This window comes from Scomber scombrus, chromosome 16 (genome assembly GCF_963691925.1).
Source record: "Scomber scombrus chromosome 16, fScoSco1.1, whole genome shotgun sequence".
NCBI lineage: Eukaryota > Metazoa > Chordata > Actinopteri > Scombriformes > Scombridae > Scomber > Scomber scombrus.
The window spans coordinates 13,943,939-14,015,557 of record NC_084985.1 but is presented as its reverse complement, the minus strand read 5'-3'; the positions used below and the strand labels follow the sequence as shown (position 1 = coordinate 14,015,557).

The following is a 71,619-nucleotide window of genomic DNA, read 5'->3' as shown; positions in this document are numbered from 1 at the left end:
ATAATAATAATGAACTATATTTGGCACTTTTTATTCCAAAAATGGAGGTTTAAAAGTACTTGACAAATTAAAAAAAGAAAAGAAAAGAGGAGGCAATAAAAAAAGGCAATAATGTTGTTTGCAGCCATGTGTTAGCTGGACAATCCAACCCCTATAGTTATTGTAAATTATACTGCAGAACATTTTCCATCATGAATGGCTGACTGGTGTGAATCAATTTCTAGTAAATGCACACATATTACCACCAGTATTAAACTGTAAGTATCCATGGTAACTATTTTAACAAAAAGAGATTTACTGTAGCTGGCTATTCAACACAAAACAACTCAAATAAACAAGGAAACAACAGAATAGAGAGTTTAAAATCTCTTTCAACACAATTGGTTAAAAATGCAAGTTTTGAGGAGTGGGATGCTTCTCATGAGCAAGAAACAGAAAAAGACAATCTCAAGGAGGATAAATCTGAAACCAACACCAGAAAACTACAAATTGGGCATGGATAAAAGGGAAAAACATATGTCTGCAATCCTATCGTATGGATGTAATTTTGTGCCTCCGTCCAACCTTTAAAATCTGGGAACAGAGTATAGCCTGACAAGCCTAAGGGTACACATCAACCGACACCTAAGTGGTTGATGCAGAAGCAAAGAACCACCCAACCTTTGTGTCTTCGTCATCCCTTAATCGTAAAAAGTACAGCTTGTCCAGTATTATACCTTAAAAAATGATGCACAATTATTTTACAACCATTGATTGGGGATTATTTAGAGGTGTAGGGGTATTAAACTGCACATACCAGCCTCTCAAAATCTGAATACCATTCACATATATCAACCATGGTGTTTATGCAGATCTTGTGGTGATGTTACTATGCTGCCCATACTAACTATTCCACCCTAATGAAATCAGACACTAACTGAGGTGTGGGGCATCAAATATTCATCCTATGATTTACATGGACTGAACCTTTAGGTGCAGTAATCGTACCTCTGCAGTTTGATGATAATGCAGTTCTTCAGTGGACCTTTGAACAGCATACGCGGGCACAGTTTGCAGCCTTGTATGAAGAGGTTTGGATGAGAGTTAGAGAGTCTAAAGTCTTGTATGCCTTAGCAGACTCGATTTATCTCACAGACTTTTACTGACTGCACCCACAAAGTTTTTTTTTTTATCCACCCTCTTGTTTTCTACTGCAGCCATAAGGTTATTCCTGATATAATGTCTAATATAGTATATATATTACAGATAGAGCTACACCAATCAACTGGGAAAGATAGAATGAGTCAGCAAAATGCAAAAAATATTGCTAACTGAACTGGTTTTTAGGATTTCAGAAAAACTGAAAACCAGAATATTGCAAAGTTCCAGCGATCATGTCTGCTTTGCACATTTGGATAGAACTGCATCGTGAGATGGGCAGGGAGGACTAAAACTGCCTTTTCAAGAGGCTGCCATCTTTTTGCACCTGGTCAATTTGAATGAGAAATTACCTGGGCAGGAGCTAAGTACGCTGGCAGGTCAGCACATAACGCGGGGAAAAATTGGGTTTATGCGAGAGCCAACTTCAGTGTGTGTGTGTGTGTGTGTGTGTTTGTGTGTGTTAATCTGTGCGTGTGTGTCCTGAGGATTAGTCATGCTCTTCTGCCTCTGCAGCACTGCCTACTTCCTGCCTCACACACACACACACCTGCATCCATCTGGCCGGTCCCCTCTGATAGCAGAGGTGTGAAACAGAGAAAATCAGTCGACTGAGGGAAACATAGAGGGAACGAGAGAAGGAAGGAAGTGGGAAGAAAGAAGGGATACAACAGAGAGATGGAGAGGAGGATAAATGGATCGGGGGGGGGGGGGGGGGCTGTGGTGGCAGAGATTGAAAGAGAAGTGGGAAAATGATATTAAACACCAGGGAGCTAACTGAGCAAATTCACCTGCCCACTCTTTCTTTTTCTGTGTCTATCTCTCTCTCTTTACCCCCCGTTTTACCCTTCTCATCTGCCCTTCTTTCTCTCTCCCTCTCTCATCTGTTTCCTCTCTCGCCTCCTACTCCCCTAATTAGCTTCAAATCCTCTTACATCCCTCGCTCTGTTCATCTTCTTCCTCTTTCCTCCTCCTCTACCTCACCATCTCTCGCCAGTCTTGCCAAAAAATCAGGTTGACCTTAATGAACAGATGAATAGAGGAGGGGAGCGATTGCATCGAGGGAGCCCAGGAAGAGCTGGATCAGCGCTTTCTGGATCAGTGTTTGTTTACTCAGGACTCCCCCATGTAAAGCTGTCAGAGTGTTTTTTTTTAACTATTTTTTTTCTTCTGAGGCAAAACTATTAGGCTTTAGGATCATTTGGCTGTTTTTTTAATCTTTCTCTGTTTTAATTAAGAGGAAGAGTGGGAGGCGAGTCATTATTGTTTATGGTAATTCCTCAGTGTTTGACAGCGTACAGTGACGGGAAAGATGAGAGAAGGCAAGGTGGAGATCTTGAATCATAAAATATACAAAGTACAGTAAATTAAATTAAATCCGACTTCGTGTGCCACCAAGACATCTTTTGTAAATATAAAACATATGACTGCAGCAAAACAGCTGAGAGGCAACACATCACACTTCCTTAACATCTACAAGATGGATTGACCATTGACATGGTTTTCAGAGGGTGAATCCTGCTGATGTCCTGACTTTTCCTCTAGCACCACATTGAGGTTAATATTTGTGGTTTTGTGTTAAATGCCTGGAGAACTATGGATTGCCATGAAATTTGATATAGACGTTCATGTTTCCCCTCAGTATAAATTATCAGTTTGGTGATCTCTTAAGGGATAAGGCAGGCGTTTTTCTAATTATCATTCTTATTGTGAATAAATCTCATGTGCAGAACCAATGAACTCATCATACTACTACAAGTATCATATGTATCCGTGTGTGTATATGTGTGTGTGTGTGTGTGTGTGTGTGTGTGTGTGTGTGTGTGTGTGTGTGTGTGTGTGTGTGTGTGTGTGTGTGTGTGTGTGTGTGTGTGTGTGTGTGTGTGTGTGTGTGTGTGTGTGTGTGTGTTGGGTGTGGCCCTCCAGTTCCCTCTCCCGCCTATCCACCGGCGCACCTACATCTGATCATCTCATCTACTCAACAAGCTACTGCAATATTTAAACACCAGCACTTCACTCCACTCTTCGTCCTCTCATCTATGTGGTACAAACTTTGGCAAGCTCTTAGTATCCTTGCTTAAGCAATCATGTGTTGTTTCTTTTGGAGCTCAGTTTAATTATTGTTTGCCAGTGCCTCAGGTTCACCTCTGCTTGCCTTCCTGTTCTCCTGCCTTGCACAGCTCACCATTGTGTCTACAAGCTCCAGCTCTGGAGCCTGCACACAGTCTGCTCAGCCTCTGTCGACAACCCTGGCTCAGTTACTGCTCTGCTGCCTGTCCCGCTCTCCAGCCCATTCCCCAGACTATCTTCACAAAAAGTCTACAATAAACAACCTTTTCAAACAGTGCCTTTCAGTGTCTGAGTTCTGCTTTTGGGTCTGTAAACTGTATTGACACCGAACAATACCTGCTTAACATCAGAGTGTTAGCGCTGTCACTGTGAGCATGTTGGCATTTAGATCAAAGCCCACTGTTCCTCAGCGCTCTTCAAGGAGTGGGGGGTTTATGACCAATCAGTAGAGCCATTTATGGCAGGTTTTCTTTTTTGTGATGACCTAGATTTGATTATTTTTTATCCTGGCTGCCAGTGTGTTATGTATGTTTAATGACCTTAAGTACTTATAAGAAATTCATATTGTGGTTGCTTGGTTAAAAATTGGCGGACTCTCTTGGAGGGAACAAGTAAATAAGCCTTGGCTTCTGAGCAAAAATATACAAAGTATAAAGGTCTTTGACACAAGACATTATTCAAGAATTTGGCAAACAGGTGGAATTTAAATGGCACAATATTTGGTTCTACTGGCTCAAAGGAAAATTCATTTTCACTGACACTTGAATACTGATTAAAAAAAACTGCTACTGCTACTAGTAAACTAAAACATATTTTGGTCCACTGTGTTTGCTTGAGGGTAACATTTCCATTTTCTGTACACAGCAGCTTAGAAGTGATATTTCTAGTGCAGCTACCATAGTTTTGGTTGAAACCTTTTCCTGTTTTATTCATCAACAGTAAACATAAAGTGTATCTGTCACTCAAAATCAAAGAACAAAGACGTTTTTACCAGCATTTCCCAATTACAGGGAGAAATGTGTTGCAGAACCAGCAGAAATGCATCTTCCTCCACCAACGTTTTGCCTAAATAGACAAGAATATAATGCTGCAACAGCTTGTATCTTTGTGGACCTGTCGTCTCTGTAACATGTGAGAGACAACACTCTGTGACGGCATTTTTGTAAAGAAATTTCTTCACTCTCACTTTTCTTAGCTAAAAGCGTTACTCATTAATCACTCCACTGACACATTCACACATTTCAGTGGCTTGATGGAAATATGAAATTAGTGACTGAAGTTGAATAGAATAGAATAGAATAGAATACATTTATTTTTATTGTCCACCATGCTGACAGACATACAATAGACATAAATTACATAAAAACCACAGAATCCATAAACTCCATAAAATCATTCTTAAAATACATAAAATACATAAATACAGGTTGACAGAAATAGTTGTTGAAGTTGTAGAAGTAGTTGTTACTACTAATTACTAAATAACCCAAGGGGGAATCTGCCTTGATTTCAAAGGTATACTTTTTGTAAAAAAAAAAAAAAAAGAAAAGAAAAAGAAAGAAAAAAAAAGTTTTTGAATGTATAGGTTTTCATGAAAATCTCCATCAGTAAAATTCAGTATGGTTAAGACATCTAAACTTTTGGGTGAAGCAGAGTTCAGATAGTACACAAAATAATGTAAACAGATTAATACATCATCATTACCACATTCACTTCTATTAAAGTGGTTTTACTGTCGGCTGAATGCCAGAATTGATCAACCTGTTAAAGGCTAATCTTTATTTTTTCATTCAAGTCTTCTAATTTCTTGATGCACATTTTCGGTTTGGCATACAATTCATGTTCATGATTATTGGGTTGCAAACTTTATTTTTTATTTTTTTTTATTTAATTGTTGTGAGGATGTTGCTTTTTCCTGTTAATGAAATTCTTGATAGATGATTGGACTGGATGGTTGGAATAAAAAAGTGCAGGATGTGTGGCAAAGTTTAGCTCTTTGATTATGTTCAGGGAAAGATTGCAGTTTTGGTTAAAACACATTGTGTTTCTTTAGCTGCCAGTAAACATTTAGCAGTTAAGTTCAGTATCAACAATTTGTCACTACGCAGATATAATCATTAAAAAACCTTTCCTTATTATGTTGATAGAAACACAATTGAGATGTTATTAGTGGTAAAACAATGTTTTACACTCTTTCTCGCTCTTTCTCTTTCTCTCTATCTCTCTCTCTCTCTTCAGCATTTTGGGTTTAATTTTTCACCCTCTCTGTCTTGCTTCTCTCCTCTCTCTCCCTCACTGTCTATTTGTCTTAAATGTTTTACATTTTTTTAGGGTTGCAGGCTCTTTAGACGGTTCTGTATCAGGAACTCATTTGTTGCCTCATCTCAATCTGAAAACTCAACTAAAGCTTTAAAAGCTGCAATTTAACATTCAACGTACATGTCCAACCTTTAAAACAGAGTTTGAACTTTTGTCCTTTTTCATGGAACGCTTACTTAATTTTTATCTATTGTCCATGGATACGAGTATTTGAATTTGGGCCATTTTTTAAAAAACTCTACTGGTTGCTGTGTCCTCTGTGAAGTGACTATACCTCCTTCGTCTGTACATCTTCTGTCCTCAGTCAGTCTGCAGAATGACCTCGCTGAAGTCTGGCCAGTGAGATAAGCTCATACCGTTCTCTCCTGTCCAGCTCTCCTCTTCCATCCCTCCTCCTCGTTACTTCAGCCTACAAGATTTCTCGCTCTTTCTCTCTATCTCTCTCTCTCTCTTCAGCATTTTGGGTTTAATTTTTCACCCGCTTTGTCTTGCTTCTCTCCTCTCTCTCCCTCACAGTCTATTTGTCTTTTTATGCACATCTCTAACAAAGTTAACATATAGTGGATCACCAAAGCGAAATACACCGCCAGGAGCTGTTTGTCTTGCCAGGTGTGTGTGCATGCGTGCGTGTGTGTGTGTGTGTCTGTCAGAGGGGGGATTTGTGCTGACTGTTAAGGGTAAAAGATTCATGACCCAACAAAGCTTGTCAGGGCCACACACATACACAAACACACACATTTACACGCACTCAATTTTAAGACCAGGTGAGTCTGCAGATTTTGCTCTTGGGGAGAGACAAATAGAGAGAGAGGTTTAAAGAAAGTGTAAGAGGAAGAAAACGTAGGAGACTTGTGATAAAAAAAAAAACAGAGGGAAAGAAAGAGAGAGACCTGAGTAAAGAAAAAGGTAAAGAGAGAAAGACACAAAGGAAATAGAGGCAGCTCGTGGAGCAGAAAGGTCTTTCAACCGTTTAAAACATGAGGGATTTCTTGGCTGTGATGACACATCAGAAGAAATAAACAGAGAAGAAGAGGCACGGAGGAAGCACAGCAGCAGAAAAAGAATGACTCACCTCTAAAATCACGAATCTGTGGTTTGCTTTCAGCTGGCCAAAGTTGGGAAAACCCAGCTTAATGCAGCAATTCCTGGTAGACCGATACATCAAATGAGGTCCAAAAGACATTCAAAAGTGTAGAGACGTCTTTTTATTTCTACTAGTGCACAGAAGATAAAAACAAGTCAATGAACCACGCCACTGCACTGGGTGACAGGAGCAAAAAATGACTCTGGAGGAAAAATAAACTTGATTTCTTGGTAAGTTTTTAAATCAGTCAGATCTGCCTGAGATTACACACACAAAGTCGGTACACATTGCAACAGTTAACTGTATCTCATTCATTGGCTGTTTGTGGATCATAAGATTTATAAAAAATCCCAGTTGTCAAATTCATGTGAAAAAAAGCTAAGTAAAAAAAAAACTTTGAAAACTAAGTAAAAACTAAGTCTGAAATAGTTTAATAGTTAGTTTAATCACTAATGAAGCATAAAGCATCAGTGTTGTTGTGGTTACTTACAGCCAATATACAGTAGGCAGAGCACAAATGTCAAAAAAATAAAATGAAAATTAGGGCATTGTAGTGTATGTGTTTGTGTGTGTGTGTGTGTGTGTGTGTGTGTGTGTGTGTGTGTGTGTGTGTGTGTGTGTGTGTGTGTGTGTGTGTGTGTGTGTGTGTGTGTGTGTGTGTGTGTGTGAGTGATTTTTTTGTTTTTTGTTTTTTTACGTAACCAGAACATTTGTTTTCTCTAAATCGCATCTACTGCGTGGTGTTTCATTCATTTTTGCAATAGACTGGGGGTTGACATGCATGGGGGCTCTGTTTGGAATCAAACTGAGGATGTTGTTTGCATACGTACATGCCCAGCACCGCTGCACTTTTTACTCTTTTTACTTTTTGGGCTCACTGTTTGAGTGAAGGCATGTTACTGTGAATAGTCACATTTGATGATTACTTGTCTACAGTAGAAAAAGCAGAAGCAGGTACCAAATCATCCAGGTGTGTTTGAAAAACGTGTTTCCTGTGTGTGTGTGTGTGTGTGTGTGTGTGTGTGTGTGTGTGTGTGTGTGTGTGTGTGTGTGTGTGTGTGTGTGTGTGTGTGTGTGTGTGTGTGTGTGTGTGTGTGTGTCTATTTGAGATGCACATCCAGCCTTCTCCCGGTTCACCCGACAGTGGCTGAGAAGCTCAGCGTAGCGTGAAAGAGCAAAGCATTATTCTATCTAAATACATTCAACTCCCTCTCTGTCTCTCTGCTCCTACAGAATCAATAGTCATTACACTCAGAGTGAATTGATCTCTCAGTGCTGTTTGCTGATTCCTCTGACTAAACTAACACCAAATGAATCCCGGGCCCCCCTGTACAGGCCGATAGTATCATGTGACTGAATGTCAAATGTGAGGTGGCCGACATGGGAATTCGAGGAGGAGCGGAGGTCACATGTAATAGGATCTGCTTCCTTTCATAACACTGCATCACTTTACTAAGATCTTTATGTGTTTACCTGGTAAACCAGCATGTTGGATTCAACTAACAGGCAGGACTAACTGAGTTCTGATTTACTCAGCGTTACGTGGTGCTGATAGAGGGATGAGTAGTGGGTCAGAGAGGAAGAGCTGAGATACAGATGAAAGGGAATGAGATGGAGAGGAGGTGTGAGTGAGTGGGAGAGTGAATATGTATAATTGAGAAAACACATCAAAAGAAATCCTACCATGGCATTTGAAAATGATCATAATATTTTCAAAAGTAAAAAGATTCTTGGTAATGCACAGAGACTTTGCTTTAATGTCTTTAATGTGTTATTACTGTCTGTCTGTCTCTCTCTCTCTCTCTCTCTCTCTATCTGCTTACTGTTTATTCTGAATAAATTAACCTGTAAAATTGCATTAAAAAAATCCACTTTTAGAGCAAATGTATCTCTTTCCTTTATTAATTTTTGGTAATAAAACAAAAGTTGACACACTCTTTGTCTCATGTGTATGGTCAAATAAAGCAAGTTTTTAGCATGTTTTCAGAAATTAAAGGAATAGTTCATCATTTTGGGAAAACACACTTGGTTCTTCGCTGTCTTTCTGAGAGGGAAATAAGCTTGATATGAATCTCATGTCTGTGTGTTACATGCATGGCTGAAGTCAGGGCATGGTTAGCCTAGCTTAGCATAAAGACTGGAGGCAGGAGGATACAGCTTGCCTGGTTTTCTACAAAGTGAATAAATACGCCTACAAGCACCTCTAGAGCTCACTAATTTACATGATGTATGTAATTTGTTTAATCCGCACACAAATGGAAATGTATGTACAGAAACAAACAACAGTTTAACTGCCTTCAATGTACCTCTGGCCACATCTATAGCACAGGTTGCCAAATACATTCAGTGAGTAGTACAGGTTTTGGTTTCTGAACAGACATGGTACCAACCTTACCATGATGGGAAGACTCACATTACCTGCACCCTGCTGTTACAAGAAAGAGTTACAGCAAGTAGCCTAGCCTAGTTGCTAGCTATAGCTAGTCTAGCTATTTTATCTTGTTAACGCACCAGTTTGTAGGATTTAGTGATATCTAGCTGTGACTTTGCTGATTACAACCAACTGATAACACCTCTGCCTCGCCCTCCCCTTCAAGCACATAGAAAAATCTACGGTGACCGCAAAGCTTGAAAAAGGCCCTCTATAGAGCCAGTCAGTGGCGTGCACAGACATGTTGGGGGGCAGGTGCTCAGTGAAAAATAAGGGCACTTTGTGCGGCATGTGGAACTACCGGCTGCCTTATTATAGCAGTGTGAGATTTATCTCCCTCGTCTTCCATGCTAGTAGATGGCCTATTGCAGGACAGCACAGAGCTGCTTCCCTGTAGCTGCCTAGAATAGAATAATAATAGTTTTAATAATAGCCTATTTTTTAAGTTTTAATAATAGCCTATTAAGGTAAATACAAGATTACTGCAAGTCTTGTAACATAGAAATAACATATGGTTATTTCTATGTTACCATCTTATTTTGTGTTAAATATTATGTTCCATTTCTGCCAATCGATCCTCTGAGTTGTTAATCTGAGTCTAAGATATTGTGAATTTCTGCCAATTTTCTGAAAAGAACAACAGGAGTCAACAAACTGTTGGACAAACAGCTATTACTCAAACCAGCCTGTCTCGATTGTATTGTCAGTCTCACCTGAAGCAAGTAAGCAACACATTCCCACCGATGCAGTCCTTTGCACTGTTTAAATGAAGAGCAGCATCAGAAACACATCAGATTGATCGATTTTCTCACCTGTTATATAGAAACAAAGTGAATAAGAATAAGAATTTCCTAGTATTTAACTATTATTTTGATAAATTTTTATGGCAATTAATGGTAGATTTTGTCTATTAGGTGTATAGATTTGGATAGATCTCGTGTATCTGTTTATTTTGTGGATGAAAGAGCAACAACATGTACTGTAGGAGAAGAAGAGAAATCTATATTAATAGTCAGATGCAGTCGATCCATCAATCTCTGTAGTGGGAAGAAGGAGATAGGGAATTAACTTTGTGTGTGTGTGTGCGTTTTCTGTCCTCCAACACAAGGATATTTTGTCAGTTTTCATTTTGAAACGGCCGTAAACACAAACATTTAAATATATGGTGGAAGGCAACTTAAGCTGATAGTCAATTCCAAGTCCGAGTGGATCTGCGGTACAGAATGAGATTGAAATGGGATTTCAAGTAATGTCACGTCCAAAGTTGTGACAGCGTAATCAAACATCGACGTGCACATGCTCAGACACACTTATTTATAACATAATCTGCGGTCATGGATATGGGTTTATGCTGTGGATCACACACACACACACACACACACACACACACACACACACACACACACACACACACACACAACACACACACAATCCTGTTAGTACAATGATAACAGTGACTTCTTTGCATGGCAGGAAGGAATAATTTGCATTTTTCCTGTTGGTGACCATGCTGCCGCAGTAAAAACACCAATCTCTGATAGATCTTATCCCAGCTTGTTCCTGTCCTGAGGTGGTTTAACATCCTTTTATCCTCCACCATCTCTTGTCTGTTTTGTTGACAGAACTGACACCAAAAAGTGCTTTAAATCGGTCCTTGCAGCAGTGTTTCTGTTCTCCCTACCCTGCGTGTTGCAGACAAGAAAAAAGGACAAAGCTCGAAGCGTCCTGGTGTCATCCAGCTACATGGCCAGTGTGGCATAACTACTGAACCAGGAGATTAGATTTGGAGCTGGAAATCTTTACTCTTTCACAAAACACACATTGTTTTGCTGTCTAGCTGAGTGTGGTTTATAAGGGAGTGAAAGTGTTGAAACTGGAAGCACTGAAGAAACCTTCTTCTGTACCACGTATGAAGGGTTGTATAAAGGACTACAGCCCTTTGCTTAGTTAATATGGGAGCTATGAATAACACTGAGTTCTTAGCCTTGACATGTCTCCTGTTTATGTTTTATTTGATAGATGAATGTTTAGCGAGTATGGCTCCCCTGTCCCAAAGTGCTCCACTGTGGTCAGCCATTGGATGTCTAATGGAGTGTGAACCTCATTTTAAAAGTTAGTGGCAAGTAGATCACATCTCTCATCTTTATGCTAGTGGTAAAGGCGCATTTGCTTACCTTTTCTGGGGCTATTTCCACTCAAGTAAGCAGGGCAATCCTTAAAATGAAGCTAAATCACTTGGAGAGTTGCTGAAAGTGGAAGATGCTTCAGTAAACTAGAGCAGAGTCACTGACATTTAAGTTTTAGGTTGTAGGTTCCAGTGTTATTCTATATGTACTGCTTTGTATTTCCTTCATGGTTTCTAGGCATTAATCAGTTACAGCTTAAGTTAAAGGACAATGCATTTTTTCCTCCTGAACCTGAACAAATGAAAGCTAAAATAATCTGACAGGCGTTGAGTGAGAAAATATGTTTTTGTATAATTTAAAATATGACAGGTTTGAAGCAAAGTAATTTTGTTTCATTATGGATCATTCAAGAAACAAATATATGTAAGGCTAGTTTTCTAATGTACAGCTTGTAGAATCATAAAAAATGCAAACCTGGCTGAGCTGATCAAGAAATCTTAAGGTAGGAGAACTGAAATGTCTTTTACTAATAAGCCAACCTTATTTGCAAAGTTGTGCCAATGTGCATTTTCTTACTTTTAGAATGATATACTCTTAAATACTTTACTTGAAAGTGTTATGCATGACACACTAGAAGAAGGAAGTGGTCTTTGCACACCTGTAGACTAACCAGACAAGTGTGTAGGGGATAAATAAATAGTTCAAACCCCCAAAAATGACTCCCGCACACAGTCAGCACTTATGCTACACTTACTGAATGGCTATGCTTCAGCCAAGCGACCTTCATCAGGCATTTCGCATGTATAACTCAATATTTGTGATATCTGTGAAAAAAGAGCCAAAATCCTGACATGTCCTTGTAGTCTGTACAAATTGACAAAAAAAATAAAAAATGCACACTCAATACTGAAATAACATCCACAAAAAAATACCAAAACCACCACAAAGCAACACTCACCAAAAACTTAATTATTTAAGGTAGACACACCATCCAGACACAGCATTTACCCGAAAACTTTGACTCTTGCTACTACTTCTGCCACCACTGCTGCTGCTTTTAATATGGTATTTCCACATTACCCTAGTTCATTTCATCACTCCCCACTCTCTCCTGTACCAAGCCTGGTGTTCCTTTGTGGAGAGTGACAAACACAGAGCCTAGATCCCACACATACATTCTAAATTCACAAATTCATATATTGTTTTTCCAACAGAAAACAGTTCATGGACGCCTTTTTGGAAACAAAGCATGGTTGTAGGAAGGACTATAAAGGCTTTATTTGAAGGGACATACTCTAAAAGCATCTCAGCGAGCCTCACGCTGAACAGACGTTACAGTCAAGAGTTGAAAGAAGAAAGTGACAATTAAACTGCAACTACACTACAGCAACTGCTTCCCCCTATCTCGCACAAACTACTCATACAAACACACACACACACACACACACACACACACACACACACACACACACACACACACACGCTCCGTCACTATGACAGTTGCATTAGAATGAATGAGAATCCCCCAACCAATCACTTTATAGCTTTATGGATCATCTGTCAGCCCAGCCATTACACTGCCAACTTCTTGACATTTACCAACAAATTCATATTTCTCACACACAACCCCACTTGTACACACACACTCGGGAAAAGACGCACACACTCAGTCACCCTGTTGGTCCTCACTGTGGTAGAAGTACACCCACAGACTCCCACACAGACACACACTGAACGCTTGTTGACATTTGCCAGCTCTACACATTTTTCTGCTAGGCATCTTCAAACGAAGGACATGAGATAGATCCCTGTGACTTAAGACAGATTGATCCGTTCCCGCCATAAAACTTGTTTCACAGCCTCCAAAGATGTGCTTCTCTAGCAGCGTGCGCGCACTTGACACAGACAGATCCAATTCAAGCGTAAAATTTACTCGCCGTCTCTTGTTAGCCTCTTCTCTGCAGTGTGTGTGTGTCAGTGTGAGTGTAAATTAGATTATGTGAGACTGAAATAAGGGATTGAAGCTGAACAGACCAGAACTAGTGACAGTTAGTTTGAAAGATTAACAAGACATCACAATTTAGTTATGACGCATCTATAATTAGTCAGTGCAGAAAAGGGAAAAAACTTTGACCCAATTGTCAAACTGTGAAATCAGTCAGTGAACATCAGCTGCCGTGAAACACTGTGAAACCAGTCGGAAAATAACTTTTTTATACAACAAACCCTCAAGTTGGAAAATACCCTGAAGAGTGACAAAGTGTTTCTTCCACACATTAGTGAATATCAGGACTATATTTCAATGGAGAATCTGTTATGAGCCTCTGTAAGGTCATATATTATGTGTGTATGTGCAATGTATCTGTGTTTTCATATGGTGAATATATATATATATATATATATTCACCATATATTAACACACATCTTTTCAATTCCAATGAAGCAACTTGCCGCCAGTACAAGACTATATACAGCTTCTTGCAGTTATTGCATTAAACATACAGTAGAATATTACCAGGCACTATTGTTATATATATCTAGAGTATTGCTCCTGTTTTTCCTGAGTAAATCCTACAGTTAAGTAAATCATATCTTATTTGATCATATACTTTTTGGACTAAAGGTGAAGATTTATTCTCTCACAACAAGGTTGGACAATAAACCATCTGCCATGTCGACAAAGGTGACTTTGAAGGCTGGACGAGAAGCTGTTCGTCATCATCATCATCTTCTCTCTCCCATTTACTATATCTGCCTGCTCTGGCTCCGCTCTATTCAAGGGTCCCAGTAAGCTGTGACAGTATGACGGTGAACCTGCATGCACAATACCAGAACCTGAAACTGAAGCAGCTAATTGGAATTCAGCCATCATTAGTTTGATAACTTACACATGATCTTTCCTACTCTGAAGCTGCAGTCACACCGAAATCCGGCTGTTGAAATTTACCTGCTTGATTTGGCCAAGATCAGGGAGGGCAAGAAATATATAGGTAGGCTATATAGTATAGGTAGGGTTGTAAATATAAAATGTGGGAGCTTGCCTGGCTAACCCACTGTCGACAACAGTCTGCAAAGTGAATTATACAGCGTTTCATCAAACATTTCACCATCATGAACCTCTGTTACTTTTTTTGCACTCAAACAAGCAAAGCACCATCTCTTCTTCTCTGTTGGTGGTATTATTGCCTTATCTCTCTCTCTCTAACTCTGCTGGACGATGGAAAGTATCACAATTTAGAGTTCAGTCTGATGGAACTCTGTGCAAAGCGGAGAAGGCAGGTCAATTCGCAACCAGAAGAAAATCTGTCGTGCCCTGTTCAAAACAGACATGAATGAAAAACAAATTTTGATGTGACCGGACCATAAAATGTCAAAAAGGCTGTTCTGCTGTGTCCAGTAACTTGATCATCACCTGCCTGCATATCTGGCCCTCGTTCCCCTATTTAGCCACTCAGTATATTTACCAGTCGACCAACAGTTCACATTTACACATTTAAAACAGGCCACCAAAAATGATAATGATTGGAATACAAAAATTAGCAAAATGCTGAGTTTTGCATACTTTCACATTTATCCACATGGCCAATCACTGTAAAAAGGTGGGCACAACAGTCAGATCGTCAGTTTTAGAAAGTATATTTGGTGACACAGAGCCCCATTATCAGACTTACTGAAAGGATCTCTTCTCTGCTTCAAGACTGTTCGAACAACCTGTCTAAACCCTGCAAACCCAACTATCTCGGCCTCTTCAGAGAGATGTGACACACTGGGGCACTTTCTTTTTCCTCTGGTGTCCATGGAAACAGAGGTGAGGTCGATAGAGGTTGGGACCAATGGGAGCCAGAGGCCGAGAGGACGAGAGGTCATGTGTGAAAGGCACCAGAGGTCAGTCCCAAGTGTCTATACAGATGAACAGACAGGCACATACAGAGTAATGAGTATTAGGTATTAATAGAGCTGTATGGACCAGGTTTGGTTTAGGTTAATGAGGCCCCAGGGTTATCAGAGATTCACAGTTATATGACATTTCCATTGCTGTGTTAGAGGGTGAAAGCAATATGACATGTTCAAGTTTCAAAGTTTTACACCTGCTGTAAAGTTGTTCTGGATGCTTCCGATACCTTTAACTTTGGTTTATTACAACTTCGGTCATACTTGTTGTGAACTTTATCCATCATGTTTAGCCATTTTCAGCTTTCATGGCTCTATGGACGCCAATGCTGATGCTTCTGTCCACCACTTTCCTCTAAACTGAATGATCTTTTGATCTGGTGCCACCATGAGGTTGACATTTTGGGCTTTTAGTGAAATTGTGCAACAAATATTGGATGAATTAATTAAAATGGAATTTGGTATAGACTGTTACTAAGAGAATGAATCCTAACAACTCATTCATCCAGATAGATTGGTACAAAATGTTGTATATATGTTTGGTTGAGTAAAGTGTTTCATGATTATTGGGTGACATATTTTATAGACATTCAGTAGTAGTTGTTACTTGGTAATCCTCAGACTTTGATTTATGACCAAGTACCTACAGAACAAATAATGTTGCCTCAGCTGTACTTTGTGTTTTCGCAATAATAAGAAAATATTGGCGTGCTAATAATACTAAAGTGAGAAGGTGAACATGTAACACATCACACCCTCTTGACATCAGCATTTTAGCATTGTCATTTTGAGCTTGTTAGCATGCTGGCGTTAGCATTTAGCTCAAAGCCCTTTTGTTCTCGTACAGATGTAGACTGTTAGTCTTGAATCTCATCCCTAGTAAAGGTTAATTGTTGAGGTCATGTGGTGATGACACTAAAAAGAAGCCTGTTGTGGTAAGAAACAGTCAGATAATCATCCAGGTTTTAAATGAACCCCATGACGGAAACTTTTCCTGTAAATGAAAGATTATGTTTGACATTTCAGGTGTGCGTACATTCAGTTTTAGATAATAAAACTAATATGTTCTTTTTTTTTTACAACCTGATTGTCTGTCTTCTTGTTTCTTTCCCTGTTGGTCTTGATTCTAGCTATACTGTATTCCGAGCACTTTGGTGAAGTACGACATTATCGTAACCAATAGAAATGAGGGCCAAATGTACAAAAGTAAGGCAAAAGTTGTAATAAACATTAATAATGATTTAAGCTTCGGGGACAACTAATTTTATAGAATAACATCACAACATACTTTCATCTTCGACTGCTTAGACATTATGTTAAATGATTTATGTATCACTTAACTCTCCACTTCATTTTTTTTTTACCCATCTTTTTTTTTTTTTACTATCTAAATGTAAAGCACGTTGACATACATCTTATTCTCATAGTTGTTCAAGGTAACATGAGAAGCTGCTCCATATGAAACAGTCCCGCATACTGTCAGAGCATTTAGGGCCACACATCTACCTTCACACAGTCACTGCTGGATGTTCACACACATGTTCTGTATAGTGCACAAGGTTGAAGCTGTAAAGCCACATCAGCATGCAGGGACATGCTGCATGTGTGTTGCCTGTAAAGCACTTTGGGACATGTTCTCTGATCCATGACAGAGTGAAGGGCTGAGTGGGAGGGAGGGAAGGATAGAGCAGGAAAAAAAGGGGCTGCAGACAAAGAGTTTATGTGCGTTGTATGCATGTGTGTCTGACTGTGGCTCCACACGGGTAAACTCTGCTTCATAAAACCTTTGTGATTGATGTAGCTTCATTTGAAATTAAATGTGATGTGGGCAAAATGTTCAAGTGTATCAGTATCCTGGCTGTTTTTGATTTGCTGATCTGACAAACAGAGATGCAACAGTCTCTCATGGTAGAAGTGGGACATTCAACATTTGAAATTCATAAGATCTTTGATTTGTTTTAATACTTAAAGCAGCAATATTTTTCATTAACAATGGATCACTTCTTGTGAATGAAAGTCATTGATTGTATCACTTCAACTCTACGGAGCATTTTAGCATCTTTCAGCATTTCTTTTTTTTGCTTTTGCAGCCCATAACTTTACTGTTCTGTTTCACTGCGGACACCATTTGTGGTGTACGTGTAAATTTGTAACTGTTTACAAAAAGCTCACCACATCAACCTTTAAAGGTAACTACGTGCCAGTTGTGTTTACAGTTTGTTTCTGTTGCCTCCAAATGGCCAAAAAACAATTAATATGTGTTTAACAACTCATTAAAAAAATTACAGTTACACCATAACTGCTGCTGCGATATGGCCCTACATAAATAAAATTGACTTGACATTGTTGAACAGTTATCTGCAAGGATTTTTTTTATAAATAGAGTATGCTTGGTGAAAAAAGTCAAACACAAGAATGAATAGAATATTTTTGACTACATATGCTTGCAACAGTCTGGATTTGAGTTCATATGGGGACATTTCATGCATAAAATACTTTTTTATCTGTACTCTGTACTTACTCAGGTTTTACTTTAGTACTTTAGTTTTTTACTGAGCTTTTGACTATATATCAGAGCTTTCTTCTAAGACCAATCATGGAACCATTCTGAGGTGGTTTTTCGTCTCCAGAAAAAACTAGTACAAGAAACTTTGAGGAAAGAAGTTTCTCAAGAATATCTCTCCACACTCAAGCTTCCTTTCTTGTCTGCATCAGTGAAGCAGAAGCAATATTAATGTGATAAATTTCACTTAATCAGGATCTAGCTGGGTGAATACTGTCATCGCCCCAAATGTCACTTTTCTTGAGATAATTACCATTGATTTTTATGCATTTTTGAAACATTACCATGTAGCCTATTAATTAAGGGTTTGGCACACTTCCAGGGTTACCGCAGGGGGAAAAGATCAACTCGATCAATTCAAGAAACATAAACAAAACGGGCAGCATGAAGAGCTTATTTTATTTGTATAAGTAAATCCCATGAATGAATCAAAGTCATACTGTTGCAGCTCAGCAGTGAAAGTCGAGCTGCTGCTGCTGCTCCTGTTATTGGTGGCACTGAGGCTGTGTGAGTTTGTCTGTGTGTGTCACAGGGGGAAAAAGAACACATCAGACAGACCCCTGGAGCAGCTGTTGTCCCCAGCCTGCCCAGTGTTTCTCTCTCTCACTCTCTCACTCTCACTCTCTCTCTCACACACACACACACACACACACACACACACACACACACACACACACACACACACACACACACACACACACACACACACACACACACACACACACACACACACACACACACACACACACACACACACACACACACACACACACACACACACACACACACACACACACACACACACACACACACACAATTTTTTTCTGCTTGCACACACTCACACATAGTACCTACTTTCCTCACCAACCTCCACTCTGTTCCTTTGTGTGCTTCAATTGTGTGCTCCAAGTTAAAGTACACACAGTTCATGAATAGAAACACACACACACACTGTTTTTGGAGCTTATGCAACCTCACAGAAAGCCAGGATCAAAGGTTTTATTTTCCAACAGAGGATCAGATGTAAAAATCTTCAATGCTGTTTAGGGTGAGCGCCTGGAAGCAACCAGAGAAAAGTGTGTGTGTGTGTGAGCGTTTGTGTGTAGTTGAGGTCATCGGTTAGTGTTTAAATTAAGGCCATAACACCTCGAGACGACTCTGTGCATAAATTCAAACCACATCTGCTCTCAACTCCTGATCAGACAAACTCTCACCTTCACTACAGCTCATTTAAAATCCTCAAGTGAATGCGCTTAAATGCACGTTCTTGCGGACCTCAGCCACCTCTCCACTGCCACGAACACATCCAACAGATTTCTCTTTCTACAGAATATATATATATATATATATATATATATATATATATATATCACTGATCTCATCCTTCATTCCTCTTTAACCCCCGCCTTTCTGCCTCACCTCATGTGTCTGATTTGCCCCTGCGCTCTTTAACGTCTCATCTCCCTGGGGTCAGATGGACAGATGCGCAGCCTTGTCCTCTCCACACACACAAAAAAACACATTTCTGACCTAATTTCTCCAAGGAGGCTGGTTTAACAGAGCTTATGAAAAGACAACAGCTGTACAGAAACTGTAGAAACACACGACACACACACAAAGAGAGAGGGGACTATCCTTTTTGTTTTCTTCAGAACTGCACAGATGTAAACACAGCAGTTGGATTCTTCAAATCACAGTCCTCACAAGTATAGTAAGCTATGAAAAATCCTCTGAAGTGAAAACATCGGGTCAGTCCAAGCAGCTGTTTTCTGAGAAGTTATGTTGAAAATTGCCAAAAAAAAAACAGGTGAGAAGAGGTATTTTCTTCATTGTTTATTCATCGCTCTACTTCATAGACAAAAACAGCGTTATCTGTACGTGAAACACATCACAGTACAACAAGTGCAAGGTGCAAAGAACCTGATATGTTTAAGGATACAGTTTGTACCAAATGATGAATAACCATCGTGATAAACATGCATTAAAATGCCCATATTACTCATATACTGTATATGAACATAACTAAAGGCTTGCATATGAAAAAAGCATTTGGTGTGATCAAGTCTTTTGGGAAAGCGTTGGACCTGAGGGAAGAACAGAGGTGTCACGCGAGGCTCAACGTGACCTCACTGGGAGTTCAACTTCCAGCTCTTCATCACACCACACTGAATTCATAATTTGGCATGAAAATTTGATATTTTGGTTTACAGAAAATGATTTCTTTGAATTAGAGTCAATCAACAGCTGTCAAATTAGCTGGTTTGCAGATTTCTGTTTTAATAGCTGTATTACTTGTTTCATATTCATCATAAATACTGATCATATTTAGTCAAATTGATGCAACATTTTGTTGTTTTTTGTTTGGGTCTTTGGCAAATACATTTAACAGAATAATTAGGAGGTGGAGTGCAAAATAGCCTTAAAAACTTTGCAGATGTGAGCTGATATCAAGTGAGATGAAAAAGGCTGATAACATGAAAGTAAAAGGCATTGAAAGCAGTGTTTACAAATGATTCAACTGTGAAATAGTTAAGGTATTTTCAACAAAGCTAATCAATAAAAGTAAATAATTGCACTGCAGTCAAATGATATAAAGCATCTTCTATTTCTTCTAGAACAAGTTTACATGGTGATTTTCATGAATTTCATGCCCCTGAAAACTTTAGACATGGGTTCAACATCTCCAGGATCGCTCTTCTTTCTCATACATTATTTATTTTCGTTCATACCAAGTATGTATTAGACTTCGATCATTTTTCAGCTGAGGCATCTGCCAAACCAAAACCAGTGCAGGTGTTGGTGTAGGTGTTTCACTGTGAATGTGAAAAAAAGAAGACAGGAAATGGTGTCTTAGGCATGCCAAGAGCCAGGGGCAGGAATGAAATCCTCATTATGATCTGGCACCACTAGCACCCTCCCTGTATGGCTGTATGCAGTGTGATTTTTTTGTGTGTGTGTGTGTGTGTGTGTGTGTGTGTGTGTATGTGTGTGTGTGTGTGTGTGTGTGTGTGTGTGTGTGTGTGTGTGTGTGTGTGTGTGTGTGTGTGTGTGTGTGTGTGTGTGTGTGTGTGTGTGTGTATTACATGGCATGGATACAAATACTCAGCATCTTGGCTAATGTTTGAAAATCAGGTCAGGAGTTTCTCCTTGCATATTAATGTCTTAAGCAGCCAATCGAGTGCAAGCAAATAAGATTACATGTTTGTTTTTTTCATTGATAAAACTAAGCATCATGGATGCACAGTTACAGTACATACAGTCACTTCAAATGTACAGCCAGTGGTGACAAAATTAACTTCACTGCAGCATAAACTGTTTTTGTGATAAGAGCAACCATGCACACCATGACAGAACATGTTCCCTTTTTCTCTATCTATTATTTTAATTTTAAATGTAGTGAATTAGCACATGAGCCAAACCTTTAATTGCTGACCTGATCCATAAAAACTGACCAGATACAGTATTTCAACTGACAGAGAACTAGATATGAACACATTCTGACTGCCAAACAGTATTCAGCTATTTTAAATACATAATCATTTTCAATTCAATTCAATGGTTACCCCTTAAATAAATAGCCAATCAGATTGTTGCTCTTAAAATAAATTATAAGACTGTTGACGTTTAATAGCCAAGCACTGAGAGCACCGAAACAAAAAATAAATAAAAAAGATGCCCAGAAAGTTACAAAAACGAAAGAAAAACTGACCTGTGACTAAAGCTAATATGTTCAATCTCACACACACACACATACCTGTATACACACACACACACACACAATTAAAGCATTTTAAAAACAATGACAGACACACATATTGTTTCATGTGATGTATGACTTGCCGAACTGAAAAGCTGAGGTCATTCAAACAACCAGCACAGGTTACTAAGTGACTGGATGTCTGAACCGCTCACATATTGAGCTGCTAACTGGTCTGCAGACCAGTCGACTACCTGAGTTACAATCCACCGATTGATTTACTGATGGCCTAAAATATTGACTGACTGATTAGCGCATTTTCTGAAGAAAGTCTAAATCTAACTAATCAACTGACAGATTAATTGACTGGTTTGTTAACTACTCAGCAATCCTTACTGCCCTGAAACTAGAAATGTGATTTTTCTGGAGCTCTCCGGGTTCATACAACACATTTACAGCCAAATTACCCTTTAAAACATCTTTTGTTTGTCATTTATGTACCGATCGTTTTCCTCTGGTGCTTACTGTTGATGAACTGTACTCTTGAGTACTATGAGCAGACAACAGACTACGTACCAGTTGAATTCATATGCTCCAAAGCAACTGAATTCAAAAGCGCACATGCGCTACTGTACATGCAGCTGTGTGAACATGTGACATATTCTACATAAATCTGATGATAGAGGAAGTGGAGGGAGGAGAGTGTTGTGACTCCGGTGGAGTCGTGTTAACAGACGCAGCTGGGCTACATGTTAGTAAAAGGTGATAAATATTTCAGAATATAAGTCAACACACACAGCATACCGTTGCTGTTTGGAGAAACCCCTACGTTCTTTACATATGTATGTACCTCAGTTAGAAACAGCTTGTATTATTAATATACCTTTTTCAGCTCAAAATTTCTGCTCAAACAAACACTTTGGTCCAACAATATCTATGTCAGGTACTGCCAGAGGAGATGCAGGTCGTTTTCTTCTTCAAATTATAATAGATCATTAAAAAACAAAACACAATTTCATTGTGAAATTTATATTAAAAATACTCAGATTGCTCGGCCCCAAATGTAGCAGTAAAATTATTTTGAAGCAAAGCTGTAAATGCTGAAGAGGAACATGATGTTGAGGAGAATGGAGTACAAGTACTGCAGCTCTGCTGACGGCTGTTCAGGGTGGATGTTGGCGCAAACCTGGTAAATATTTTAAGAATGTAAAAGTACTGGTGTCTTCCCCATACTTATTCAGCAGTGGTGGGCCACAACATCTAGAAAACTGCTACAGAAAATATAAAAATAACGTATTAAAAAAATATGTGTTTCAATACCTCCTGCAAAATGAATCTGCAATAGGCCCGTTGCTTGCATGAGGGCTGCTTTTCTGCAGACTAACTATGTGTAATGTTCACTTTTGGGGCAGCAACAGCTCCTATACTGTAATTGTAACTCACTGACACCTGGAGTAAAACAATTAATACCAGTGGCTCACAGGCAAAATCTCTCCCTCCATACCTCCCTCCCTCTTTCTCACATTTTCTCTCCTGCTCTCCTTCTTCGCTCATAACTGGAAGCTTTCAGCAGAAAACACCGCTCTTTAATAATTTGTATTCATGTGTCGCTGTGCTGGCTAGGGGCACTTTTGGCTCTTAGATATGGCTGCTGATCCAACAGGCGCGCTAAAAACACTATCAACAGAAATGCAGCGTAACGAGCGTGACAGCTTAAAAACGAGTATTAGAAAAATAATCAGCAAACAGGAAACATACAGAAACGCGCGTGTAAAACGGTAAAACAAGTGGTTACATGTTCGCAACAGCCTGAAAAAGCAAGATGTGTTAGTTATATACATGTGGTAGGAGGTCTTGCATTCACATCCAGGAACATACAACACACACTCACACACATCCTGAGGCTCTACTAGTCATGTTCATCGTGGTTGAGTAGCAACAACCTGTTTGGCACCAAGATAACTGACCTCTTGCTTTTCCCCTCTCAACAAGAGGTTTCAAGTCTTCAAAGTCTGTGATGGTGTATTTGTGTTTTTGTATATGTTGTTTATCCATCTGAAGAACAGATAGTCTGTGCTGTCACCATGTGTCAAATGTGTGTATCTAACAGTCTAAATCCCCACCGCCACCATCAGAACAGTTGTAGTAACACTTCAGGTCCCCAGTCCATGGCCGTCTGGGCCACTGCGAACACCGCCGCCCCGAGCGTGGCGGACAGCCCCCACACTGCCATTTTCACCATCCTGTTCCCCTTCCCCCACAGCTGGCCTCTGTCCCGGGGCAAAGCAGCTTCCAGGCCAGAGTGTCTAGAGGCTGTGAGGACAGAACAAGGAGGAGGGGGTCAGACTGGGGCAGAAATATTAAGGGTCAAGAGGCTCCACAGAGCTCGAATTTGGACCATAGGAGGATCAAGCTGCATTTTGCAACACTAGGAGCAAAGACAAGGAAGGGGCAGAAGCATCGAAATACATTAAGAATTATCCTGTTCCATGGTTTTTGCTAACAGCAATACTCTCACTTATATTAACAAGAGGTCAAAATGGTTACTAAATAGTTGGTATTAAGTAAAACCTTTGCAGTCTAATGCAATACCCTGCAATAAATTTGACCTTTACAATGGTTTTACTGTGAACTTTTTTGTTGAAACTGCTTTAGAGAGCTGTCCAACTTTTTGCGGCTTTACTGACTGTATTATTCTGAGAGGTACTTCAAATATTTGGTTCACCCCATTTATATCAATGAGGGTAGACTAAATATTGGACACAACTCCACCCTGAAGTTGGATCAACATCTCTCAATAAAAACATGATGACTTTCATGAATGTTGGATTTCTTGCACTGGTTTAGTTTTAGCTAATAAACCTTACCTAATAAACTGAGTGGCAAATGCACTTTAATAATAATAACAATAATAATAATAATAATGATACTACAGGATTAAAAGTTCCAGTTGAAATTACACATGTATTGCCTATCAGGAGCAGCAAACACAACTTGAGTGGCTACTCTGTTTGAGAAGAACAGAAGAGCAGCAACTGTGAATATGTTTATGATACACCAAACCGTAGGCTGAGAGGATTCATTGGGTCATAATGTTACACTGCCCTCTCTGGTTGAGAGTTTTAAGTCTGCTGCACCTCAGACTACATCAACCGTTATTGACTGGTGTGGTTTGGGTGTTGTCAGAAGAGGAGAGGCTGTGATGTCTCAGTATACTGACACACTCTGATGTATACTTCTACATCATAGCAAGGTAAGAATTTAGCAAATTCCATCCATAAATAGTATCAGACAATTAATACAATAAAAGTCTTAAATATGGTAACTTTAAAGTTCACTAGTCAGCCAATATACATCATAAGTTTAACATTTTGATTCCAGCTTGTTTGTCAGGCTTACTGACTCACTTCTCTGCCACAGTGAAGTCAGGAGGTGCTACGGATCAGCTCTTTGTCCGTTATGCACTTCATCTTGGATGCTGTTAATTTAATTTTGATGGAACTGCAGGGAATAGCGTGCATCAGTTTTAATATTACACTGTTCAGCCTGAGGGGAACGCTACAACATTTTTTTTGATTTGCTGTACATCACAGACAATATATCAGACATGGCTGATCAGATTCCCACAAAACCTGCGGGAATAATGCATCTCTTTGTTTTGTTCTGGCATATTTAAATGTGCACTTGATTGGTCTGATGGGGGTGCTACAACATTTGTTTACTTGTTATTGATTGGCCCAAAGGGGGGCCATGTTTGTGGGGGATGACATATTTATTATTGCCTTGTTTAGAACAACAGTGTTCTTGTGTAAAGCACCAAAAAACATGCAATCAAATGATTTTGATGGGTAGAAATAGCTGTTCATATGGTCTCACAGTCAATATAAAATTTCACCCCCACTTCTAAGAGTTTCTAACAAGAATTCAATTGTTGTTTTTTACCGTGTCTGGAAGTGGTGGAGTCCTGGGCCTTGGTGAGGCGTTGAAGCACCGAGTCTGGCCTCTGGTGGAGGGTGGACAGCTGAAACGCCTTAAAGGTACTGATGGACTGACTGGAGAAGAAACAGAGGAGGAGAATGGAGTGGAGGTGTTAGCCAGTGATGGAGCACAGAGTCAGGTCACGGGTGAAACATGGACAGCTGGAATGACATGAAGAGATGGACTGAACGATAAGCTGATGGATGAAGGCAGGTGAAGGAAAATGTGTGAGAGATAATTTCGAAAAAAAACTGCTAACTCAGTTGCTCCTGTGTATAGGAAGCCAAGGGTGTAATGTATTATTGGACATCAGTATCTTTCAGTATCACTCAGTCAAGACCTTGTGTCAGTGATGTCACTTCCTCTCCTGAACAATGACTGTAACACTGAAGGACACTTGCTGAGAGAGAAAAAGAGATGGATACACAGAGTGAGAGAATAGTTGAGTCTAATGTTTCCCCTCAGTAAAAAAATGTGGAAAAAGGAACACACACACACACACACACACACACACACACACACACACACACACACACACACACACACACACACACACACACACACACACACACACACACACACACACACACACACACACACACACACACACACACACACACACACACTAAATGATCTGTGCATGTCAGCAGCAGCATCACTCAGTCTAGATGTGTTTTACAGCATCCCCTCTTGGATACTAAGGAAATTACATTACATCATCCACAGTCAATACACACCACCTCCAAATGTTTTTAACATCATTAACCATTTTCAGTTGCAACTGCCTCACCTCTTGCGAGACTGCAGCGCTGCCCGTTTGGCCAGTAACGAGGGAGGATACTGGTCGAACAGCTCCTGGGACTGGCCAATGAGAAGTTCATATGGGAGGTCCTGGGGGATGCGGGAGAGGAGGTGGTGGACCATGGCCATGTCACATTCAGTCTGCTTCACCTCCTTCTCTCTGTGTAGAACAATCTGATGAGGAGAGGAGGAGTGAAAACTGTTAACCCCAAAGCTGTTCACTGTGGTCAAACATGTTGTTTATTGGCTGGTTTCATTGCTGCTAGTGAGGCAGAACAAGAACTGAGTGGTGAAATAGGCAGATGAAGAGTTAACCCCCCATGCTGTGCGCTGAACGCAGCCTTGGAGGAAACATGAACTACATTCTGCTTTGTTGTTTCACACACACTTCAAACAGAAGTCTCCCTTACACACACACACACACACACACACACACACACACACACACACACACACACACACACACACACACACACACACACACACACACACACACACACACACACACACACACACACACACACACACACACACACACACACACACACACACACACACACACACACACACACACACACACACACAAGTAAACATCTTAGAAAACAAAAGGATACACACATACATGTTCCAGCAGTAAACATTAAACATACATGCCAAGGTTGTTGGGTAAAAGCAGCCAAAAGATATGAGTGTGTTCCAGAGTGAAGCAACTGAAAAAGAGTCTCAAATGAAAGGATGTTTTTCCTTTGTAAGCTGTCTCTCTTTCCTTTTCCCTAAAACATCAGTCAGGTCTCCTTGTCGTCCTTTCCCCTCGCTTTCCCCTTTTTATCTCTTCCTCTGTCCCTCCTTTCCTGTGTTTCCCTCTTTCACACTCTCTCTCTCATCTGTTCATTAGGAGGTAAAGGTATCTAATTAACTAGTCCAGTGACTTCACAGTTCTCCGCCTTACTGTGTGTATAAGTTGCACAATTAAGTGTGTGCATGTGTGAGCGTCCTGGATTACTGACAAAACAATCTCATTGGCTCTCACTCATTTTCCCTGGCTTTGAATCCCTCTTACCGCAGCAGCGAGGTAGATGGGCATCAGTGGGTGGGAGGCCAGGAAGAAGTCATAGAGTCTCAGGGTGTGTTTGAACTCTGGCAGGACGTGGCCGTACCATGTGATGAGCCAGGACAGCGCAAAGATGGTTCCCACCTCCGATCTGAGAGAAAATGCAAACACACAAAGAAAGGCCAATAATGTTAAAAGAAAGTCCGACATACATATTTTTCCTATATTCTTCAGTATTTTTAAAAAATATATTTATATGTATTTTTTAAATATTGCTTTGTATTTTATATCTTGCCTTTTTATGTCTTATGAAAAGCACATTGAATTGTCTTGTTGCTGAAAGGTGCTATACAAATAATCTTGCCTTGCCTTATTTATCTAACCTTGCCTCAATGTCACTAAAAAGTCCCCTTTTAAGTCTAACAACAGAAAACAGAAAAACAGTCACAAGATCAGTTAACTACATAATCTTAAAAAATCCATCATATGAAGAAAGTCTCTGCAAGTTGAAATTCTCACACTGTATGAAATTAATGAAAACTAATGGCGGATGCAAGGTAGGAAATCACACTGCAGACATATATATAAATATACATAATTTATAATAAGTTGGATAAAATGTGATACACAGCTATGATCAAATCTTAGTTAAATACCAAAAGATGCACATGTATATTTGACCAAAGTTCCACACACAGGTCATTTGTCGACGACCTGAGCCATTCCTGTTTGCTGATAAAGATTGTGATTTGCAGTTCAAAGCTCAGGAAAAGCTCATAAGAGAACCTCGGAGTTGAGATTTATTTGTTATACATAATCTACCAAGATCCAGAAGGAAATTCCCCGCTCATCCCCTTAAACAGGGTCATTAAACCCCAGTTTCTTAAGATTGACCCCCACAGATGTGAAAGCAGAACACATTTCTTTACCTCCATAAACAGTTTATAACCCTCCCACGCTCTCCCTTGGTATCTTTGTCTGTTGTAGTTATTTTTGACAGAGTCTCAAGTAAATTGGAAACTCTGAGAGGTTGTTGATAAATATTGGATAGGAACATTTGGGGAGGGAGAAGGATGAGTACAAGGACAAGGGAGTGACAAGTGAAAGGAAGCCAGCGATGATGGTGATGGAGAGGGGGAGGGGTGCAAAGAAGGAGCAAAGGGCAGGAAGCGTGTGTAATGGGAGGGATGGAGAAACAGAATGAAGTGAAAAAGGGAAAATAAAAGGAGCTAAAAAGAAGTGAGAGCATGAGATAGGGCAGAGATAAGAAGGCAGGAGAGGGGAAGAGGAAGCACAAACTAGAAAGAGCTTTCCAAACTTTGAAGTGGGGTGTTGTTTATCCTGCCGTTTTTCTCCGAGTGCCATGTCTTGTTTTTTTGTGCTTTTTGTTATTGTGTGAGCGTGTATGTGAGTTGACAGTAGTTTGCAAATCTGGAGGTTGCCAGCACAGCATCTATTATGAACAGGCGACGAGACCACACACACACACACACACACACACACACACACACACACACACACACACACACACACACACACACACACACACACACACACACACACACACACACACACACACACACACACACACACACACACACACACACACACACACACACACACACACACACACACACACACACACACACACACACACACACACACACACACACACACACACACACACACACACACACACACACACACCTTAGAGGGCAAATCATTAACTGCAAACACTTTAAATCCCAATCTTCACCATACTCAGTACACCAACATTGATCAAGCTGATTGCAATCTTAAAATGCATTCTTTTGTTGATGCTGTTTCAATAAACTAAAAATGTAATTTATATATCATTGCTTGATTAATTGCACTATAAGATTACTCACAAAAGGTTAACACTGTGTAAATCTGGCTGGAGAGAAAAGCCTCTGAAGCAGCTGGTGGACCATCTGACATCAGGATTCTCCACTGAGATTGAATTTTGAATTCAGGTCCAATTCAACAATACACTGGCCTCTTTGTTTCACTGTGAACCTCACAGGTGAAAGTCAACACTTTAATGCCCTCTAGTGGTTGTTACTTACATTACATCACCTTCATTTGGCAGGTGGTTTTGTTCAAAGAAACTTACAGTAAATGAATTCAAACTGAATACAAACAAAAGCTACATGGTACCAGAAAAGTGGAGCTGCATTCCCTTAAAAAAACTACTAAAACCCTTTATGTGTGAACGTTTACATGCTTTGGGTTTTTTGTTTGTTTGTTTAATACAATGAGACAAATAAATGCAAGCATCAACAGAACATATTTCAAACTGTGTGTTTGTGTGTGTGAATATGTACCTGATCATGAAGTCATGTAGTTCTGTATCTACTTGTTCCAATATTGGCATTAAATAGTTTAAAATGTGTTTAGTGCTGTCCATAGTAGGATCCATGAAATCCCTAGAGAGAGACACAAAATATATAGGTATTAGTGAAGGACTAATCAGAATTTGGCTGGTTAATGGTATCTGTTAAAACGTTTTGAGTTTAAGCAGCTTACAATTAATGTCTTCAGTTGACATAAAATAGTTTGTTCAACAGGAAAACATATAAAATACAGTACCTGAGGTGATATTTGGACAGAGTGTGCAGCATGGCAATGGCCATCCGCTCCCCGACTACCAGCAGCAGAGTGACAGCCACATCGTGGTAGCCCTGATAGTAGTGGAGCTGAGGATTACATTTCAAAACCACCAGGATGATGTCAATGAGCTGCTCCTGAAGTATGGCTCTCTCTGCGGCTGGCATACCTGAGAGAAGCCGAGGAACTGATTCATTATCACATCTAAGAAGCAACCTGGGAGCTTGCCTGTGTCTGTCATTGATATGAAGAGTTCAACACATTATCATAATTCCTGGGTTTTATTACAGGCCAGACATATGAGTTCATAAGCACACAAAAAACTAAGCTGTTTCTAACTTTTTTGTAAGACCTGTCAAATTCTACAACTTTATATTTATGGAGTAGCTTAATATACAAACATAGATTATTGAAACTAAGGACCTAATGTTGTGAGTCCAGCTTTCCCTCATTCACTGATGTTTAAACGTTTAAAATAGATAACACCACAATTAATTGAGACTGAATCATGAACAGCCTCCCAGACAGAAAAGGTAGGATGGTTTTATCTGTTCCATCACCCAGCTTGTGATTTCGGCTGACAAAACAGGCGACTTATGACAAAAAAAAATGTTCGGTGCAGCGTGTACTCAGTTAATTAATTATTAAGCCTGGCCAGATATCTGCATGTTGCAAAAGATACAGGGGTAAAATTTGATAAAGGTTAGTTTCAGCTATACAGCTATCTTTAGAGATATCACACACACACAGACCTTTAGGAAAACGCTTCATAGACCTCCTGACATCCAGGACTACTTGGCTGTAGTCCTTGTGGTTGTCCCTCACATCTCGACCTGCAAAAGTAAAAAATATACAATTATTACTGTTAGTGTTATTAGTATTATGTAGTATTCATCACACCAGTCAATATTAATAACAGTCAACCACTAACCAGGTTTATGTGGTAGATCATACACATTGATGCTCAGCAGTTTGGGCCAGACTTTCCTCCTCAGTTCATCAGTGAGCAGTCCTCCCTTACTGGCTGCTGCGCGCCTCAGGGTCTCAATGTCCACTGGATCACTGTCCATTCAAAAGGCAGAACTGAGCATTATTCAGTGTGATTTACTACTTTTTATGTCTTCTCATACAGGAAAAAACTCCCACTGTAACTATTCTTTGGATGCATTTTTTAAAACACCTTTATCTTTTTTAAGTTTAACAAGGATTCGTGAACATCCTTGCACTAAAGACAGTCAAATTCCATGACTAACATCCTGAAATCTGCCCTGTGCTGATGACAATAGGATGTGTATCCACATGTCTAAGTTCGGTGAACTGAGAAAACTATTGTTTTGTGCAATTAGTCTGGCTGCTGTCAGTGCATTTCTTGGACAATTTAGCAACTAGTCTCACATGCCTTGCAACACTCAAGTCTTCATGACCCATGTGACACTATTCCTCTGTGAAAATGTGAGTAATCTTCATGTGTGAAATCAGCTAAGGAGGGAGTGATGAAGGTCACTGTCTGTGGATAAATGCTTGCCATCTAATTGTGGAACAGTGTGTGTAATTTTTAGCCAATTCAAATAAACGTTTCACCAATCCAGAAGTTGCTTTGACTAAATGTGACACATTCAGGGAAATAATATAAAATTAGCATTTCAGCAGCTCCACTTATACTGCGAATACTGTTCAGCTCAGAAGAAAACCAACTTAACAGGCAAACTGTAATTGATTATATATAAACCTGTTCAAAGCCTGAGGGATCTCAGCCAACTTCTGTTTCCTGCCGCAATCTGGTTCTGTAAAAGAGAAAGAGATGTGAGGATGAGAGATAAGTAATACAGAGTGGGAGAAGGAGGATGAGGGGAGAAGAGGAAGAAAAAAGAGATATTGGAGGAATGAAAGACAGACAGAGCCGTGACAAAGCAGATGTTAAAAAGAGAAAAAGACTGGGAAGAACACACAGAGGGAAAAGAAAGAAAGAGCAAAGCATAAGGGTGGGGGAGAGGGACAGAAAGATGTGGGGAGATGAAAGATGAAGTAATCAAGGAAGGAATGTGAGGTTATAAATAGAGGCTAGCAATCATCTTCAAGAAAACACACACAAACAAAAATATAACGTTCTGGGATAAATAATCATGATATATTAGTTTGTACATTAACTGACACAAGCTTTACTGCTTATATTAAAACTATAAGTATGACTTTTGGTACCATGGTATTTCTTTACTACTTTCTGCTCAACATATTGAAAGGATGTGTCTCTCTAAAGAAGGTTTTGTTTTAACTTTAGAAGTGACAAAATGTGTCAGTTTATCTAATAGTTTATCAACATTATTATTACAATATAGTCACATTACTGGTTATAATGAGCCTCAAACACTAGGTTAAACAGAAATCAAGTGTTGAATGATGAAGTGGATTGCACAGTGAGTATAACATGTTATCTCCTGCTGTCCTCTGCCTGTCTGGGAGTTTCCTAGCTGTCCAAGTTGGCCAACAAGCTGCCACGCAAGCAGCACTTGTAGCTATAAAGCTAAAGTTTATTATGATTAAAGTCTAAAAAGAGATACAGAGGGTGATTTAGGTTGCAGGTCATGAAAACAGCGGACAACTTGTGTTCAGTGTCTTGTATTATAAGTCAAGAGGCTGCTGTAATAGTATTAAAGTTAATTATGTTAAGCCAAGTAGGCTGGGCTGCTGAACTTTGAGTCTGTAGGGTACACGTACTGTTTATCGATATGAGGTGATTTACGGGTGTGTTTTCATTAAATAAATAGCTTTTTGTGACTATTTTGTTGCCAATACCTTAATCGTTACCTAGCTAGCTAACAGTTGGTCGTCTCACCTCTTGTTACAGATCGTTCCCCATTCACCTCAACTCCGGCGTTATGTTTCTTCCTCTTGAGTCTTTTCATCCCCCTTTAAAAACAGAGCACTAAACGACGAGGTTTCTGTTGTGCCATAGGCAGACGCCAAAATAAAAAGTTGGACCTTTAAATAGGTTTAAAATAATATATTGATGTTGTCTGCCATAACGACGTCTCTCTCAACAGCTGGGTGGCTGTCTGAAAAGCTCAACCTACCTTGACAGGACTCGCGCTGTGATTGGTCAGAAATGCAACGTGACAAAATGCTCGAACGTGATTGGCTTTCCCACCGACGCACGCCGCAATCTTACCTAACTGTAGTTTTGTAGTTCTGACGTTTGAGCGATAGTGGGCAATGTTTTTTATTTTAGTGTTATTAGTGGATTAGCTCTTTAGCAACGTGTAAAGTGACGCATCTACCCTTTCCACTAGGTGACAGAAAAGTGCTATATAACAAGTTGAGTGTTTAAAAAAAACCTACTAAAAAATAAAAGTAAAATCACAGTAATAACACGAGAGCGCAGAGAATATCCTATAGACGTGAAACAAAACCAGCATAACACATATCAATAATCTAGTATAGGGTCTTTATTAAAGAACATTCATTTATAAATTGCTTTATTTATACTCTGTAAAGCCCTTTGAGTAGAAATGTGCTACAAATAAATGTCCTTCGCCTTGCTTTTAATGCATGAAGTCTGTGTCTGTATGCACGTCCTTGTTTTAAATGCCATGATATGCTTCGTTTAATGACAGACGGGTTCAGGTTCATTTTAGGACACGCGAGTGTTACGGTTTTCTTGCCCAGAGTTTTGCCTTTCAGGTACCTGACTACAGAAAAAAAAAAACTAGCTCTGTTGTTCACATAGGCTAGTGACACTAGATCAGGGATAGTCAATGCAAGGTATTAACACTAGCCTAGTGTTAATACCTTGCATTGACTATCCCTGACACTAATAAATCTTTTTTTTCTCTCCAGGCATAGTGAGACTATGAGTATTGCTTTTGACATGGTTTGAGGTTTGGCAGGGTTTTCCTGAAATGGCATAAGGTCCACAGTTGTCTCCCCTTTCACATCATGCCCTCTATGGTCAATCCGTGTAGTTTTAAAAAAAACAGCCACAGATTTATTCATTGATTTTTGAAGCTTGTTGGAGGTGAAACATAGCTTAACTAAAAATGTGCTTACCTTACCTTAGGGCAATTTACCATAAAAAAGACGTTATGTTAAAGCTGCTGTTTAAGAAACAGCACAGTACCTCACAGTACACAGTAGGCTTATGTAATAATAAGAAGTGTTCAGTGTTAAACAGATAAGTAAAACACACATAAAACCATATATAAATTGCCAAGGATTTATTTTTCTTGTTAGTCAACATCCACAAAAGCACTGTCAATTAAGTCTCAAGGGACCAGTTAGTGGGCCCAAGGGCAAGGTCCTCCACTGTCCCCAACTTTATTTGATTATATGTTGATTAAAGCAAATTCTTTTAGGAGAATTCTCCATAATATCATGATATCAACAGGAATATATAAGGTATAAAAACAGGATTTTTACAAAGGGCTCCCTTAAAAGTCAAGGTTTCAAAGATACAAATTAATAATTTGAGAGCCTTTTCCATTTCAGTTTATATTAACCATTTATTAAATGGACACACATTAAACATGGGGCCTTTGGGGATCCCGAGGGCCTGAACAGTTGCCCAGTTTGCCAGGTACATAATCCCCTTGCATGAGCTGTAGTTGTTGAAATAATCTGCCCCTTATCCATTGCTATGACAATGCAATCAGATTTTGCTTTCATGTATGCCGATTTTTATTAAAAAATAGTCTGTAAATAGCAAATATTTTGATAATTGATCAATGATTGATTCATTTTTTAGACAAAAAAGTCCATATTCCCTGCTTCCAGCTTCTTAAATGTGGATATGTTCTGGTTTTCTAGATAGTAAACTGAATATCTTTGAGTAGAGGACTGTTGTTAAGGACAAAACAAGACATTTGAGGGTCTGAGAAATGGTGATAGACATGTTTCACCATTTTCTGACGTCCTCTGAACCAAGCAATTGATGATTAATCGAGAAAATAATCCACAGATCAATCGGTGATTGCAGCCCTATTGAAATGATGACATCAATTAAGTTAAAGTTACAGATATTTATATATTTTATATATGTATATAAAGTATATGAGTGGAACAGAAAGCAACCAGGATGTGGGTTGGGACTCCGGCTCGATAGGGGGATGTCAACTAAAAAACAGACCTGGCAACCCAACTGACAATTGCACCTTGAGCTGAAGTGGTGATGAAACGGCGTCCACACACTATCAGCTGTGACACGGCACGCCACTATTCACAAAGCTCTTGTCTCTAGAGCTGTTGGGAGAAATAGGGAGCCGGTGACAGCAGTCTGACCAGCGATGTCAGGCAGGTAAAAGCTGCGTGACTGAACCCCGCAGAAATGAGTGACAGAACCGAGATGAGAGGGCCCACAAGCCGCAAGAGGAGAACGACCATCTCAGGCGGCGGCGTGAAGCAAGCGAACGGGAGCAAGTGGCACGAAGCTGCGGAGAAACCTCCACAGTGTCCCGGTAAAGCGAAACCAGACGAGGTGTCCAAACATGCAAGCAACAACGGGAAGGTGAGCAGAGAGACGGGGATGTCAGAGCAGCAGCAGCAGCAGCAGCTCCCACACAGTCCGAAGAAACAGAGGACTATTGTGGAAGATCTTAATGGGAGACTCAGGTAATTAACCGATTAACTTTACAATGTGCAATTCATTACAAGATTAACAGTTCAATAAAGAAATCTGTGTTTTCATTTGGCTTTTTTGTTTTAGCTAATTGCCTCTTTCATCAAGGGTTAGCCAATGAAAACAAAACAAAAAACTTGATGAAATGGGCCCCAAAAAAGGTAGCCTAGAGCTTTACAGAAAACCACGATTTGGTGTGTTTTTGTCTTTAAGGTTGGAAATGATAGATTAAATGCCTTATAACCTTTGGAAAGGATGTCTGATCAATGTTGCATGGGTGTTTGACTCAAGTTTGGGGGGGGAAACCCAACAGAACTGTCACTGTTAATGGTAAAACACTGTGTAATAATGTAAATATCTGTGTTTCATTTGGATCTGTATAGCTGCAATGTAGTTTCCAATACCCCAGACCCAAAGGTCACATATTTCAAATGTCTTATTTTGTCCAAATAACAGTACAAAGCCCCCATAGTATTCAGTTTACTGCAATGTTTGACCAAGGAAAGTACTACATCCTCATGTTTGAGAAGCAAAATCCATCATTTCAAGTATTTGATTATCTAAATAGTTGCCGATGATTTGTTTGTCCATCAATGGATTGCCTCAATGTAAGGATTTGCTGTTTTTCTTTGTTTTTATATCATTGTAAATGGAAATGTTTGTGATTTGGACCATTTCTTGAACCAAACAAGCAATTTAAAGATGTCACCGTGAGCTGCTTGCCATTTCTTCATTATTTTCTGACTTTTTGAAGTCCAAACAATAAATCAATTATTGAGAAAATTATCAGCAGATGTATCAATAATGAAAGTTGCATTCCTACCTAATCTAGACTCTAGAGGTGTTAATGGATATACTGGTCATTTTGAGAGAAAGGGTGCAGCAGTGAGAATAGACATAGTGAGAGGGAGAGGACACAATAACATGACCCTCACCCTAAACACAACTATTTATGGTATGGAGATATGTTCACTACTTTAGATATGTCCACATCTTTGAAAACATGCCCTGACTAATATGTCATGGGTTTAGCTGAGTTTTCAAGGTGGTCAGACGTAAACTAAATGATGCTGAACATAGTTACAGTATTATTCTTATTGGAGACTTGCCAAATATATGAGTGTGTGTGAGATGTGTACGTGTGTGTAGAACAGATTTTCCTGTATGACAGTGATTGTGAAATGGATGTGGCATCTACTTTTGCAATACTTTGGCTGCTCATCCCTCTCCTGGTCTGGTTTTGCCATCTGTTTGTCCCCGCACAGTAACCCCTTACTCTTTACTCTACTTGCATCATTAACTTCTTCTCCTCCTTACTTTTCACCTTACTTTACATTACTTGTTCTCATTATTCACCCTTCTCTCTTTACTACTATCTTCTTCTCAACCACCATCAATTTTCCATCATTTATTTATTTATTATTCCTTCTGCTTTTTTATCCTTCCCTCCTTTTCATTTTCTCTTTATTCCCCTTTTCTCTCTTTACTGCTCCCCATCCTCATCAGCCTTTTCTCTAATCTCCTCTCTGATTTATCTGATTGAGTAAAAAAACATTCCTCTCCGATGAAGACACCATTTTCACAACACTCATCGGACATTTAGGTCATTACCTTTAACCTAAAATTTCCCAACTTTCCTCAGTTGGCAGAGCTGTAGGAACAAACCACAGGACATGATTCATCCATTTAAAAGCCAAATATTCTTTTAAAAGTGAAAAATAATCTATCCCAATTTGGGATTCAGATGTTCTTTTCTGTCCAAACAAAGACTGAAAGAAAGGCAAAAATATTTCACAAAAAGGATACATTTTGCAGCTCAGTGAGTCTTCCAAGTTGTGTGTTGTGTAAAATGTGCAACATTATGGGCAAACTATGAGACATATACATATACAAACGTCATCAAAATGCAAAATCAGTCCTTCTTAAGGACATTTCCTCTTGTCATTCAGTTGAAATTAACAGTTCAAAGTCTTCCCCTGAAGTTTGAATGTGGTTAAGAGTTGCCTAATAATTTTATTTCCTGAGTTCATGATTATAAAAAAATGCAGGAAGGATGGTACAGCAAATACAGCTTCAACTAGACCAAATATTGATTTTATACTTTAATTATTGACTGTGTATTTTCTTGTAGCTGTCACGTCCTCCAGGAGTCTCTTCTGAGCTCAGCCAGTGGCTACAGTAACTACAGGGGAATCCTCAACTGGTGTGTTGTCATGCTGGTGAGTAAAGCTACACGAACACTGAGTGCAGAATATCTACTGGGCTGTTATATCCAAAACTATTGACTTCAATTACCACTGTAGGCTGTGAGAAAGCAAATTATCACTTCTCATGGCATTTGATGGTTTGTTAGCTCTATTGTCTGTGGCCTGCAAATCACACACACACACACACACGCACAGTTGGTAGTTGCTTAAACAGCACAAGCAGAAGTGCAGGCCCACAACTGTACAGGACATATTCTCCCGAGTTTTGATCCTGTTAACAGAGACTTTCTGTCATGCAACAAACTTGTTGTGTGTGCCTGTGAGAAGTCAGATAAGTAGCTTTTTACGTTATCTCTCTTTACACTGGTAGATCAACCACACATGCATGCACAGTTACTTGTGGTCTTGCAACAGCTGGTCTTGCTTTGGCTCAGTCTGCCATTTGCTGTACTTTATCATTTCTAGAAATGTGTTTGAGTTGTTGGGGTTGACTTGTTACACCTGAACATCAGCAAGTTTGCCTTAATTAGACTTTGACTGTCACCACAAGTGGACTTCTTCTCTGTTGTACTTGTATGGAGGGTTTCTGTACCTGCAGAAAACATCCAGAGGAGTGCAATTTAGAAGTGACAAACAATGATCATGAGTTAAAAATATGACTGGGGTGGACAAACTTTGCATTATACATCAGTTGCAAGGCCTTTTTTTATAGAAGGCAGGGCATGAAGCCTCAGAGGACACACTGCAAACATAAAACATGTTGCATGTTTGTGTATGGTATGTATGTTTTGACCCATGTCAGTCAGTATTATATATTTCTTTTTAAAGAAAGTACAACGTTAGTTACAGCTCTGAAATTAAAGCTGTTGAATGCTCAGCACTTAATACTCACAAATTCCAACCATGCAAATAGGAGAGCAGCATTGGAAGCAGCTTGCCAAGACATTTCATCTTTCCATGTGACAGGAAAATCAACTGGCAGGAAGCTCCTGTCAGAGCAGCCGAAAGGCAATGATACAGTGTATGCACATACTGTACAGTAGTAGGTACTGTAATGGATTGTATGTTGAATGCAGTGGAAAATATGTTAGTTTCTGGATGTACTGTGGTTGTCGTGATGAGTGAGTTATGGGACCTTCATATCAGATAGCCAGATACCAATGTGTACATCATAAAATTTGATACAATTTGATAATATTAGTGAAAATGAGACCTTGATCATAACATATCAAATCCATAGCCTGCCCTGAAAATCATCTCTAAGGGTAAATATTAAATGAGTAAATGAGCCTCTTGTTTGATACAGGCAGAATCCTACAGATGTGTCACAGCTAAATCTCCCCCTGGGCTTAGGTCACTTGAGGACAAGAGGACCTCCTTCAGAAAAATGAATTTTCTGTCCCGTGTGTGTGTGTGTGTGTGTGTGTGTGTGTGTGTGTGTGTGTGTGTGTGTGTGTGTGTGTGTGTGTGTGTGTGTGTGTGTGTGTGTGTGTGTGTGTGTGTGTGTGTGTGTGTGTGTGTGTGTGTGTGTGTGTGTGTGTGTGTGTGTGTGTGTGTGTGTGTGGTGCCCCAGCACATCCAATCACACTGTATTATGGCAGGCATGGAGGATACAAATATCCAGTTAGCCATAAACCTAATAAAATTGAAATGGTCCATGTCTATAAATAGGACACTATATGTGCAATTATTTATGTCTGGATTTGCAAACAAAAACACACTTTTCACTCATGGATGGTTTGTATACTAGCATAGTTGCATGGAGGAAGGATTACACACTTGTCCCTGCGTATGTGTACAAAATGTAATACCAGAGCTGTTTTTTGTGTGTGTGCGCGCATGTGTGTGTATGTTTCCAAATCAAGTCTAATTTTGCAGTTCTGTAACAGGATTAATCACATCTCTGAGAGTTTATATTGCCGTGACGACCACGTCCTCCACTTTGTGGTCACCAGGGACAGTCAACACTACTCGGTTCAGACCATTTTGAGGAAGCCTTTAGGATTAAGCTGTAAGAGTGTGAAGTGGAACCACAGAGACTTGTGACACTGTGTGTGTGTGTGTGTGTGTGTGTGTGTGTGTGTGTGTGTGTGTGTGTGTGTGTGTGTGTGTGTGTGTGTGTGTGTGTGTGTGTGTGTGTGTGTGTGTGTGTGTGTGTGTGTGTGTGTGTGTGTGTGTGTGTGTGTGTGTGTGTGTGTGTGTGTGTGTGTGTGTAAAAGCTTAGTTGTATAATTTGTCCTCGATAACCAGGAGCGTCTTAAAATTCCTAAAATGTTAGCTGCTGGATGGAGCACATGTTTCTAGTGATCAGAGATTAGATGTGTTTTTGTACTTTCTTTACCTTCTGAATGCTGAATTTTTATGATTAGGTTAGATGGTGAACAGAATAGCAGAAAATCCACCAACTGCCTATACAACGACTCTAGTTCTTCTAATTCTCTGTAAGAGGTTCTGAATTGTGTGTATGTGATATTGTCTCTGGTTGTTTGGAAGATGAAGACATTTGAGCCAGGGTGAAATTAACTATTATTTCCTTTATTGATGAATCTTCCTGTTATTCTCTTCATTTAATCAAGAAATGTTTTGACTATAAAGCACACAACTTCTTATAGCCCAAAGATGACACTGTCATATGTCTGGTTTTGTCTGACCAACAGTCCAGTACCCAAAATTATTGCATTTACTTTAATGAAACATTTTGAGATTCTGGAATTGATATTTTTCCTTAAAATATAACTTTAACAATAATCAGATTATAGAAATAGTTTCATTTCTTTTCAATATGATTTGTCTAATTGATAATCGATTAATGGTCCAGCTCTAAAATTGGCATCTGCTCACAAAGCTTCACTGATAGTTTCATCCGTTGACTGGTTCCATGGATGGTGCTTGACTTTATCCTGTTGGTGATGAAAGCATTCATGAACCTCTGGCCTGAATTTTCTGGTTGCTACACTAGTAATTCTCATCCTACATCATGACTCCCATTAGAACTCCGGTCTTTGAGTTCAGGTCCATTAGCTTGGCAAACAGCTGGCTGTAGACACGGCGGTTCAAGTTGTCCTGTACAGACGATGTACAAGTGGCCTTAATTATTGGTCTTTGGTCCTGGATGATAGAAGGACATAAACAGATATTGAAGATACTGACGAACAACACAATATTAAACCTCAGTAAGCAAAAATCATCAAAGGATGTTGTTTAAACAGTTGATGCTTCAGCTGGATCACTTGTGATTATTTTTGACTGATATTGCAATTGCAATATGATTTGCGATATTAGAGGGAATGATAACTTTTACATCTTTATTGTCATTTTCACTGCAAAACATATTAAATGATTATGGTTTTCTTAAGTCTGTTGAATATGATTTGTAGACCAGGACATGTCTGCAGTACAACAATATTTAATTAAAAATGGAATTTTGACACACATTTCGCCTTGAACAAAGCCATCGGTTTGAAAATTGCAACATGTCATATTGTGATTTTGATAGAAATATATATTCCTTTTTCACCTGTAGTTCATGTTCCCTCTGATGTCAGTTTGTTTTGTCATTTAAGCCATTCAAATGGTCTGCTTGGCTGCACAAGACCAGTGCAAAGCAGAAGTGTACAGTGCCAGTTGCAATTCATCAGACATGCTGTCAATTTGTTATGAGGCTTTTCAAGAGACCATTGTGTTAACAGTAAAAATGATATGCAGGATTCTTTTGTCTGTCACAAATACTATTTATTTCCTCTTATGCAGGTGCAGAGCATATATTCACGTTGCCTTCTCTGCATTAAAGTGTATCTTTGAACTTAATATATCTTTCAGCCTTTGTTGGCACTGTTTCTTTGAAGTTGGCTCAGCCTGGTGTGTCAGGATCCTGAGAGTCAGCCAACCGCAGTAGCTTGTCCTATTTTTAAAACCCTGCTGTCCACCTAATCTGAGCCATCTTTCCTGTCCACAGCAAGGGCAAAAGGTTACAATTCAATTAAACATCTTAATTACTGAAACTTTATGAAAACCAGGCAGATGGTGCTTAAAAAGTGTTACATAGTATTACTAGATCCCTGGAATAAATTAATCAGTTGTTTGAACTTATCATCATTCTTGTTTAATCACTGACAAAACTGTAAATGGTCATTATTCCTAATATAGATAGATAAGAAAATGTGCTCAATCAAATTAAAGTATAAATGTTGTAATGAATTGGTGCAAGGAAATGTGCCTCAACAACAGAAAAACCTGAATTCTTGGAACAAATCTAAAATTTCTTTCTTTTTTTTTTTAAATTTTTGCTCTTGCGCAAGACATTGAATCTTGCTCAAAAGCTCTGTATCCTACTTTCATGCTTGAATTCTTGGAGGACAAGAGAGAAAACGGCCCTCTTTATTGTGTCATTCGTGATGGTCCTCTGTTGTCCATGCTGAAGGTTACTAAAGCAAAGGTTACTGGTTTGGACAAAAGACATAGTTGAATCAAAACCACATTGCTGTAGGTTCTTGGCAGGCCAGCTTGCTGAGGTGCAACATGCCAAATAATCACAGCAGCACGACCTTATCATGTGTCATACCCTCACTGTCCTCATTTTCTTAACTCATGAACTAAGATGACTGCCATAAAAATGAGTAAAAAAATGTTTATATACTCTACATTGCCCTCCGTATTAAGTGGGTGGTGAAATTATCTCAGGGAAGCTCAGATAACTGATGACGGTGATAAAGCTGGACTCGAACCTTGAGCTTTAATACATAATATAACAATTAACTTACTTTGTTTGACACTTTTCAAGAGGGTTAGCAGGACGTCAGGGTGTGTGTGATAGGTGAGAGCAGGAACAGGTTGCCAGATTTAGGTATGAAACTGATCTGATCTTTGCAACAGGTATGACTCAGTCAGCATATGTGTTACTTTGTCATGTTGCACTCTCTCTAGAAGTTTCTCTCAGGACGTGCGCGTGCGCGTGCGTGTGCGTGCGTGGACATTTGAATCCACTGAAGTCACATTTGAAAGGAAGAGGTGTGTTCCTGTTCTTGTTTATAGAGTAACTCACTCCACATGGCAAACACAATACATCTGTACATCTGATCCATAAATCTGCCACATGATCATGAGCAGAGCTGTGTGCAATGAAAATGACTTTGTGCTGATAGGAGAAGAAAAAAAAACATGCATCAGGGTTAAAATATTGTTTAGTGTTAAACAAAGGCCAAATCTAAAGAGCTATTAAATATTTCTTTTGCGTGATTTTTGGTGACCATGCTCACTGTCTCCTGTTTCTGTCCTTTCTTTCAGGTGCTGAGTAATGCACGCCTCTTCTTAGAGAACATTATAAAGTGAGTATGCACCTACACACAGAAAGTTACACTTATGCAATGTATGTAAGCAAGCAATTTATTTATGTTACATTACATTCATTTAGCAGACAAATTGTGATGCGTGCATTCAAACTAGATAGAATCAAGAGCTTATTTCTGTTCGCTTGGTTTTTTAAGAAATTTGATGCTAAAACTGATGTTAGATATTACACAGTATGCACATAATTTCAATGTGAGCTGCCAGTCCTGGAGATCTGCAGTCCACCTTTTAAACAATGATCCCATTTTTTATGGCTCATATTGTAGTTATGAGCAAGTTAAGTCATGCCAACATCCTTACAGCAACCTTAACCCAAATAAACCCTTACCATTTTGAAAGTCATGCCAGGTGAGATCAATGGCTTATCTTCTCTTTTTTTCTAGGTATGGCATCCTGGTAGATCCTATCCAAGTAGTGTCTCTCTTCTTGAAGGACCCCTATAGCTGGCCAGCTGCATGCCTCATCATCGGTATGAAACCTTTATTTTACTGCCTCAGTGTCTTCTAAACAGATGTTGAATGTCCTTCTTTGACCTTAGGCTTAATGTTTGAGTTGAATTGAGCAAACAAATTGTTGTACATTCAGTGCTTGAATTGGGCGACATTAGTTTCTATCACAAGCGTTACTGTTGACAGTAATGAAACGTGTGGTTTACAGCCTTTCATGTACAATATGACTGATGTGCATGATTTGCATTTAATGGGCCAGATGCTTAAACATATCCCATAGAAACAGAGTGTCATTATATGTGTACAATACTTTAGCACAGCTGTTACTGGTTATTCACCTTTTATTTACCCAAAGAAGGTCGACTCCAGACAGCCGGCTTTATCCATGCAGTCACATTTTAATACGTGCATAAAAACAAGTCAATACTAAGGTGAAAGAGCAGTCAAACTGGTGTTTCACAAGGTAATAAACTAAAGTAAGCCTGCCAAGGTTCACGTGTATGATGTGTTGCTGTACTTGATGAATCTGTTGTTTGTCTTTTCTGCTTTTTCAGTGTCTAATATGTTCATCTTAGCAGCCTTATACACAGAGAGACGTCTGGCTGTGGTGAGTCCTTACAGTGATTTAAATACGTTTTCTTTAGCAAAACACATTTTTATTTACTGTCTGTTAACCAAAATCAAACTATTGTGGACAATTGTGCACATTTTACCAAATTGTTCAATTAACTTAGTTACTGATTTTGTAATACAGTTTTCTAACATTGCAAGTATTGCTTATAATTACCAATACTTTCACCATATCTTTGTTTGAATCCCAAAGATCTACATTTTTACAAAGATTTTCTCATATATCCCACTAAAAGTTTTGAGCTATAAAGAAAGACGTAAATTTGTTTTTAATGTATCACCTACAGGATCAATAGTCAAGGATATTTGCTTGAAACATTCCTTAACACTTCCTGGAGTGTACACAAAAGATTCAGTGTCACAGCACCACCCTTGTTTATACCTGCTGTTAACACTGATAAGAACGCCACTTCTGATCCGGATTAGATTATATGTAATCCCAACACTCATGTTGAATGCAAAGTTTTAAATGTGAAATGCACAATGTGAAACAGAATAATAATGATTCTATGTCTGTATAATGACAAGAAACATTTTGTCCCTTTTTTCATTATTTCTAGGGTACCATCTCAGAAAATGTAGCACTGATGCTTCACATTTTTAGCCTGACAGCCCTGTTGATTTTTCCCTCATTTGTTGTACTCACTGTGACCTCGATGACCCCAGGTAGTTAAATTTTTTCACAATACAATTATGTCAAAATTAGCATGAAATATAATTATAATAATAGAATTATAATATGAAAGTGATTAAACCAGTAACCTGTTTGGTTGTCTTGGCTTTGAATTCTATTTCACAAATACTCCCGGCACGGCTCCTTTCATCTGTCATTTATTGCTCTTACTCAATGGCTGTGTGTGTGTGTGTGTGTGTGTGTGTGTGTGTGTGTGTGTGTGTGTGTGTGTGTGTGTGTGTGTGTGTGTGTGTGTGTGTGTGTGTGTGTGTGTGTGTGTGTGTGTGTGTGTGTGTGTGTGTGTGTGTGTGTGTGTGTGTGTGTGTGTGTGTGTGTGTGTGTGTGTGTGTGTGTCAGTGGGTGGTGTCCTCTCCTTAGGAGTCTACACAGTGCTGTTTCTCAAGCTGTACTCATACCAAGACACCAACAGGTGGTGTCGAGAAATCAGACAAGCCAAAGCCAAGAAACTAACACGATCATACTCATGTAAGTATATCCACAAACATGCCAACTGTTGAACAAAGGTCATTGAGTTTGGGGTATATAAGACTGTACCAGGCAGCTTTGTGGTGTGAATGTTTCTCAGTGTGTGAGTATGAGGCAGTTGTTTCTAGAAACAACCCGTTACATCTATCCTGGGGAGATAAAGTCTAATAAAAACAGTCACAAATGTCTATGGAAACTGTAACAAGATAGTGTTGGTTTTACCTGTCACTGTGATACTACTACCATCTAGTGGTGATTAGGCAAACAAAATTTTTTTTTGACTAACAGACATAAGTTGTGTATCGACCAACTGTATCTTCATATTACACAGATTATAAGCAATAAACTCACAGAATAATGCTTGAAATTGAAAATGTTGAATGCCTCTATGTTTGCGTGTTTTTCAGGTCCGTCGGTGGCGCAGTCCAATGGTTCGGCCGTTCATGCTCATGTCTCCTACCCAGGCAACCTCACCCACAGAGGTAAAAATGCAGCAGCAGAGATTTTTTTATTTCATTTATTTATTTATATTTTTTAAGCATTGTGGATGGAGATAGTTATTGGGGCAAATTTATTGTATTATAAACCATAACGTCTGCAAAATCCTTAAGTAACAGGCTTTCTTTTATGCCTTTGTTTGTCTTTAGACATATACTACTTTGTCTTTGCCCCAACTCTCTGCTACCAGCTCAACTTCCCACGGTCATCTCGAATACGCAAAAGTTTCCTGATTAGAAGACTATTTGAAATGGTGAGAGCAAGCATTCACACACAGATGCATGCATAATGGGCCACAATTTGAGCCAGACACATAGAGACATGTATGCATTGTTTTCATGAATTGTAACTTACTGTTTCTTGCAGCTTTTCTTCATGCAGCTGTTGGTGGGATTAATACAGCAGGTATGTTGAACATTTACACACAAACAAGCATACACACACTGTACAATTACAAAGAAAAACACAGTTTTAAGAGAAAAAGTCAACTTCAACAAGAAAGTAATTTGTTGTCATTAAAAATGTCTTTTCACAACACAAACAACAAACTATGGTAATTCTTATTTGTGTCTTCCAGTGGATGGTTCCCACCATACAGAACTCAATGAAACCATTTCAGGTGTGTACATATTTCTTACATATTTATACATGCAATGCTTAGTGTAAATAGACATTAATGGCACTCAGTGGAGCTGAATGCACAAGTATATAGACTGTAGATTTGTGTTATCTTGTGGATAAAAGATTGATCATAAAAAAAATAATAATTTGTGTCGACTTTGTGTTCAAAGGAAATGGACTTTTCTAGGATGGTGGAGCGTCTGCTGAAGCTAGCTGTAAGTATCATAATTGTCCTAACCTTAAAAAACTGTTTCACCACTTCACCTTGCATCGTACCTTCCTTTCCTTCATGTCCTCTCCTCTCCTCTCCCAGGTACCCAACCATCTGATATGGTTAATATTCTTCTATTGGTTTTTTCACTCTTCTATGAACTTTATGGCAGAGCTAATGCAGTTCGGAGACAGAGAGTTTTACAAAGACTGGTGGTGAGTAGAGACAACATTTACCCACAAATACACATACAAAACAAAACATGTACATAGGCCTGTGTGTACACACACACACACACACATAGTTTGGCCCAGTTAATCTGCAGCGTAATTTGGTACACTTTTCGTCTTGCTAAGATGGTTTATTGGCAGACTGCTGTCTTGCAGATTTGAGGTTAGTGGGCTAAGTCCACATATTTTCAGCTGTGATCCACTTTTGTTCAGTAATACCAATAATTGAGGTATTGTCTAACGATTTCTCCAAAGAAAGTGTGTTTCCAAAAACATTTAAGTAACCTGAATTCCTGAATGGGAATATGTGTTCATTAAAGCCTGTTGGAACTTTCCAAATGCATCCAATCCAATTTGTCACCATTATTTAGAAACCCAAATGGTTTCAAGATCAAACTCCCAATTTTATCATTGTTTTTTTCATTTCAGGAACTCTGAGAGTGTCACTTATTTTTGGTCCAACTGGAACATCCCAGTTCACAAGTGGTGCCTCAGGTGAGAACCAAACTCTTACTGTAATGAAGTATTGTCAAACATGAAATAAAATAGAAACTGAAATTCCACTGAGTGGACAGCCATTTATTTATATTGTGAACCAGATTAAGTGAAGAGTGTGTAATTTGACTGTGTATGTGCTTTATCATGCATCTGTTTATATAACAGACACTTCTATAAGCCAATGTTGAAGAAGGGTGTGAACAAGTTATTGGCTCAAACTGCCGTCTTCATTGCGTCTGCCTTCTTCCATGAGGTAAACTAACAACATTCAGTCTTCTTTGGTGTGTTTTACTTCATATCTGCACATTAAATGGCCTGTTTATTTACTCATGACCACAACAAATTGTTTGTCTGAAAAATGTTAGAACATAAGGGAATGCATACCTATACATGTAGCTAGATGCTGGCCTGCAGGTAGACATCAAACTTAGTGAAAATGTTGATTTTGTTGTTTGATTTCTTTAATGTTTCTCTTTCTCAGTACTTGGTGAGTGTTCCCCTGAAGATGTTCAGACTCTGGGCCTTTATGGGTATGATGGCTCAGGTGAGACAAATAAAACCTTCCGTCTTTCACTCTTTTTCTCCTTTGCTGCTCCACTACATCTCCCTCTCTCTCTGTCTCACTCAACACAAACCTGTAGAAAAACACACTTTGACCTCTGAACTTTAATCTCCCCAGGTCCCTCTGGCTTGGTTTGTGGGTCGCTTTCTGACTGGAAACTACGGCAACGCTGCCGTGTGGATCTCAATCATCATTGGCCAGCCTATCGCTGTGTTGATGTATGTCCATGACTACTATGTCATTCATTATGGGAGCACCACATAATGCTGGACAAACACACATGCCAAACATAAACATGCCCATGTCATGTTGTACACACACATAGACGAACACACGCCAGCCTGCAGGACAACTCAATGAGTGAATGTAGAGCAAGTTAAGGTGACGATGATGGAAAGTGCTGCTAACCTGTCAGAAAACCGCAGCGACAGCAGGAAAATTGTTTGCAACGTCTCGATGTTTGCACTTAAGAGAACTGGACCACAATATGTCAGGAAATGATCTTGGATATTTGAACACCAGGAGAAGTGTTTGTTTTAAAGTTGTATTCCACTGGATCTGACTCTCAAGCAATATTTGCTCACCTCCAGTCACTTCTAGTTCTCATTATCCAGCATTCAACTTAAAACGTGCGATCCTGGACCCTAAGTGAAATACGACTTGGACCTCTGTTATAATTAGTGATGTCTCGCTGATAGATTTGTTAGAAATATGACTTTATCTCATACTGAGCCTGTTATGAACTTACATGCACTTAAATGCATTTAAGAGTGACAACACAGCTGAAAACCAAGCACTCCTCCTGAGTTAGGAATTTTTGAAAAGGCACACGCCATCATGTGCAACAAATGTGAAACACTGCCCAGTGTCAAAATGATGTTTCTATATCAGAAGTCACACTTTGCTTGTAGTGAGCCAGATAAAAAGTTTAAGTTTTGGTTTAAAATTTACTCTTGCACATTTCAGATGTCTGTAGGTCTTCAAAATGACTACAATGACACATTTTTGCATGTCATTTGTCAAATATTAGAGATTTATATAAAAATAATTTGTAAAAAAAAAAAAAAAAGGCAGGAAACTGAAGGAATAAAGGTGGGAGAAATATAAAAACTAAAGGATTAAGGGTAAAAATACGTTTTTGGGACTGCATTTGTACAGATATGGGACCTACAGGCAGCCTGTCCTCCTCTCCTGTTTCTACTACAAACATCAATGCAAGCAAATAGTGTAACAATACATGCTACGGGTGTGTTATTTGCCTTGGATTTAATGTCTTTACTGTGTTGCATTTGAGCTTGCAGATGATTTATTTTATACTTTATATACTTTTTATTTGTCAGTATGACGGTCTGCAGTTATGTTGTGCCAGCTTGAAATGAATATTTAGGTTGTATTTTATTCTAAATCAATGATTTAATGCACTAGGTGATTTATTGATTTGAACCAATGCAATCTTTTTGCACTTTAAGGAGATGCATGCTGTCGATTGAAGCAATAGATTTATGTTCTATCAATTATGATAGGCAAATTTGCTGTATTGAAATAATTTGCTTGTTACGTTTCGTTATTGTATGCAGTCGACTCAATTTCAGTTTATGTAGAATTAAAACAGCAGCTGCAGTAGTAAGAATAAGAAACTCAAACAGCCTTTTTTGCAAAAGGAGTCACAGTATTCAAATCTCTCAAGTTTTTCTGGGTTGGTCTGAAATTTATTTCAACCTGACACTGTTGCCAATATGATTATTGCCATAAAGTACTTAATATAGGAAGATGTTTTGTTGTTTGACTTTTGTTTTTCAAATATGCATTGACAGCTAAGTGGACATGTTTAATTGGAGGCTTTTCTTTTTTCTTCTTTCCTCATTGATCACATTTCAGGGAAAACTGTTGTTAAAAGTGTAACACCAGTTGTGAGAAAGACCATGCTGGCATTCCTTATTGAAAATAACAAGTGCCTGCTGTAAAAAAAATATGCTTAAAGAAAACATTCACGCCAAATATTTCTAACAGGAAATACCTTAACCTTATTTTTTGTAGCCAAATAACTCAGTGTTAACATGGTGATGAGATATTTGAAAACACACAGCAAGACCTACTGCCCTGAGTTCAAACCCATGTCCAAATACAGTTTAACCCACAAGTGTAAAACGGTTTTCAAACGTTAATTTTAAAACCGTAAGCAAGATGCTATTTTGAGCCTTATGTAAGAGTCACGAATATACAGCATCTCATCACTTTATTGGCAGCTTTAATATCTGAGTTAATTTGATCCACTTTTATCTAGAAATATGAGCCAATATAGGGTGTATTTTATAAACAAGACATTTGTTCTTTTTTTTTGTTTAAGCCTTGTGACAGGAACCACAGAGTGAACATTTGAGGATGATTCTGAGGTAGCAGATGTAGCAAAGATTTCCTCAGTACTGTAATTACAGCTGGTGTATCTGTGCCAGGAACTGCTGTGGTTCATCATGTTCTTTATAGTTGGATAGTAGGACTAAAACACTAAGCAACTGGCGTGAGTGTGTGTGTGGTCAGGGAAACTCTGCTTGTACATGAGAGCTTCATGTAACGTGGAAATTCAACCAGTTTCAATAAGGTGATATTCATTGGTAAACTGTGAAAAGAAATGTGGCTAGCTGTTGTCTAGGAAAAATGTATTTAAATTTAGTTGTTTACTTTTAATACAGCCTTTTTTTTTTCTTTTTTTTTTTGTGGTGAGATTTCTGAATATGAAGTGACAGCTATGCTTGAGTGTCAATGTGTTTTCACCTGAAGCCAAACACTTCCTGTCTATCTCATTACTGTGTTGAATCTGTGAACATGAGTTTAAGCTGAAGCTTTAAGTTGAACCATCTTTTAAGAGTTGATTTTTTTGAGATTGAATGATTATGTAATGCAACACATTAAATGAATGTATGACATTTGATCACAATGAATAAAGAAATTGTGAAGGGAAACAAAGACTATATGTTTTGGGAATGCAAATAATTTTCATAGCCTTTCACTTGAAATTATTTGTGTTGTTTGATAAAGATTGTTTATATTCTACGATTAACTGATTTGTCTGTCTTTCTTTGTATTTTTAAGTCTGGTTTAGGCTTGCATGAGCCAATACATACATTTTGTCTTTGTAGAAGAAAAAGGTTTTCATCAATGCGGACCCTTCAGCTACTAACAAGACCATCATCTCACTGCATCTTTTAACTTTTTTGTTTTAAGATTAACAACATTTGGAAGCCTTTGAGATATTAAACTGAAAATAAATCCTAACAAGTGTGATACAGGAACAGTACAGAAAGATCAGTACATAAAAAACTTTATTGTGCAGAAAGCAACGCAAGACTAGTTCCAAAATGACAATATTACAAAGTTTTATAGTTCACCATATGTCTACACAGGAAATTTTACAGTTAAATGTCACATCTGATCTGGGGGAAGAGTGCAGGTTTGGAAGCTCTACTGCTGCAAGACAAGCACACATACAGGCAAATGTTAAACTTTGGAATTTCCATCCAAATTTCATCACAAAGATAAAATATTATGATTTCTAACATTAATGTGACAATTGAGGTTATATAAGTTGCAAGTGTGTGCCTCACCTTGGCCTTCTGGTTCTGGACAGGCAGGTAGAGTTTAAATTCTGCTGGGAGCTCATCCTCCGAGTACAGTCTGTCTGAGAAATACACCCTCCTTATACGACAGTTCGCATGAATCTGATGGGAAAACAGATAGGACATGAGAAAGACAACAGGACACAATCTTACAGTCATATTAGTGAAAGTAGCATCTGAACAGCAGTTTCCACAACTCGCTGCGCACCGACCTGTACACGCAGCGTCTCGATATAATTGGTTCCGTAAGCCCTCCTGGTGAAGTCTGACAGGTTGAACTGAATCTGGTTCCAGCCGTCGTCCAGCCTCATAGGCATGGTGCAGATGAACGGCTTCACTCGCGTCGTGCTCTGATAGTTGCTCGCCCGAAACCGCCGGCGGACATTTTTATCGTCTAATACCTGAGAGTTGTGAAAACGGGAGGAGAGGGAGAGAGAGCAGTGAGTGATCATGACTCAAAGCATTCACGTCTCCCAGGACTTGGAAGATGTCTTCATCTGTACCTGGACTTCAAAGGTGAAATACTTCTTGAGGTTTTTGATGATCATGACGAGGAAAGGAAGCCTGATGCCAAGTGTCTTCTTTGGGTCTGCAGGACATGTTATATAGGTGGTACTGCAGGGACGACAGAGCAGAAGGTGACAGAAGGGAAAGATGAGGGTGACTAATCCTTAAGTGAGTTAACCTGAGCAGAAGGATCAGTTAAACAGACACAAACTCACCTGACATTCGACCCCTCGACCTCCAATACCAATGAATGTATGTCATTGTCTGTTACTCTTTTGATGTGACCATTCCTCACCTGTAAACCCACAAAAATAAATAATAAAATGTATGAGTTTCATGTGAAAAAGAAAATCAAGCTGTTTCTCACATAAACTCCATCACTATCCATGTTAGCTCTGCAACAAATGATGATATTCATTACTGATTAATGTCAAATGTAAAAAACAACATAAATAATAACATAAAAAAGAAATACAAAAATATTCAAATTTGAAAACATGGCATCAAAGAAGTGATTCATTTTTTCTTACAAAAAAAGACAAGATTAACTGATAGACAAACTCAGAGAAAATAGACAATGAATTTTCTGATGATCGAATAATCGTTGCAGCTCAAATCCATGTTGCAGGCGCTTCTGGGCAACTGTGGCTATTTACGCAGGTCAGATCATCCAGAAAAGAGCAACAGGGATAAAATGGCTGGGCTGATATATGGGCCTGTTTTAGCTCATTGTAGATTTATCAGTATTGGTGCATATGTCAGCTTATCAGTACCAGGGCGCTGCTCAATGGCTGCCCACTGCTCCTTGTACTTAGGATGGATTAAATGCAGAGACTTAATTTCACTGTACAACTGTATGTGTAACAAATAAAGTACCTTTCCCTTATATTGCAGTACAGAAATGGCATTACATTGGCTGTCCTTAACATAGTGTAAGCAAATGTATCTTTCTGTAAGACTCAGACTCAAAACTCTAGGGCTGATGTGTGAACCGTCAGTCCGGATGATTAAGTCTTTTGAATATTACTTTTTCACATCTGTAACCAATGTAGCTGTGTTAATTTAAGCTGAAGACTGAAGTGACCAATTTAAATCCTCCACTGTTATTGTTCCTAACTGTTGCTTAGCAACAGCACCTTCAGGATCATATGTGTGTTAACTAGTTGAACATTAACTAAAAGCATTAAATTAGGATAAATCTTGACTCAATTATGAACTGCCTGCATTTTAAAAATATCACCACTGAGTTATTAAGAAATTAGGGGCTCTATTGCGTATTAACGTAATAGCCCAATTCTCTTTATCTTTATTTGAGCTCTTTGCTAAAGCACTGGAGCAAATCATTTAAGGGTAATAAGTAGCTAACACTTAGTTACCTAAGTTTAAGCACTACATTCAGAAGATACCACAATCTCCCAAACTATAACACTAACAGAGTTAGTTAGCTTTAGCACGACGGAAGCTAATGTCAGGTTAGGTTCATAGCTTTCATTCTGAATGCTGCTTACCTTTTTATCCCATATCTGTAGAGGCTTGCTGCCGATGCTATATAGGATAGACAAGAATCCACTTTGGAACGTGTTTTTAAACATAGTCTCAGCGTTTAGCCCACCGTCTTTCTGCACATGTGTTAAGATGTAGCTGGTTAAAACTGTTGCGACGTTTGTTTACAGATTCGGTTTCCGTTCCCAACGCTACCGCTTCCGTGTGACACTAAATACTCCGTTCCGGCGACGAAAATGAAAACCTCCCAGCGAAGTAAATAACAAAACATATAGTTCAAATCAATTAGATTTGTCGTGTGTTGTGATACCCCACATGTCTGTCCTGGGGAGGCGTGAAAACTAGGAAGAGCAGCGGTCACCTCGTCATTATTTTGTTGTTGCTAGGGAACTGAGTCTGCTGGCGTTGTTCACGCCGGTTCTTAAATGTTGACGTAACTTGGTCGGCATGGCAACAACAAGCTGGACTTAGCTGCTCTTATCTGCCCACAATGTAATGTTTAGTTTAACTGATTATGACAGGAATGTGTGGTGTCCAGGGGCATCACTAGATATTTATGGATAGGGGGGCTACGCCTTTACTAGAACAGTCTTTTTTTTAATGGCCCAAAAATATCTGTTTGTCATGAATTATCAGAGTAGTAATAGGTGTAAAATCAATCCAACAATATGGATATTTGGTCAAGTTGGCACACAGCAGATCTTTCTCTTCAGAGTTTGCATTAGATAAGAGTCTAAAATAAAATTCAAATGATCCAAAGAGGATATCCAGGATTGATACAGGTGCTTTCTAGATCTAAAGTAGCCTATATGTGTGTGTGTGTATACCGTATATTTGTATCTGCCTGATAGAGTACTTTTCCTTCTTCTTTCTCCTCTTCAGGGGAAACGTCCCATCCACATTTGAGATTTCAGTCATAAGTCTCTTGATCCAGGAAGGTGAGGACCTGTCCTCACACAGCCTGCACCCCCAACAGTCTGGCTATGATTAAGCCTTTCCACTCTCTCTCTCTCTCTGACGTAACACACGCATTACATTCAGCTGCTGCACACACTCATCCAGACAGTCAGACTTCTTAACTCCCAGCACATATCCCCACTGTTGGCACTTTAAATGGACACTTAAAGAGGCTCTTCATGTCCTCACACCAATGCACTTTATGAATGCACTTTATAGGTAATGGGCACTCTCGCACTTTATGAAAATGAATATCCTTTGAATTACGACTATTTCAAATCATGACTTTTATCCAGGCCCATTCATTTTAGATAGCTATATTTTGCACTATTTTTTTATTGTCTTTTAAGGTAGACAGTATTTTGTTTTCTTGTATATGGAAGTGCATAATGAAAATGAAAATAAAGGAATTCTTGATCCAAGCCAGTCTTCAAGTGATCTAGTAAATTATGGGAGGGAGAACTCCCATAGAGAGTTAGTTATTATAGCTTTAGCATAACAGCTGTTCATGCCTATAAATTCTTCTGCATCAATTAGGCATGGTACTAAAGATTACATCATTTACCCTTGTAAGGCATCCACTGAGTAAAAATGTCAGTGTTTTTATTATATTGTTAGCACAGGAAATAGTGTGTTGTATTGTACTTAAATACACATTTAAAATACTTGTACTTTACTTAAGTATTCATTCCCTTACATGCTACTTTATACTTATACTGCTCCACTATAATTAAGAGGGACATATTGTTTGCTTACAGTATATTGTGCTTTATACTCCACTGCATATACAGTATCTGACAGCTATAGTTACAAGTTACTTTTATAAATTAAGATTATACACATTACAGTGTTAGAGATTCAACAGCCCAACAGTCTATAAAATAGATAAAGCGAGAGAGAGGCCTCCACTACAGCAATGTGTTTGACATGTTGACATGTAGTACATATAATGAAACATACACACTCTCCAGTTATTTATGTCAGCATGGTTTATGAGGTGCTGCTTCACTTCAAACAGTATATCTGTGTTTAAATAAATGTAAAAGACTTTGGCATTTCCCTCTACTCCACCTCTGTCTTTCTATTTCTACAAGCACTGTTCCTGTCTTTCTTATCCTAGAAGTGTGCATGTAAATCTTCATGTAACATGTTCACAGACTGGCAGCTTTGTCAAAACATCTAAAGAAAATGTTTATATTTCTTTGTCTGTTTCTCACTTTATTTCTGCTCTGTCTCCCCTTCCTCTCTCTCCTTTAATTGATTCAGGTGTTTACACAGAGACAAACAAGAGGTGTAACATAATATATGTTTTATTTTTCCTGCTCAGACTCTTTCAGTGTTAGACCACCCTAGAGAGAGCTTTAAATAAACTTTATTGAAAACCCTCTTGAATGAAAAAGTCTGTTCCGCTCTCTCTTTTTTTTGCTCACAGAGGCCCCTTACTTAAGTGTATATTTCCTATTTTAGTATCTATACCAGCTATTTTTTTCTATCCAAATTTGGCTTTAAGAACAGTCAGCCCTTTAGTCAAGCTCAAAGTTTTTATGTCATGCACACATCAAAAACATACCATGAATTACAGCAGTGAAATGCTTTCTGTAGTGGCCCACAATATTGTCTAATAATATGAAAATGACAAAATTAATAAAAGCAGAAATAGAAAAAAGGACACACACATATAAGAAAAAAGAAAAATGTAAGTGTCAATTTGAGGTAATAAGGCATGTTTTAAAGTGTATTTAAAGTAGATACAGATCAAGGTGCATGAATTTGTGCACATATTGTCATTACAGAGAGTCATCCTGTTATGATCCTGTTTATCCTTTATGTCATCTCATTTTGGAGTTGCTTGCCTGTTTTGACTGCCCACCTGTTGCCAACCTTTGCCTCGCCTCAACAACCAAGTTAACATTTGCTTTTCATTTCTTTTCCTTAAGTGAGTCATCCTTTGGGGTCCAAACTTTGTTTCACTGAGCCTTCCATTTCCTTACTCCTATCGTTTTCAAATCAAAATTTCAAATATTCACAGAGAGCGAAAACGAGAAAAGAGGGAGAGAAGGAATAGGGGGTAAAATACGAGGATGAGAGTGAGGTGGAAGATGATGAGAATAGAAGGGGGAAAAAAGAAGACACATTCAGTCAATTTTATCCTAATTTGTGTTAATTCCTACATTGCACCTAAAGGCGGGTAACATAAGAAAGAGATGATGAGGAGGAGGAGGACCAGCTTGTTGAATGCTCGTTCCGCCCATATGGATTCACATCCCAACTCGCTTTTACCCTCTTCTGTCCTCTGACCAACTACAGAAACATAGAAAAGATACTTATATCAACTCTGTAACTTCAGATAACATTAAATACCTCCAAGAAGTTGTGTGTGAATCTATTGTGGGAGGACTTATCCACTCTTTCTCTCTTCACTAGGTAAGTTTCAGGAACGTGCTGAACTTTTTTGGTGATTATTGTTTGATCTTAGTTTTTTCATGCCAGAGCAGATCACAAAATTATACCTTTTAGCTCATTTTACACTATAAACTGAAAAAATAACTATTGTATTATTTATTTGATTTGATGTGATCTTATGCTATTTATTCCACCATTCCTGTCACAGTTAAAGGAAGCTAGAGGTTTTTGTTGCTTTTTTTCCATCCTAGCCCTCTGATGGAAATCCAGGCGCCTAGCTATGTTTTATCCAACTGTCTGTATGATGATGAAGAGTGGAAAGACCTTCCTCGGCAGGACATGTTAACAGATAGGAGCTCATCCGTCTCTGGTATTTATAAGGAAAGGAAGACATTTCTTTGGCCAAAACGAGTGGATCTGTCTATCTAGTATCCAGTCGGTGTTCTGCCTTAGTTTTCTGTAAGAAAAGAGTTTGCCCTACTATGCTTAGAAATGAAAAAAAAAAAGTTTCACTGAGATGTCAATCTCATGAATATTCAAATCCACCAAATGTTGTTTCTCATTTCTACAAAATAGCTTTACATTAATGCCTTAAATTTCATATATAGAAAAATAGTAATCTCATTATGGTTAGAAAACTTTTGAGATTTCTCTTTTCATAATAGAAACAAAAGTCAAACATTTATATTTTCATTAACGTAAAGGTTAACTGAGGTTTCCAAAAGATGCCAAGACAGATTGACTGAGACAGGAACAGTTGTATTTGTCGTAAAGCAGTAACAATTCAATTTCATGTGTTGTGTACTTTTGAAAAAGAATCAGCATGAAAGTTGAACTTCTTCAGATAAATTTAAGCTAAGCTCTAGAAAAAGCTACTAAGTAGACCTTAAGTTGGCATTGCTTTGTCCAACTACTGCATAACTTATTTGGACATTACATCTTGAAAGTTACTGCTCTCGTCAGAACATTTAACGCAGATCAGAGTGCTTTAAAAATAGAAAGAAAAAAAGGTCTATTTTTACAGTTACATTTACCTGAAACCTTGTGTAAGTGAACATCTCTGCACGTTGAGGGTGTTAAGGCCTCAGCTCCTTTAAACAGGATGTGTCACATTCATCAAATTTATGTGGCTCCTTTGAGGCACTGTATGTCCCGTGTTCAACACAACATGTGCCAACAGCGTGTTTAATAGCAGCGCACTGTGACATGGTTCATATTAATACACTGTGTTTAAAGTAACGTGCAAGGTCACGTACTTAACTTTGTTGAAAGTGTCACATCCTTCTAGAGAGCATATGAAGATGGATTCAGCAAGCTCCACTGTACACGTATTTTGTTTATAAGACAAGGATTTCTAAAGTCTCTCGATCCCTGGGCTAACTCCTGCTGATGGTGACCACTTTTCATCCTAAGGGGTCCCTATAGGGTCGTTACTTTTTCTTTTAGTTGGAGTTAGTTGAAGCATACACCATCACTTTAGATTTTAGCTGTCTGTGTCTATTTATCTGAAGATGACTCCAGGGTAAAAAGGTTTAGACATCTGTCTCCAACACACTTTATGGGTGTTATTGTTATTCTTTTCAGTCCCTGCTGGGGTGAGTTCAACAGAAACCTGAATATTATAGCACCATTAAAGCATAAATCCACCTCCACTTAAAAACATTATTCCAGTTGGATGAAATGTTGACTAAAATCTTCTTTTGGTTTTGTCACCTCTTCACTTCTCCTACCACTTAGAGGCAGACCCGACCGTCATTCATCTTTCTCAACCAATGGAGAGCCTCCACACCAACATCACCACCACCTCTGCTGCCACCGAGCCTCTCGAGACCCCTGACCCCACTAACTGCAGCACTTGGGACCAGCAGTGGGGGGCGCCATACCTGCACAGGTTAGCCCACCTGGATGTGCAGCTGTACCAAGACTTCTACGCTGTCTGGGTCTCTCTCATGGTGAGATAAAATACAAAATCATTTTTTCCACCTCTCAAAACAATATAAGATTATTTCTTGTTAAGATTGTTGAACTACATTGTAAATCAAAACTAATTTCTCTGTATGTCCAATAAACCAAAGAAAAAATGGTGATTCCTCCCCTTCTGCAGGTGTGTAACTGTCTGATGCTGGTGGTCGGTGTGGTCCTCAACAGTCTGGCTCTCTACGTCTTCTGTGGGGCCTCCACCCACTCATCAGCCTCTGTGGTTTACACCATAAACCTGGCTGTAGCCGACATGCTGGTGGCGCTGTCACTGCCTGCCCGCATCGCCTTATACCACAGTGGAGGCAGCTGTGTGGCCTGCTCCTATGTTCACACCTTCAGCTACTTTGTCAATATGTACTGTAGCATTCTGTTTCTGACTAGGTGGGTGGGTCACTCCTGCTTCATTTAACATTGTAGATGATTATGACATGATCAGCATTTATTTTCCTCCTCTATTTTCATCCCACCCAACACATCCTCCCCGCCTCTCAGTATCTGTATAGATCGGTACATGGCTGTCGTCCACGCATCCAGTACTCTCCACAGATGGAGGACTGCGGGGGCAGCCAGATATATCAGCGCCATGGTGTGGCTAATTGCAGTTGTGGTCACCTACTCTTTCCAGGTAAAGACACATGTACTACAAATACAACACATACAAATACATCATTAAACCGTGGTAGAAAAAATTTGAAATGCTCTGAAACCAACTGTATGCTCCAGATCTCGTCTCTTCGTCATTTTGCATGTTAAGCCCACAAGGAGTCCCACGATAAATCTGAAGGGTTACGGGATGATTTAGGGAATGAGAAAGAAAAAGTGCGTTACTCAGAATAATGTTTATTTTTGTGACATTCTCTTTAATTTCTTGACTTTATTTCTTTTGAAAAAGAGGCTAACTTTCAATTTTCAGGCCATTAAAGATCCCTCCCTGAATGTCAAAAGTAGACATTACTTCATTTTAAAGGATCACAAAAGGGAAAAACAGGGATGTAAGAAAATAGACTTGTGAAAATGTTGAGAAGGCTATAATGCTTTAAAGGAGAGGAAGTACATTTGGACTTTATTTTCTGGAATCTCTCTCCAGACCACAGCGTTGGAGTTCAGCTCTTCCTGTGTCCTCCTCCCTGCACTCTTTTACCTCACCATCCTGGAGTTCCTGCTCCCCCTGCTTGCCGTGGTGGGTTTCACCCTGCGTGTCGCCTGCTTTCTCTCCACCAGTCATGGCCTGATGCCCCAGCAGAGCAGGGCGAGGAGGGCTCGTGCCGTCAGACTGCTGGCCACCGTCTTGGTGGTCTTCACTATCTGTTTCACACCATTCCACATCCGGCAGGTGCTGGTTTACTTCCGGGTCAAAGTTGGAGAGGAGGGGCTAGGGCAGGGTGCAGGGCATGTGCTAGCCTATCACATCACAGTCACCTTGAGTAGCCTGAATAGCTGCCTGGATCCAGTGGTTTACTGCTTCGTGACAGACAGCTTCAAGAGGGTGTGGAGGACGAGGAGGATGGGAGTGAGGGAGGGGGACGGGGAGGTGGGGCACACGAGTGGAGTGGAGGTGGAGAGGAATTCAATGAACAAATGTTCAGGTACAGCGATGGCGATAGCTCACAGCTTGGCTACACTCACCCTCACCAGCACGTTCACCTCTGCAGCCAACATGGAGCAGTCTGCTTAGACAGGTGACCCCACCCTGGGACAAGTGGATGAAACAGAGCAGAAAGAAGGACAGAAAGACTCACCCAGAGTGATGGACAGGCAGAGACTGGCCAAAAACATGATCAAATATCAAATAAAAAAACAGAAACACATAAACACTGCAGATTTTGCTTCAAAATTAACACAACAAACTACTTAAAAGGATTTTTATTTTATTTTTATTTTTTTAAACCTTCAGTGGCTGCCTCCCTCCACCCAACCTTCATCTCTCAGCATCCTTGACTTTGTTTGAATGTTGTCCAGATACTGGTGAGAACAAACACTGGATCACCAAGGGGATGGTTTTGCAGTGAAACTGATGAAGCTGTATTGTTTGGGAGATTATGTGTTTTATGATGAAGTCTTGAAGACATGCAGCATTCAAAATTATTGAAAGATCTTCGAATTACCTAGAGTGGTTCAGTCAGTCAGTTCCCCTTTGAATTGATATTATTATTGATATATTTGAACGTTGAATATACATACACATGCAGCATTGATATTTAGTGTACAGGAAGCACCAAGCTTGACTCGGCACAACAAAGAGTGAGGAGTGATGATAATAACTTAGCCACCATCATGAAAAGGATACATTGGATATACAATACATTGTGGTGATTAGAGTATGAAGACAGTGACGGACTTGTATTGACTGTCTGAACCAGCCTGTAGGCTTTTTTCCCCCTCTATTTGATATATTTTAAAACATATTTTTAGTAAAAGAATTTCACTTAATTTCCATTGAAAATCTTAGAGATTTTTACTGAAATTAAAGCTATAAATATCCTGCCTTTAGAGATTTAACAATGTATGGTGGTCAAATTATGACATGGTCAATCTATGTTTGTCCATTACTGCTGTGCAAGTGGAAGTTAGAAAATTCAGAGATTATTTTCAGCAGAATGACGAAGCGAGAGGTTTGGAGTCTTGAATCAACACACTAAATGAGCTAGGAGCAAACCTCTTTTCACAAGTATAAACACTTTTAACAGTTAGTCTTATAAGTATATAGTGCAGCTCTATTTTAATGGCTTTGTTTATCATTTTAAAAGTGTCTAAATGGAAAGGGTGTTGTCAGGGTCATACAGAAACATTACGTCTCCAAAACACCAACTTAAAAGGAAATAAGGAAAAGAGTAAAATCACGTCTTTATTTTCAGCACATGCCAATTTTGATTTCACTGATTTTATATAATCAGTGGTGTGAGTCAGGAGATATTTAAGCTCCATATACAAAACTTAAAGTGCTCAATGTGTGTGTGTGTGTGTGTCTGTGTGTGTGTGTGTGTGTGTGTGTGTGGTCGTGTGTTACTTTTTTTCAAAGTTAACGGTAACTGTGCTCTTTTGTTATTTTTCCATTCACTTAACTTTGGACAGGAGAAGAGGTGTTTGGTTTAAGAAAAATCTGACTACACACACACTGGTTCATGTGCAGTATATGAGGTTTTACACTCATTTTATCTATTCCACATATGGGTTTGTCTGTTTGTCTGTCAACTACTGTATGGCCTCAACAATGCTTGTTCTTAGCTTGACATTTCCTCTTGTTTTCTCTTGAATTTATTATGTTACCGTTCTCTATGATATTTGATGTTTGATGTTTTTATTGAATACAGACGTCTCTGTGAGGACGATCCTGAAACTTGGTGTGATGTTGTCTCTGTAGCAGCTGATGTAGAGCTTTAACAGAGCTCTTACCTCACTTTTATATATTGGTAGTTTCTTGTCATCATGGGATTCATAGATGCAAACCTTGGCTGCTTTTGAATTGAATAGTTAAGTCCCTGTCCACTCAAAGGTTTAACTGTGCAGAATGTTTAGAGAACCGTGCAGATATTTAAGGAGCAGACTTATTAAATCACAACTAGTTAGGAAACTAATTGTGGTCCTTAATGCAACTTACACAAGTGTGATGTGGGGACGTGTATGAAGTATCGCTCAACTTTTGAAAGGAACAATATTTGCATATTCACAGATTATTCTTCAAGTTTTTTTTTGATGAGATAATTTAACTATGCATGACAGTGTATGAACAGCTAAAACAAAATCAGATCTACAGAGTCAATCTGATTTGTTCCACCAGAGGACAGTGTCTGACCACAGCGACAGTGTTTTTCTTTTTTCTTTTTTTTGGGGGGGGGGGGGGTTTGGAACAGGTTGGATCATACTGGTGTACTTACATACAATGAACTACAATAATAAATGTATCAAAAAACAGGCTGTGTTAAAAAACCATATATATATATATATGTACTGTATACCTAATAATAGTATGATCATTTGACTGTCCACGCACTTAGCTGCGGCTATTATCCAGTTATAATCTCTTTGGATGTGTGTGTGTCATTATCTGTGTCAATCTACAGCAGCATGTAAACAAGTTTCAGTCTGGGAACTGGGAACACACAAGCAATAATTTCTAAATGGTCCCACTATAGACAGTTAACTAATATGTACTGGACCATGTTTGAATATAAGAAAACCTCCTTCCACTTTTCAGAGAATAAATCATATTTCTATGTTTATGTGGCAACATTTATTGAGGATTACTGTCTTTTTTTATGTTTTTAATGACGAACTCCAAATAATAAACTAATTTCTCTCAGAAAGGAATAGCAATTGTCTTCTGTCCTTTAAAACCTCAACAGGGGACATTTCCAACTGAAACATTTTCTTAAAAATGTCCATCTAATGTATTACAGTGGCAAGATGTGATAGATTTGTGTGAAAAGGGCCTCCTCTTAAAATGTTTTCTTTTTTATTAATTACAAACTACAAAATAAAGAAAAGCAGTTCAGATTTGCCAATATTAAGTGTGAAGTCATGGCAGGATTGTGAGTCATTACATTGAGTGGTATTTCCCTTTAATCCCTCCACAGCAGGTCACTATAGTTCACTTAACGACCTCTGCATAAGTACATCACACGCGTACACACACACTTGCCATCAGCTGGTCCTGCAGTCACATGATGACTCTAGATTATGAACACACACACACACACACACACACACAGGGTCACTGCCCCCCTCTATTTTTCCATAAAGAGAAACCAGAGAGGGAACTTGAAACTGTGTGTGTGTGTGTGTGTGTGTGTGTGTGTGTGTGTGTGTGTGTGTGTGTGTGTGTGTGTGTGTGTGTGTGTGTGTGTGTGTGTGTGTGTGTGTGTGTGTGTGTGTGTGTGTGTGTGTGTGTGTGTGTGTGTGTGTGTGTGTGTGTGTGTGTGAAATATCCGATTCTGCAGGATGCAGCAGACAGTTTCCTGATCGTCCTCTCCTCTCTCTGCAGTCTGACCACACGCCATCATGACTAAAGACGTTTTGTCTAGGAAAAAATGCTGAAATGGTCCCAAAAGCTGCAGACCAGCAAGTTACTTCACCAGAAGTCATAAGCATGACCACAGTCAGCAAAAACTGTCCTTACATATGAACTTTAAAAAAAATAAAAATAAACTTAAACCCTGCAGTATAGAACAACAGGAGCATACTATTTAAATATCATATCTTCTTTTATGTGTTATGAAAATCTGCAACTGGTTACCTGGTCAGTTTTTTTAATTTTTTAAGTTTAATAATTTTTAGAGAAGAAAAATACTAAACGCCCCTTAAACAAATAGGAATTTGGGCAAACGGTGGTTAAAAACAATAGCTCTTATGTTGAATTTGTATTTTAAGAAGAAAAAAACCAAGTGCTCAATCTCTCACATGCAGTAGGTGCTTTCGAACTTGAACTTAGAGAAGAAAACGTTCATCGGGCCTGATGAAGTTACTGTGAGGTCAAAAACATAATGCCTGATTCAACAAAGGCTTTTAATATTAATGTTCTTTAATATATTAATATTTAAATTTTTTTCTCTTTGCTTTGCCTGAGAGAGCCTGAAGAAAGTTCTCTTAAATTAGTAATTTCTACACCTAGTTGGATCACGTGTTTGCTCACAACACGTGTAGTTCCTGAACATTCACTGGAATAAAACATTTTTAACAGGGGGAATATTACTGATTCACAGGTGGAAGCAAAACATGTTCCCAGAACAAAAGTAAAGCCTTCTAAACTTCTCAATCTTCTCCTACTGTATGTGAATTAAATTACATTTCTATTCTATTAAAATAAATCTTGTACAGTAACAATCAGCCAGAGATATTTTTAAAATGTTTTATACTTTTTTAACTAGACACAATATCCACAGTTGCTCTGGTGACACCTTTCAATGAGCAATCCAATGTTAATAAAGCAATTTTTGTACTTTGGATTACACATGTATTTTTCAGATAGTTTCCTGACAGACGTGTATTAGATCAGTTGTGTGCCACTAACAGTTGAGGATTGACTGATGGATAGATGTCATGGTATTAGTGACTGAAAATCATTGGTTCGAGCCTACATAAGCACACATCATATTTTGTACAGGGAGATAACATCATTGGATTTTTATATAACAATACAAAGTAAATGATTTCTTTGTAATTTTTGGCATATATTGTTAAATAATGTGATCTGCAAGCATTAGAAAGGAGTATTTCATGTCATCTGGACTTTAAAGTTATTCAAATTTTTTTCATGACACAATAAGCTTAATTGAACATGATTAGAGTCTCTACATCACACCTTCAATTTGTTCTCCTAATCAACAAACAAGCCTGATGACGCAAACATGAAACTTGCAAAAAATGTTTCAATACAGTTTAAAGTTTGAGTTTTTAATTTTATTTTAGGTGTCTGCTAAGCCCCTTCTTCATTTTTAATCTTTTCATATTGCTTCCCATTGCACACATTCACTTTTTGAGAAAAAAAAGAAAAGAAAGTTGAACAAATAAGAAGCGGATTCAGTTGGTTTGCCTCTGAACAGTTTTAAAAGGTGCGATCCATACAGTGTTCATCCAGAGTCCTACATATGAAGGCTCAAGCATATTTACAGAACATAAAGATATATACAGTCTTTATATAGAAAACAAACCTACTAACAAAAATAATCATCTTTTTTATAGCAGCAAAAAAGAGGAAACTAAAAGAGAAATATGTATATTTACATTTTTTTTTTTCAAATAACAAGGCATATTATATAGTACACTGCACATACTTGCTTTCCCATTCTTTAAGTATACTTCGTGATTTAATCTCTGTTAAGATCAAAGTATATAGGCATCTTTCTCCTCCACCATTAACACACAGTTTACTAGAGGCAGAGCCACACACACACAGACGGGAGTTCGGCCACCACGCTGCTGCCACTGACAGCTGCTGGCTGGAAATATTAAACAGCATCACCATATCGCCACATTCATTCAATGCTCAGCTGGCACGGGGAGCACCAGGTAGGACGGTGGAGCCAACATGGCTGCCACTGAAAAGTGCAAAGACCAACTCTTATGTGTGGCTCTGCCTAAAATTCAGAATTAAACAGATACCAAAAAAAAGAGAAAAAAAAAGACATTTTCTAGTTGAGTTAAAACATCTGAACAGAGACGATAAAGACTCGTAAATAACCTCCGGGTATTGCAGCCATCGATTCCAGAGTAAAGTGTAAACCAGGTGATTGCAAAGAGCAGAGAACATGAACCAAAAACAAACACTGAGATGACAGTTTTAAACACACTTTTGCCTTTTGCTTTCACATGTGAGCAGCTGTGAAGGTACACACACACAATAAACAGGACTGCTCACACACACACATTCCAGTCCGCCTCCTCTCTAACAGCAAATAGAATAATTTTCTCTTTTAGAAACTAAGTGAAAAGTGTCCTTTATAAACAAGAAAGCTAAAAAGAAAATATATATCCACAGTTATTTTTTATCCTTTTGTGTGACAGTTCTATTGTTTATGTTTTTTTCTTGACTTATTATGTGCAAGATTTGTGCAATGTCAGACCCCCCTCCCCCCCCCCCCCCCTCCCTCTGGTTTGTCAAAAATCAAAACAAAAAGGATTTCTGGTGAAATCGCTTCACATTCATGGACTTTTAATGTTAAGTCACCAGATGGAATCAAAAGTAAGAACTCAATCTCCCAGCAGGCCGAGCGAGAGGCCGCGCTGTCTGAACATTCCAGAGTCTATGGTAAAAGGCTTGGGACATTAACAATGAAACCTCCATAAATCAAAGATTTCCCCATTGCATTGGAACAGAAAACACTCAAGTTGCACTTCAAGTATTCACGGCCTGGAGTTTCTCACCTACACTTTTAACAAGGAGTGTCGCTCGGGATGATACGCACATCTCGTCTTTTAACATTTCAACACCTCCCATCCTAGTGTGTGTTGTGTTGAAAAGCAGCAAGACGTGCATTGTCCGAAACTTTACTCATAAATGTGCAAAAAAGTTTAAAAAGTCACATGCTTGTTAAGAGCGTACTGACCCAGACTGAGCACAATGCTTCAGCTTAAAGAGTAGATGTTGGGTTTTTTTTTTTTTTGTTTGTTTGTTTGTTTTTTTTTAACACATTTAAGTTCACACAAAAGACACAAACACCCAGCCATGCATTCTAAAATACATCCCTGACCTATTAGGACAATAAAGAAAAGAGCTCGAGTGATTTGTACAGAGTCATACTTTGGTGTTTCACACATGCATATGGCTGTTGTTGCATGCACCTCCCAAACCCAAAGCTGATATATATTTCTTTCTAAATTGTTGTGTTTGTCCTTAAACTGAAGTTGTGTCCGTTTTGTATCCAGAAAATGATTATTGCCCAAGTGGTTACAGAAACCGTTCAAAACTCTTCATCAGTGCAGGCATCTGTGTGTCTTTGTGTTTTGTCACCATACCTGCTTCTCTTTTTTTGTCCCATCACCACAGTTACAGTAGGGTCAACCCAGGAAGGAAAGTACTCCTCTCTGCTCTAAGACTGAATGTACCTGAAATTATGGAAGGAATCTAATTGGTTTAAAAAGGGTTCAACTCTGCACCAACCCTTCACCCAAGTGAAAAATAAAAACAACCACATCATCAGTGAACCCAAAACATTTCAAATAAACTTTTCCTCTAAAAGTTTTAATACACACTCAAATAAAATGCTCTTTTTTAAGGAAATGAACCCCACTGCAATTTACATTTCGATTCCTTTCAATTTGCATGTTTCAGCTGATTGAGCTGAGAGGAAACTGACCCTAATTGACAGCCTTCACTCTGCAGAACCCCCCCCCCCACCTCAAACAAACCCTGCTCTGCCCGCTCAAACCTCACACAGTCCTCTCCCCAGCTGATTAACAGAGGCCGATATTGCAACGACTGACCTGATTTGTCTGAAAACAAACAACCACACTAAAATCTTTCATTTTGTCTTTTGTATCTTCAAGTCTGTTTTTACACGTCCAGCATCGTCAGCAAAGGAAACATTTGGAAGATTAAGATTATTGAACCTTTATCGGCTACACTCAATAATACAAGTAATTAATAAGAGATTAGTTTTTAATTTGTACAATTTGCGTGTAATCCCATCTGTGTTTATAATCAAATATATTTGTACTAGATTTATTACTGTGTATGGATGTTAACAGGATCGAAGTAAAGCTGAAGTCAACACTTTTGCTTCCTCATGCTGCTACTGGCAGCTACAAGATGCTACAAGAAGTAATTTTTCCTCTATCTTGGTTTTTGTAAATCTGAAGTGAGGGCTGCATGAGAAGCATCTCCCTCGTACAATTTCCTGCAATTAACTGAGGCTTTTAATTTCAATATCTATGTCTGCAGAAGCTCATGAAAGTGTTTAAACCTGCCTCATTTGTCTTATTTTGGATTAAACTTAAGTTAAGACGTGCATTTCACAATTTGTAACAATTCAAATCTTTCTTAACGTTTTTTAGAACAGTTGAGCATTTTGGGAAATATGCTACTTATTGCGTAGTGTTAAATGAGAATTTTCTCATCTAGAAACATACTGCCAAAAATGTCAAACTATCTATTTAAGGTAAACACATTTCTCCAGTCCTTTAATCTCGTGCCACACACTTTAGTAATCAACATCTAAAATACTCTACTGATTGTATTTGGCCCAGATCAGTGGAACCAACACACCTACATCAGGAGCAAAAATCCTCAATTAAGGCTCAAACAACAAACCTAACCCTGTCACTACAGGCTACTACTTCTCCAAACTAGCAGGATTTACTTAACCTCTCTTACATTACGTGCACTTTTTTTCTTTTTTTTTTTTAAATATCTGGGATAAGCTCTAATACTCTTATTTCCCTTTCCGGACTCAGTTGAACAGAAAGAGTGTCAGGAATCTCCGTCCCACTGGTGTCCTACGACGGCCAAATCAAACACCCCAAGAGTCTCAGAGAGAATTTCAAACAACACTTTTTAAAACTGAACACAATTTAACGCTTCCCCTAAAAAAGGGCTCATCTAATGTGCAGTTAGTGACAAAATCAATTCTGTTAGCATTTTCTAAGAACAAAAAAAAAAGCAACAAAAAGGAAGAGAAAGAGAACAACTCCACATCTATCTTCTCTTCTCCTCTCCTGTTTGGTTTGTCTCTTCTATGCTCCTCTAACATGCAGCATGTAGGTTAGTCTGATTATTCAAAACAAACAGAAACATCAGTCTCTTTAAAACTCTGGGTCCTCAATAAATCATGAAAATAATATTTGGGATAGTAATGCCCTGTATACTGCACATATTGCATTTATGCTCTATCTGTCCTGGAATTTCACTCAATACACATCTGGATTTATATTTGTTTCTATAGTTTTTACTGTCAATATACAGAGAACTTTATGCTCATGCTCTACATTTTGGAGCAGAGCCTCTTAAATGTGGTTGTCTTTGCTATGGAATGAAGGCTAAATTTAAGATTTGAGCACTCCTGCCACGTGGAGGAGGGCGAAAACAAAACACAATCAATTTGGGGGCTCAAACTCAATACATTTTCCCCAGGAACCAGGCTTCAGGGTCTTGGTTTCAGAAATGCCACTTCTGAAAGAGTCTTAAAGCTACTGTCGCAGAGTGCTGTAAAAGAGTATTGGGTTCATTTTGGTGAGTGCGGTGCCTCCGCTGGAGTCGCCAAGTCAGCATACACACACTCTGTCGTTGATCAGCTTCCACATCAGGAAGCGAAAAGTCAATCCACAGCGAGGAAGAACCATTTTCAGCATTTTTTTTTTTTTTAAATGACTGCAGCTTCGAGGATTAATGTTCATTAACAACGTTCACTTGATTGTGTCGACCCCGGATGAAGAGGTGTGTGAGCAAGTGAGGGTTTGTATAAATGTACAGCATGTGTGTGTAAGTGAGTCCCCTGAAGTTTTCTGTCCAGGCAGCTGCTTGGTGGCACCTCCTAGAGCCCCTGAGAGACAGAGACAACCTCTCCTTTAAACAATGATTTGTGAATTTCTCACTTCTAGACAACCACGACGGATCAATGAGGGCTTAGTGGAAGGAATTTTGGTGAAGGCTGAGATGGCACGAGGACCAGAATGCTTTTTTTCTTGGGTAAGTTGGTCCCATGGCAGATTGAGTTGTTTTCTTCAGCAAATTACAACACACCAAATTAGAGAAAAGCCCAAACAGACACCAATCCGCCCTCCTCTATTTTCTTCAGCACGGTGAGGACATCCTGAAGTCTTTTCCGACAGCGATGAATATAAAAGTGACTTAATTTGTTTTCTGCTATAACCTCTGACTTCCTCCTGTCTGTTGACTCTGACCAACCAATCACAGAGTGGATTCATTCTCTGTGTGACAGGAAGTGGTCGTGGTGGTGGCTTTGCCCTCCTTGTTGAGTTTCAGGAAGCTGGGTTTCTCCTTCACCACGGTAACAGCCACTTCATTAACACTGGGATTTTCCAGCGTTGTCAAAGCCCGTTTCACCGAAGCTTTGGCTGATGCCCCTTCCCTGTCGATCACAATTTAAACCACAACTATTAGGAAAACTTTTTTGGCCCGGTGAGGGCAAAATATTTAAAACAGGTGGTTTTCTTACCCGGGAGTGGGATAAATGACCAAGAAGCAGGCGGTGAAGAATCCAAGGAGGGAGCCCCCAGAGGCCACCATGGGAATGACACAGACACTGCCAACCGCTTCCACCACAGCACCCAGAGCTGAGGCCACCAAGATCTGACTGATGTACACCTGCAACATTAGATTTAAATGATATAAAAATACGATTTTCTTAGTATACTATAGCATATATAATGTATATTAGACTCTATTACATAATTTTGGTATTGTAAAGACAGTGTATACACGCACTTGGCAGGATAAGATGGCGCAGTCGATGCCAAAGCCTCGTCGGGAGTTACCAGGACTGTGCTGGATGTACTGCAGGAGGCAAAGAAAGTTACAGTTACTGTTAGTAGCCCTAAATAAATAAATAAAGTGATCTGTGTGCATTCAGTTCATGAGTGCCACTGACAACTGAAATATTTAAAAAAGTGTTTCTGATAAACAATATGACAGAATTTGAATAATTTTTTTATCAATTGTAGATAATCCTGAAGTCACTTTTTAATCACCAATATGATACAAAATGTGCCCAAAGGGAAATTTTCATCTTCATTCTCGGAGCCAGTTTATGTTACACATTAAGTTGAATATTTCTGTACCTCTTTCATTTCGTGATATTGTCCCAGCAGAGCATAAGGACAGTAGGAGATACTCATGGAGATGATGCCCATACTGCTAATCATCACCATGGCAACGTAAACATTAGGGAACAGCGCCATGACAGCAGTTCCTTATGGTGAAAAAGAAAGAAAAAGATCAATTAATTTCAATTCATCAATTCATCAGTTATTCACCTCTTTTCTGTTGGTGTTTTGGTTTCATACCGATGGAGAATCCAAGTGTTCCCAGGATGTAGATGACCTTGATGCTCAGGTCGAAGTTATCCAGGTATTTCTGAAGGATAGCTGGTTGAAGTAATGATGAGAAAAGAGGAGACACAGAGAGAGGAAGAGTATTTGATCGTTTAGTGGAGAATTTAATGTCAAGATATGTTATTCTTGCGATCTGAAGCTGAGAAACAGCCACATTTGAGTGATCCGGTGAGTTTCTGAGTGTGTTGTCACCTGAGCATGTCGCAGCCGTCATGGCATATATAACCAGTCCCCAACATCCCATTTGAACTCCTTTGTGATAATTAACCAGCGCAGTAGAGTTAATAGGAGCCTGTGAGAAGAGGTACAGGTTTAGTTTTTATTTGAGCTGTGAACAAGATGGATCAGATGGATCT

General features: G+C 38.9%; 5 protein-coding genes across 6 annotated transcripts in view; 2 read left to right on the top strand and 3 right to left on the bottom strand.

Annotated features, from left to right (window-relative positions):
* Positions 1-21,960: 21,960 nt before the first annotated feature.
* Positions 21,961-32,807, bottom strand: zgc:63863 (uncharacterized protein LOC393372 homolog). Its single transcript, XM_062436294.1, has 10 exons — positions 32,610-32,807; positions 31,506-31,560; positions 30,708-30,838; positions 30,529-30,609; positions 29,759-29,945; positions 29,494-29,595; positions 27,158-27,299; positions 26,087-26,271; positions 25,261-25,370; positions 21,961-23,631 (listed from the first exon to the last, which is right to left on the bottom strand). The coding sequence occupies exons 1-10, from the start codon at positions 32,677-32,679 to the stop codon at positions 23,450-23,452; spliced, it is 1,245 nt and encodes a 414-aa protein (XP_062292278.1). The 5' UTR covers positions 32,680-32,807; the 3' UTR covers positions 21,961-23,449.
* Positions 32,808-35,003: 2,196 nt separating this feature from the next.
* dgat1a (diacylglycerol O-acyltransferase 1a) lies at positions 35,004-50,847 on the top strand. Its single transcript, XM_062435666.1, has 17 exons — positions 35,004-35,377; positions 37,516-37,603; positions 42,875-42,915; positions 43,321-43,406; positions 43,941-43,993; positions 44,577-44,682; positions 45,047-45,175; positions 45,583-45,657; positions 45,823-45,926; positions 46,040-46,078; positions 46,251-46,292; positions 46,465-46,509; positions 46,608-46,720; positions 47,165-47,230; positions 47,399-47,486; positions 47,715-47,777; positions 47,913-50,847. Exons 1-17 carry the CDS (start codon positions 35,094-35,096, stop codon positions 48,057-48,059), a joined length of 1,569 nt encoding a protein of 522 aa, XP_062291650.1. The 5' UTR covers positions 35,004-35,093; the 3' UTR covers positions 48,060-50,847.
* Positions 50,848-51,098: 251 nt separating this feature from the next.
* cfap20 (cilia and flagella associated protein 20) lies at positions 51,099-53,594 on the bottom strand. Of its 2 annotated transcripts, none has more exons than XM_062436126.1 (6): positions 53,425-53,594; positions 52,132-52,211; positions 51,913-52,024; positions 51,622-51,810; positions 51,398-51,511; positions 51,099-51,260 (listed from the first exon to the last, which is right to left on the bottom strand). In XM_062436126.1, exons 1-6 carry the CDS (start codon positions 53,506-53,508, stop codon positions 51,255-51,257), a joined length of 585 nt encoding a protein of 194 aa, XP_062292110.1. In that variant the 5' UTR covers positions 53,509-53,594; the 3' UTR covers positions 51,099-51,254. The 2 variants fall into 2 exon arrangements, with proteins under 2 accessions (XP_062292110.1, XP_062292111.1); XM_062436127.1 differs by having other exon boundaries at positions 51,099-51,257.
* Positions 53,595-58,551: 4,957 nt separating this feature from the next.
* Positions 58,552-60,434, top strand: LOC133995906 (G-protein coupled receptor 20). The gene is made up of 4 exons (XM_062435418.1): positions 58,552-58,731; positions 58,884-59,140; positions 59,252-59,384; positions 59,847-60,434. The coding sequence occupies exons 1-4, from the start codon at positions 58,552-58,554 to the stop codon at positions 60,432-60,434; spliced, it is 1,158 nt and encodes a 385-aa protein (XP_062291402.1).
* A 9,315-nt stretch (positions 60,435-69,749) lies between these two features.
* The window catches only part of LOC133996094 (solute carrier family 45 member 4), a 31,796-nt gene continuing 29,926 nt past the window's right edge, over positions 69,750-71,619 (bottom strand). The window contains exons 9-14 of the mRNA XM_062435649.1: positions 71,456-71,555; positions 71,216-71,296; positions 70,991-71,121; positions 70,638-70,706; positions 70,369-70,517; positions 69,750-70,281 (exon numbers count right to left, since the gene is read on the bottom strand). Coding sequence (XP_062291633.1) covers positions 70,101-70,281; positions 70,369-70,517; positions 70,638-70,706; positions 70,991-71,121; positions 71,216-71,296; positions 71,456-71,555 — 711 coding nt within the window. The 3' untranslated portion in view covers positions 69,750-70,100. The remainder of the gene's footprint in view (positions 70,282-70,368; positions 70,518-70,637; positions 70,707-70,990; positions 71,122-71,215; positions 71,297-71,455; positions 71,556-71,619) is intronic.

Coding starts and splice junctions, on each gene's coding strand:
- LOC133995906 (XM_062435418.1), top strand. CDS start 58,552: ATGGAGAGCCTCCACACCAACATCACCACCACCTCTGCTGCCACCGAG. Junction 58,732..58,883: donor CTGTCTGGGTCTCTCTCATG/GTGAGATAAAAT, acceptor CCCCTTCTGCAG/GTGTGTAACTGTCTGATGCT. Junction 59,385..59,846: donor TGGTCACCTACTCTTTCCAG/GTAAAGACACAT, acceptor ATCTCTCTCCAG/ACCACAGCGTTGGAGTTCAG.
- dgat1a (XM_062435666.1), top strand. CDS start 35,094: ATGAGTGACAGAACCGAGATGAGAGGGCCCACAAGCCGCAAGAGGAGA. Junction 35,378..37,515: donor GATCTTAATGGGAGACTCAG/GTAATTAACCGA, acceptor ATTTTCTTGTAG/CTGTCACGTCCTCCAGGAGT. Junction 46,721..47,164: donor GAGTTTTACAAAGACTGGTG/GTGAGTAGAGAC, acceptor TTTTCATTTCAG/GAACTCTGAGAGTGTCACTT.
- zgc:63863 (XM_062436294.1), bottom strand. CDS start 32,679: ATGAAAAGACTCAAGAGGAAGAAACATAACGCCGGAGTTGAGGTGAAT. Junction 30,610..30,707: donor TGATCTACCACATAAACCTG/GTTAGTGGTTGA, acceptor TTACTTTTGCAG/GTCGAGATGTGAGGGACAAC. Junction 23,632..25,260: donor CTCCACCACTTCCAGACACG/GTAAAAAACAAC, acceptor CTGTCCTCACAG/CCTCTAGACACTCTGGCCTG.
- cfap20 (XM_062436126.1), bottom strand. CDS start 53,508: ATGTTTAAAAACACGTTCCAAAGTGGATTCTTGTCTATCCTATATAGC. Junction 52,212..53,424: donor TACAGATATGGGATAAAAAG/GTAAGCAGCATT, acceptor GTGGGTTTACAG/GTGAGGAATGGTCACATCAA. Junction 51,811..51,912: donor ATTTCACCTTTGAAGTCCAG/GTACAGATGAAG, acceptor CACAACTCTCAG/GTATTAGACGATAAAAATGT.